Raw genomic sequence first — 65866 nt, forward strand, 5'->3', positions numbered from 1 at the left:
TTTCCTCGTTGTCAATGCTGTTTAATGATAATTCAAAACGCGCACTGGTTTAACATGTTACATCGCATATGGATGCTATACCAGCCTAACAACATTGGCGCAAACCTCCTTAGCCAAAATAAGACCATTTGAACAGGGCGAGAATGAATGACACTTCAAAGTAAATAGCACAACGTGAAATACGTGCACATAACTAGCGACTGTTCCTGGCCATTTCGTCAGACTACATTATAGACGACGAGAAAACAGCCCCGAACAAACGAATCATTTTGTCGGACTGATCATTAACTGCCCCGAACGCATAAACTCCCACCTAATCCTCCCATATATTCTTAAAATTGAATGTTTGTGCAGCACACGAAGATGGAAACTTTAATAACACAAAGAATCAGAAAACATGGGAAAGTTAATGTTTTCTTATTTAATGATTTATGACGACTTTATTTAGGATATGTAGGCAGGGTAGGTCATTGCGAACCAGGAAATGTTATTTTTGTGTGAATTTAGGTAGGCTACGAAAACCTATGAGTTAAAACATTTTCCAATTTAAAATTACAAGGATAACTCAGTATTCTTAAAATAACAGGCATTTAAGGTAACAAATCATACTTGGGTTGTAAATGTGAATGGCGGCCCATATGTCTTACAAACTGAAAAAGTAACTTGCTTGCATGTTTCTGTCCATGTCTAAAAGGAGCAGCTTTTGTTTGTCAAACAAGAGTACTGACTCATAAAAGGTCTCAATTGTGACAATTATTTTATGTATAAATAGACATCAGACTTAATGCCTTTCCCTTCATGGTCTTCATCTGCTTCTATAAAATAATAACTGTATAAAAATACATTTATACAGTGAAATGCTGCATTTGTGTTTAAGAATAAATCTTATATAAGAATCAAATTCACACATTTTTCTTAAGCTCAGCATGCTATCATTCCACCCATGCGCCTGCAATGTCATGTAGCCCCAAGAAGCTTTGGCAAGAGTTTTCCACCGCTCCTGGATCTGCAATTTTTCCTGCTCAGCATGTAATTCATGTGCGCCGGGACACATGTGTGAGTCAGAAGTATTCTACATGTGTATGTTATTCATATACCAATAAATAAAAATACATTTATTTTATTATTTAATAAATAGAAAATATAAGACAAAAGCACTAAAACCTCTTGGAAAATCAGTGGTGACAATAAAGCAATATTACCACCAAACGTTTTGCATCCTCAAATGTACTTTTCAGTCTCTTTTCCATAGCATATATTACATGCCTGCAATGCATTTCTTGAATATTCAACAACAATATTCATTGGTTTAACAGAATCCCACCCGTTTCCTGACCTCCATCATCACAGGAGCTGCAAGGCAGCGAGCTTTCTCCGCTCCTTCTGCCAGCAGACTCTCAAGATACCCCCTGTCAGCCCTCAGTCTCTGGATCTCTTGCCGAATAGGTTCCAGCTTCTGTACAACAGCCTCAGCGACCACATTCTTGTACTGTCCGGTGTCCAAACCGTCAGCCAGCCTAACCACCTCCTCCAGGCTCTGTCCAGACACGGCCACGTGCACAGAGACTAAGTTTGATACACCCGGACGACTCTCAGGCTCATAAGTCACTTTAGAATTGAAGTCTGTCACAGCCCTGCGAATCTTGAGGACAATGTCGTCAGGTGTATCGGTCAAAAAAACTGTGGCCAACCTTTGAGGATCAGACTTTGACATCTTGCAGGATGGATCTCTGAGAGATTTCACCTTTCGAGTGGAACCTGAGAAGTACAAGAAATGAAAAGTTAAAATCTTTTATTAGCACTGCAGTGCATTAAGCCAAGATTTGGTTAAAACTCTCCCTTTGCAACATTATTTAAAGGGATAGTACACACAAAAATAAGAATTCTGTCACGTTTCATTCAAAACCTGTCTAAAACTCTTCTGTGGAACACAAAAGAAGATATGTTGAGAAATGTCATGGTGGTTCTGCGTCCATACAATGGAACTGAATAGGGGCCAATGTTTCTTGGTGACCGATATTCTTTAAATAATCTTCCTTTGTGTTCTGCAGAAGAAGGAAAGTCATACAGGTTTGGATTGACACGAGGGTGAGTAAATGATGAAACATTTTTCTCTAATTTCAACATTAAAATATAAAGAAGCACACAACTAACATATAACATCTATTTACACTAATTGTCCAAATTGAAGCCTCTTAAGCAACAAATTTATATAATTATTTTTGCTGTTGATATTACAAAATGATAATGGTCATGCCTTGGAATAGATTTCAGGGCAACAGATGTTGTTTGGCTTCTCCTTCAGCCTTGGTATATAGGATACAGAGACGGTTCAAAAAAGCAGTCAAAGATGTAAACAGGGAGAAGGAAACTGATCCAGACCTCTCCACAACCTCTCGCCATAAACACAGGAGCCTTTGTGATGTCACTATACGGAAACCCCTCCAAATCTATTATCACCCCATCACTCAGATATAGGAGGAAGAGACCGATCCTTTAATCAAAGTATCATCACACACATGACTGAATTCATACTGCGCTTCTATGAAGGTGATAATTGCAATAACTGAAAGAGCGTGGCTCAAAGACGACCTTGTCTATGATGTTCCGACATGCCAGCCATGTGCGCGGAAGACTTGATTGTTTGAGGGAACGACGGCTGCGTCTGCACCTATATTCGTAACACACATCCGCTCTACCGAAAAAGGAAAGAGGGGAGCTTGAAGAGACACTTGATACTGAAGCGCTGACTAGTTTTGTGTGTGTTTTCTGAATGACACCACGCAATTTGTCTTAACTCTCCTGTTTTCCATTTTTCAGGGTTCATGCCCAGGTGAACCTTTATGAGGAAAACAGACTGATTAAAATGGGAAGTTAATGTCATGAAGTGAAAACGTACTGAGCAGGGCACAAGGTTCGGGAAAGAACTCTCCGTACTGGTTGTTGAAGATTCGGGCCAGGTCCTGGGCGAGCTCCAAATGCTGGATCTGGTCCTCCCCTACAGGCACATGTGTGGATCTGCACAACAATAACATCGCTCGCTCTTAAACAATAACCTGGATCCCAGTCAGAACTAAACAGATGAAGGCCGTAGGCAGGCTTACTTGTAGAGGAGTATGTCTGCAGCTTGTAACACAGGGTAAGTGTAAAGTCCCACACTGCCCTCATTCTTCTGCTTGCTCTTCATCTGCGAGTCGAAGAAACAACAGAAACTACTGGAAGGACTGAGGGGAAAGTCTGAAATAAATCTTAAGCACCTTTCATTAATCTTGGCTGTGACGTTCTATATGTTTTTTATTACAATGGTGTCTAACATCAAGCGCTGTCTCCGTGTCCCAGTTCGGGCTGTGTGGAGGAGTTTTGCCACATTAACACACACAGGCAGCATCCAAAGGACTCTTTCCGCCACGTTTCATGTGCACTCAGCTGTTGAGTAAACAGCTAGGTGTTTTCCCTGCAGCGGTAGGAGGCTTTTGGCCCAGTGCTCTGTAAGCAGCAATAAAAGGGTTGTCCTCTCTGGGTGAATCACAGTCATTATCGAGCCCTGTCTCTGGCTGCCAGGTCCACCCACCCCCTCGACCGGCACAGGAAAAGCCTGTCGCCGTGCCACATTGAGAACAAACAGAGGAGGGAAGCCTGAATGTTCAAGCTGGCATCATACCATCTTCCAGGGGTCGCTGGTATATTGTGTTTCTTTTTATTTAGCACAGGCAAACAAAAGTTGTGTGTGAGCCGGTAAGCCAAGTTAACACTTTTTTACGATTAAGCTGTGCCACAAAACCAAACATGTTTTTTACCTTCCATTGAGGCAGGTGTCTCAATCGAGGCATGCTAGTGAGGCAGCCCAGGATCCACGAGAGTTCCGCATGTTGAGAGACCTGCACACGTAAAATGTGAGATTCAATTTTCATGACGTAGCAAACCCAATAAAACAACAATAGCATTACACTATCAAATAACAAAATGCATTACTAAATGAAGTAGATTAAATTTAAAGAGGGAACCCCGTAGTGCCCTCATGTGGTGGTGAGGAGAACAAGACCCTCCTGACCTCCCAACAGGTGCACAGTGGCACAGCATAAGCTTGTCTCACATCCATGATAAAGAACTCCTATAATTTGAGTCTACACATTACCTACAAAGCTCTAGAAATACGCATGGATTCAAATCTTTCTATTTAAAACAGTGACCCAGCTTCCATCTCTCAGATTCACAGAAGGATTCTGAGGCGTCTGACATCAATCCTGAGATTTATTGACATTTTATGGCACGGGGATGAGAGTGATATTTATTAGAGCCAGATAATCTACACGAGAGGATGAGACAGCGTATGTGAAGATGAAGGGGGATTGCAGAAAATCTGATATAGCTGGAGAATCAATAATGTTTTAACAGTGCTGGATGTCTGATCTGACCTCAAGAAAGATTGATCTACTGAGACAAAGAAAGGACAACGTAAGGGAATTCAGTTCCAACCAAAAAGGAAAATTCTGTCCTTATTTAATCCCCCTCAAATTATTTCACATCTGTCTAGATTTGTTTTGTTCTGATGAACATAGAAAAAGATATTTGGAAGAATGCTTGTGACCAAACAATTCTTGGCCACCATTAATCACCATTGTAGGAAAATTCGTTTTTTAAATTTCTTTGTTCTGTTGAATACAAAATAATATAGTTTAAAGAATGTATGAAAGAAAAACTGTTCTGGGGCACATTTGACTATCATTGTAATTTTTCCTAAAATGGTAGTCAATGGTGGTCAATAACTGTTTGGTTACACACATTCTTCCAAATATCTTTCTCTGTGTTCACCAGCACAAAGAAATGAATACAGAATTGGAACAACTCAAGGGTGACGACAGAATTCTTTATTTTGGGTGAACTGTTCCTTTAAGCAATGTTATGCACTAAATATAACTACTTTTCCTTGGACAATAGTTAAAGAAACTTTGTTTTACACAAAGTAAATTCAATAATGCATGTCTGTAAAACATTTCTGCTGATCTCTCATTGTTTTGTGAATATTTTTTCGCTAAAAAGCTTTGAGTGCAACACATTCCAAATACACAACGTGAAGCCCTAAACCTAAGATCCGATCGATTTTAGCTTGTCACCATTTTTTCAATGAAGCTAAGTGTTTTCATTGGGCCACGGTATTATTTTCACATGTGGAAGAGTCTTGAGCTCGTATGGTCGATGGGAGGTCCTCAGTCCTGCCAAGATATGGGGCATGAAGTTAAAATGGAATAAAATCTGGGGAAATGTGTGTGTGTGTGTGTGCGTGAGCTTTCACAAGCTCGCTGCAAAGTTCCAGCGAGCAAACAGCCGACTCCAAAAATCCAACACACTTTCACTCTCTTTCACTACATACACAAATACACAGTTGAAAGCATATCAGGTGGCCGAGGGGAAGAAAACGTCCACACCTATTACAGTTACGCTTCAAATGTTGCTCAGTTTGAGAGAAATGTAACATAGGGTTAGCAAGTTGCTGCGTACAGTAAAAGCTATTTTTATCCTGTTCTCTATGTTTTATGTGGTTCTTTTGAAGTGAACTGTAAAAATGAATCCGTGTTTTCGCCATCCTGTGAATTTTTTCACAGTAGAGATAGGAATCGATTTGGTAAAATAAGCATTTAGGGTGAGCCTCAATTAAATAAACATTGGCAACGGGATATGTGTTTTAGCTGACTGCCAATTGTTCTCAAAACTAAACTTCCAAAAAGGTGCCCTGGACATTTTTGTTTTGGCAGCAGGTTTGAATAAAGTCAACTAGAACAGTTTAAAAACATAATACTAGCAGCAGCTAAGCTTTAATGCGTTAATATGTGGTGCTTACATGAAAGGGAACCTTAGGCGCACAGCGCAGGCCTTCAGGTTTATTCCCCATGGGACTCACCTGAGACTGCTGGAAGAGAATGGAGCGAGTTGGGTCGATGCCACAAGCTAACAAACTGGCCACCATGTCCAGGATGTTCTCCCGGAGAAACTGAGGGTCCTGAGGCTGGGTGATGGAGTGAAGATCTACAATGCTGTACATGACTGAACTGTACTTTCCCTGCAGAGCCACCCAGCTCTCTAGAGCTCCAAGATAGTTCCCTAAGTGAGGAACACCTGTAGGCTGGATTCCGGAGAAGACCCGCTCATCATGGGTACTCTACAGGAAATAAGAGAGAAAAATGTTGTTAGGAAATCTGATGAAAATTATAGTAAAGACACTGTAATATAACGAGGAAGTGTGTAAAAGTGGACTAAAAGTGCAAAGGAAGTTAAATAAGGAGAATATTGGTGTGTGGGGTTATCTTGGCTAAAGCTAGAAGGAGAGGGAAAAGGTGGACGCCTAACACAGTTTTATGAATGTTATCAAAGCGATAAATCCAAAGCACGTCTTACGTTAACAGAGCACCCTACTGGGTGAGAGAGTGCTAGAGCGGAACTGCCTTCCAGCCAATGAAAACACTCAACAGTTCGCAGCTAGCCAATTGGAGCTTTTAAGAGCCACATAATCGTGGGATAACATTCGCATTAGTGGTGCTCCTTACCAAAATAGCAATAGAAGAGAGCAGCACAAACATTATAAACCCGTGATGTATATTAGGCTTGTTTTAAAATGTATGGAATAAAATGTTAGCCACCACTTCTTCCTATACAGCAAAAAAGAGAATTTCAGTGTGCAGAGGTAATATGAGGGTTACAAAGGGTCACATACACATACTTATTTGTTCTGATGTATTTTGCTTTCAATATATGTTACCCTAGACAACAAAACCAGTCTTAAGTACAACGGGAATTTTTTAGTAATCAGCAAAAATACATTGCGGGGTAAAAATTACAGATTTTTATTTTTGCCCAATATCATCAGGATATTTAGTAAAGATCATGTTCCATGAAGATATTTTATAAATTTACTACCATAAATGTATAAAGACTTTCTTTTTGTGAGTGGATGGACAGTTACAGTGCCTCAGATTAACAACTTCAAAGGCAATTTTCTTAATATTTAGCTTTTTAGCAACCTCAGATTCCATCTTTGTAAGGAGTTGTTGTTCCGCCAGATATTGTCCTATCCTTACAAACCATATATCAATAGAAAGCTTATTTCTTCAGCTTTCAGACGAAGCAAAAATCAAAATTTTAATTTTATGGTTTCAACGCAACAACATGAACAAACATTACTGCGAATGGACGCTTTTGTGGCCCTATCGTAACTTTCGGTAAGCATCCGCAAAGAAAAGATTCCCTGAAGAGTATTTCTAATAACAAGCAAAAGAAATAACAAGTAAGTTACATTAAGTAGCTAGTTAAAAGTATCTCTAGCCAGTATTATTTTGGGTGACCAGTAGAAGAACTGTTCCTAGGCTAAACTTAAAGTTACAAGAGAAGTTAATATTCATATAAATCGGTTTAAATATAAATTGTTTTCTTATTAGTCACAAGCCAGACCGATAAACAAACACAGACCGGAAGTTAACTATGTGTGCGTCCAAAGAAACCATCAATATCACTTCACTGACAAAAAAGAATCCAAATTCAAAACTTGCAACAAATTCTGTAAAACAGAATTTACAAAAAAGGAATAGCAAAAAATGGATTTGTTTATAAATTTAAGAAGAAAATGCACAAGGTTGACTTTGGGTCATACTCATATTATGACATCACTGGCTGATCTGAGGTTAGTTTGGCTTGAGGGAACCCAACATCCAAGAGAACACAATCACTGATCCAGACTCATTGACTTGTCAGTCTATATCGAAAGAAACAGGCTATTTATACCATTACTGGGTGAGTAATTGCAGTGGCCCGGATGCATGCGGCCTCTCGGAGGTGTCAGAAGTGATTTGGGGCAGAATGGAGTCTGGTTCATGTGTGTTCTCACCTCGCGCTGTTCCCCTCTTCCCCTCCGGCCGATCATTAACCATCTAGACATGGTAATGGTGTCATTTGAGACAATCGCCCATGAGCTAAAACAACAGAAGTACAAACTACCGGAGGAATAATCAGCCTATCACACCTCCCATCTACTGACAAGGTTTTTAGGGTTGGCTGGCTGAAGTAACAATGAAAAATTAAAACAAATATGTGAATGACATAGTACATTTAAAAACTTTTATTAATTCTTAATGAGGTTTTCATTATTTCCTCATTACTGACCAATCTGAGGATACGGTGTCAGGTCAAAGGTGAGGGAAACATGCACCTCCAGTCTCACCTGGTGTAAAAAATTCTATCAATTTGCATCAAGCTGACATATTCGCCAGACTCTTTCTTCAGCCATTCTTGATGACACATTACATAAGTAACTTCCCTGTTCATATTTTACTCTGACAAACGAAACACTGCTGTGACAACACAGTAAAGTGGTGAGATAATTCTTCATCCGTCTAACATATGGACTATACATTAAGCTATGTATGTGTGTGTATGTTACACCAGATGACAAGGTTCAATAGAGTAGACCTACAATCCCTGGTGTTAAATTCAGAAACATTCCAGAAATATTTAGTTTTGTCCCCTTTAGTGTCCCTTTTTGTGTATTATCTGTAATAAATTAGAAATATAGACTTGAAATATAGTTAAATAATTTGCTTAAAAATGCAATGAGCTATTCCTAACTGGTTTGTCACAATCTTATTTTCTGGGCACTCAAGGGCTAAGAAAAAAGTGCTGATGTCAAATCCATTAATCAATTCCAAAATAAATGTTTGTGATGTATATTTTTGTAAATATGAGCACACACATTACATGGATAACAAATATTTACAACCAACTTAAATCTTATGTTTAAATATATATATCTATTACACATATTTCTTAAATGTATACATGTATGTTTGTGTATTTATATATGCATGCCACACACAGATATATATATATAAACACAAACATTTATTTCGCAATCAAGTATCGAATTGACTGCACTAAAAAGCCATATATAATTAAAAAAATATTAACTATACAGATATCATAGTTATCCTTTATTTACATACATTTTTATTCTGTAGTGTATACAGTACATTAGCCACTTTATTATCTATACTGGAAGTGAAGAGTATGGGTGTTGGAAAAACAGAGCAATATATTTAGCTGCTGAGTCTCAAGTTCACTTAAATAATTAGTTCATTTTCAAAATAAATTGTCATGATAATTTACTTACCCCCATGTCATCCAAGATGTTTATGTATTTGTTTCTTTAGTCGAAAAGGCCTATAATAATACTGATCATTTCGCTAGATAAGACCCTTATTAATCGTCTGGTATTGTTTAAAGCCCTTTGAAGCTGCGCTGAAACTGTCATTTTGACCTTCAACCGTTTGGTCCGAGTCCATTGAAGTCCACTTTATGGAGAAAAATCCTGAAATGTGTTCATCAAAAACCTTCATTTCTTTTCGACTAAAGAAACAAAAACATAAACATCTTGGATGACATGGGGGTGAGTAAATTATCATTAAAATTCATTTTGAAAATGAACTAATCCTTTATTCTTTATTATAAAATTCTTTATTACAAACAAATTAGATTAGTTAAGAAAACTACAACCTGTAACTCGCAATAAAGCTTTCCATTTTAGACATGACTTTGTTATTATGTTCTGGGTGAAGAGACTCGGATTGGCAGGAAGAGCTGAAATGAAAAACAGCCAATTCTTCAATTGCCATCCACACCACTTTTCTAATATTAATTTAAAGGAGCCCTGATGTTATCCATGACCTCATATTAAATTAAGAGAGACTACATTGAAATTACTTTTTAATTTAATAATTAAAATCAATCATACCACAGGACTTAAAACGGTGGTGTGAGCACAAAATGTTTTAGAAATGAAAATGTCATAAATAAGGTGACCAGTTGCCGGACCAAAACGTATAAACCTTTCTTTATAAATGATATCTGTTTTTAATAGAGGGACACACTATGTATCAACTCCCCAATTTAAAAATGGACTGTTTTTGTTTTCATAGTGATTTTATTAAGTTCTTTTATTTAGGGCCTGTGATCCAAATAAGATCTATAAAATGCTTTAAAAAAAACAGACATGCACAAAGAAACGATTACAACCCCGAAGAGATATCCCAACCTTGACAAAACAGAGGGAGCCTAACTAGACTTCAGCTCTCCAGCAGAGACGGCCATCTTTGCATGCCAATTCCAACACGGCCTTTCAGCACCCTTTATGGTTCTGTAGGAAAGCATCAGCAACTCAGTCAATGTGGAGACCCTCTCTACAGGTGCCGATATTAAAGAGGCCATTTCTGAACGGCACCTCTGACCCTCCCGTCCCAGTCCATTTGTCCCCCACCAAGCAGCTTCACACACACAGAATCTACTGTTACAGTGTCTATCAGCATCGCCCCACTCTCCCTATTAAAAGAGACATCATGCTGAACGGCAGAAACACGGGCCTTTATCCTGTCACTAGGCCTCTCACGCTCTCAGTTGGGTCACCAACAAAGCCCGGCTTTGCTTGAGCATTGGTCAGAAAACCATTAAAATGCACCTTCCCCTGCTTTAACAGACTGATTCGGTGTGTGTTTTTGCTACACTGAAACACACTTAGCTTGAAGCGAAGACCAAAAATAAAACAGAAGGGTGAAGGGAACGAGACCCGATTTGGGCGGAAAACACTTTAGGAGAAGAGTGCGCGACAAAGCCAAAACGAAGCAAAAAAATGAGCAAGAGACAGCGTTAAAGAGGAGGTATTTCAGGGGGTGTACAGGAGGTGGCGAGGGGGCAGGAGACGGAGCGTTTGATTAAATCTGTGGTTGACGTTTCGGACAGGTGAGATTGATGAGGTTCCTCTACGCTTCACACTGTGCGGAGAGCGCGGGGAGAAGAACAGAAACATGCAGTGTGGAGAGCCAGGGCTGGGGGCCCTCTCGCACCGTGGGGTCCCCGGCCTGATTAATGGAGCTGGAGTCCCTTCAAAAACAGCGCTCCCAGCAGAAAGGATTGCACCGCGCTCCAAAAATAACCAGGACAGGACAGCCGCTCCACTACGGACCGGTGCTCAGAGCCAGAGCCCAAACCAAGAACCGTTTAGGAGCAATCACTTTAACCGCCCTACCATCTTCTCACTGCTGATCACATTACATATTAAAAAGACAAGTTGCGCTTAGTTTGACATGAAATATAATTATTTGCGAACTATACGGAAAAGGCCGTCGAAATCTCTGACCATAAACCAATGCCTGGCACGGAGAATGACAAACGTTTTGCATGGATTATATTACAATATTTGGACACTTTATATAAACTGTAGTGAGCAAATAAAGGACAAAGCCAATTCTGCAGTTTTTTCCTTTTTGGCCAGGAAAACAGCAGAGGCGCTAGCTTACTAATGACAAATTAAACACATAAAAGTCACAACGAAGCAGAAATAACCTGCACGCACCTCATAAATTTATCAATGTGTAATTATGGTAACTCCCACAAACTCAAGTGCCAGATTTTTTCCTCTCTCGCTGCTTCTTTCTCACTTTAATTTCCTCCAACATAAGCACTGACTGTTGGTTTGAGCACAGCCCAAAAGCTTGATACCAGATAGCGAGTGCAATTCAATTAACTAGTACGGCAGTTTTTCTGTACCCATACGTCTTCAAGATAGAGCAAAGGTCCGGCATAACTCAAGGAATTTAAAGCCAAAACATGCTAAATTATCAAAAAACGAGAGCTCTGGAGGAATAATTCTGACTATATTGCGTTCATCCTTCAGAATGACAAACTGAAATACACAGAGTAGTGTGAAATAAAGTGCTCGGCTGACATGTAAAAACAAATCGTGTAATTAATAAATGTAATCAGGCCAAGCTCACGTGCACCTCCTTTCCTGCAGTTTCCTCTCCAGAGAGACTCCGGGAGTCGGTTTAATGGTTTTAGCTGACATGAGAGTTTGAGCATTTCGACCTGTAGGAGAATTAAGAGCCGTTTCCCTTTTGCGAAGCGAGAGGTTGAGATGACTGATATCAGCCATTAAGACCACAGGCGATTAAGGGCCGGATAGGGAACTTCATGTTTTATAACACAGCTTGGAGCAAAGGCCCAGTGCAAAGTATGGAAGGCAAATCAAATTTGCTACAGGATTTGATTGTAACAAAAGCTTACAATTTACTTGAGTTTTATTATTTTTAAGTGCATAAAACACTGACACAACGGGGTCTTTCAGCAGATCCTTATAAGCACAACAACAGTTTTCAACGCTGAATAAAAGGCTAACATTCTATTTTTCATCCGTGAGCTTGCTGACTTTGGAGGGAAGAAGCGACCAATCCCAGTATTGACTCAGAAAATAAAATGACATATAAACTGCTCAATTCACAGTTTTCCCACAATTAAATCTGCAAGATACGTTTTTGACACTTTTTATAAACCATGTTTATTTATAGGCATAGATTCCATTAGGTTAGGTTTCACTCTCGCTTACACTTGGACAGAAAGATCTGTGCCGATCAGGTCATGTCATATCACGACTAAATGACTTTTAATAACCTTTCTTTGCCAAAGAGTACGCTCAGTGTTTTGACGCACATCACACCTCGGGGCATTGTGAACGTCCGCGTTAACACACACTCGCCAACATTTGGAGAAAATTAAAAGAAATGAAAACCAACACCTCATTTCAAATGTTGTTGCTGGTAATAAAGGACTGCTGGGATGGTTTTGACGTCTTTCTATAACCCACCACAACCACCCCCTCCCTCACTCCCACAGTCGCGGCGCTCCACACTCTAGCGTCCCAAGTGACACGCTGCCTGTAGTTAACAAAACAGAGTCTGACTGCCAGCGGTGGATGCACATTCCTACACGGCAAGTGTGCAGAAGCCATCAAATAAAACCTGGTTGTCAATCAAGTCCATGTTGAAGGCTGAGCGCACCCAAACTCCCACGTGCTCTGTAAAATGTTTAATTATAGGAATTCACAGTGTTTGGTCCAGTTAGATTTACAAACACCATACGTATTGCATTGTTAATAATAACAATAATAATAGTTATATATGATAGTTAATAATAATAATAGATTGACTCTAAAAGTGATAGTTCAGTTAAAAATTATTATTCAACCATTGTATAATGTCCATGCTGCTGCAAACTTACATTAGAATTATTGTTACACTGATGTGAAGCAAATAAATTAAACAGAAGCACAGTAAAAGCTATTAATCTCATGTTGTTGCAAACAGAATTTCTCTCTTCCATGCATGACCTAGAATGTTAATCACTGACGGTCACAATTACCCTTCACAGTATTTAATTTTTTTTCAAATTTCTCCTTTATTGTCTTTCACAATAAAAAGGAACTCTTATAGCTTTAAAACACGGGGTGAATAAATGACAGAATTGTCATTTAAAAATAAACAAAAGGCTGTAACGCTCGTCTCAATTCCTGACATTTTAGTTTTAGTTTGGATTCTAGTGAGACTTCTAACAGTGTCTAACAAAACAAGCATTCAGACTATAAGCAAGTAAACTTTGCAACTTTAAAATTCGAAAATCAAAATAAAACAATTTCTCTACAAACAAATCTATAGAATAGCAGTTAAAGAGCAGAAAAACAAAAAATTATATATTACCTTAGGTAAAACAAGTACCTACAATTATGTCAGTATAAAAGCAAGGAAAAGCCTAATAATATACATTAAGGTCACAACAAAGACACAGTTGTTGGAAATACCTTAATAAAACTCCATTTATTTGGAAAAATGTACCACAAGGAACACACAGAATTGTATTATTTACCACCAATCTTTTCTTCTGAGACTTCATGCACTAATTAATCCATCAAAATAAGTGGCAAAGGTCTGCTTCTACCATCTTAACTGCACCTTCACAATGCTTTTATTTACCACATGCCTAAATGTAAATATTCAGCCGAAGAGCAGAGAACATAAATGCACGTTTAAATGCATAAATATTTTATAATAAAACATCATTAAACAGAAACAATACTAATGCATAAAATGCTCTTCTGCCAACTTGCAACACTTTTTATTATATTCTCTATAGAGCATAACATCTAACTATTATAGACTATTAAACGTGCTAACTATGGAATCACGACAAACATGTCTCATTGCCCACTGCCTTAACATTACATTAAATCTTAACAGGCGATAACTGCACAGACTGACTCTTGCGATACTTTCAGTTTATTAGAAGGTAACGACTAAAGGGGAATCAACATGCAGATTCCCTGTAAAGCTGTCAAATTGGGAAACAACAAAATAGGGGGTGAAAGAAGAGTTTCTTACCGTTGTAACCGTGCTCTGTTGGGCTTTAAACAATCTTCTTGGGCAATTATTCTTAGTAATATAGCGAAATACAGATTTAACGTTAAGCCGAATGGAAAGCGCCATCTTGAATCCATTCATTCTCGTACGGTGCCCAATGAGGGACATAAAGCCAAAAAGGCGTTAGTAAAAAAATATGCCCACAGAGACTGTTTAACTGCCTCAAGTAAAACCTTTTTTGTCATTAAGATCGTTCTAAAACGTTTTTTGAAACGACAGTGTAATTTGCTGACAGTCGACCAGCCTAATGCGAGGCTATAATAATGAAAAGACGCTTTTGTTTAAACATTTTTATACATTTATATTTGACTTTACTTGCATGACTGATCAGTTATAATGAGTCATACAAGTGATGTCTCACTTAAACCAACTGTTACTAGGATTTTTGATTCTTATTGTAAATAAGTTTCATTTACTGATTCAAAAGATACACAGTAGCTTTCTAATATCAGCTGCATCCTTATGTGGTTTAAAGAACTGCCACAAAATTGCATTTTGCATACATGTTGCTGTCCTTGGCAAATGGTTAAGTCTGTGTAAAGAGAGCTGCTTGCCAAGACAAGAATATGGGCATCATTTTGGCACGATGAGAGATGACCTGTGACACCAGATAACTCAGGTTATAAGACACAGCTTGTATCACAGTCCAGCAGCTCTAGCACTTCTTGTGAATATCAACCCCTTTGGTTTGTCTAACAGATGTTTACAGACACAAACAGTTCTCTGTTTTGCAGAGTATAGACTTCTGAATCCCCTCATCCACATCTGTTGCTAATTCATCTCACCTTTGCATCTGGTTGTATTCACAGAATTTCGCACACATATTCTATATTCAGGAGCATCTCCCGCGGCACTGTGGGCTGCAGCACATGATCAGTCCATGATAAAGCAGTGTGTCTATACTTAAACCTATTCTCAGTCTGTGTGTTGCGCGTTAGTGCCTTTGGCATCTAGTTCTTGACCACCCAGTTACACTGCCTCTTGCACTTCTATGGAGAAGAATTTCCTATGAGCTGATGATATTTCTCTCTACTTCTTGAGAAAAGGTGGTTTTACTCTAACATCTCATTATAGCCCTCACTCCATTTCTTCATTTAAATGTGCTGCTGCAGTCAAAAGAAAAATAAAAAGTTTGTGGTGCTTGGAAGAAGCAACTTATGCTTTGGGTAAGAGTGTGAAAAGACAGAGAGAATGAGAAAGAGAGAGAAATGCGGGGTGGGTATGCAGAGACCGAACTGGCAGCACACCTACTGTGATAGACTTTGGAAAAATAATATGTGGCTAATCTCAATGTGTGAGTGTGTGTGGTCCCTGAATAACATTCTCTCTGACTTTACTGAGGTTCCTTCGTCCTACAACAACAATATGTCTGTTTATTTATACGTTTTATGCAAAGATAAGATTTCACTTCGTGTAACTAAATAACAAATAAAATATGGCTGCGGTCTACGTTTATATATTTGTGCACATATATTTGTGATACAGTAGAGGCAAAAGTCAATGAAGCATATGCATAATTTTAATAATTCATGTGACACTTTAGCTGTCAACTCTTTTGCACCAGTACTGCTTACAACAAGGCTGTCTGTCTTCTGCACAAATGTCGACCTCTTTCATCGCCCTCCCCGATCACTAATTGTTCATCTCCTCACCACACATCTATCCGCTCAACCACCCTCATGGATCTCGCCTAAAAGGGCCGACCAAGTTTCTTCCGTTGCCCCTCACCGGAGTAATAGAACCAGGGCCTATTGACCGCCCCCGATGTGCTGTGGAGAGAATGGGCAGGGTGGCTGTAACCAACAGCCCACCTGTGATAATATGTAGAGGCAGGGGGCCACGGCCCACCACGGGACAGGGCTAGGAGGGCAGGGGCTTGGGGAGAGCTGGAACCAGGCCTGGGCCTCAGCCTGCATCAACGGCTCCCTGACACGCCAGCATCCTGACACTGACAGACAAGCCTTCCCCTCTGACACTGCAGTCCGCTGAGCACAAGGGGTGCCTGCCACCCAAGTCGATAGATGGATGAATGAATCGATGAGAAGATGGATAGGTAGATGGATGGGTTGGCTAGTTAAATGGACGGATAGTTCTTGGAGTGCCATTAGAAATTCCTACATATTTGAATTGTTTTTCCCCCTCCTATTTCGGCGTGAAACTCTGTCAAGGAAAATAAACAGCTGCTGAGAAGTATTTTGTGTAAAGCAATGTTTGCTTCTGAGTCTGGTTTCCATTACAGCAGTGCCACATCGGACTTTGGGTGGGCTGTAGAGTTATCTCTTTTACGGCTCTGTGGCAACATTCTCTCCTCTATTCAGAACGTCACATTTCAGCTGAGCTTACTGGGACCGTGGATCCAAGGGACATGGAACATGCCTGTCAGAAGCAAACGTGTGACTTGTTTTTGAACAGGCAGGAAAGCAGTCAGCCGTGTGTCTATATGGCTAAGAGGTGGGAGGGGGTCGTCCCTCAGGAGGGATGTGTTTCAGCACCTTGTCTCTCTCTATGTTATAGCGCTGAAAGAACAGGAGTGACGGGGGTGGAAAAAAGGGTCTGTGCTCCTTCACTCCCATCTGCTGTCTTCGCTCTCTCTTCTATCATACAGTAAGGTGAGGCTGAAGATCGTGTTGAATGTCACGTGCAAGGATATGATAAAAGTCCATAATTTAGCAGACTTGTGAGCTTGGGCAGTCAGAAATCTATGACAAGATGAGAAAGACAAGGATCACTAAAGACATGTTCAACATTTACAACAATAATATAGTGCAGATATTGACAAAGCAATTTAAACACTGACTGTATGCCTGAACTTGAGAACAAAATATATTGTGTGCTTTAAAAAAAGTCTTTATTTTTTTCACCAGTACAAATATAATAAGCAAAATAGCAAAAACAATGAGGACCAGAGGTAGTGACTTGAAACAGATGTCTTCACTTTTTATTGAAATAAACCATTAAAGATGTATTAAAAAAATGATGCATGTTTTATTGTTCTGCTTGAAGTGTAAAGCTCAGTTCAAAGAAATTCACACACATGAGCAAAGCTTTTTAAATCCAGGCACAGGAGAATGGCTATAAAATATTATACTAAAGAGAATCAACAAATTTTAATAACTAATACATGTAGGCACTTTAAGTTTATTCCTGTGATCTTTTTGTTTTTATGTGCATTTTGTGTGCATAATTGATTAAAATCAACATTGTCCAATAAAAACCTTAAAAGTTAAGTGTTTTGTTCATTTTTACTGTACGTTTTATATTTTGACGATCTACAATTATACAAATTAACACCCACACCTGACTTCCAGACATATTCTTAATATCCTTATTAATATTTTTCTACTTATCCTTATCTTAATTTTACAGATTTTTTTCTATCGCGTGTCTTCCGTGAGAGACATTGGAAAGAATGTATAATTGTATGAGTGCCACTAAAATTAATAAAAAAGGACTTGACAAGCTGCATTTATGTTTTTTCTTTGCTCTTTTTACTTTCTAATGCTTCCATTACTATTTAAGGTATGATGACTTCATGTTATTAATAGGAGTAATGAGATCCAGCTCTCTGAATCCATAATGATGTGGTGTATCAGAGCACTGATACTGGAAAAATGAGACTTTTCTTAATTTGACCACAAAAAATACCGGCTTTAAAAGGATGGACATTATTAGTATGATCTCCTTCTTTTCAAGGAAAAAAATCTGTAATTGCTCATTTAAATGGAAATTTGGACCCAGCATTCTCTCCAAATGCTTCGTGAAAGGACTAGACCATCTGAAAGGACTAGACCTCAAAGAGTCAGGACAAACAGGGCATCTCTTTCTTGTTTATTTTTTTGATCTTTCTAATGCCAAACCTGCATGACTTTCTGTCTAAAGGAGATATTTTAAAGAATGTTCAAATGTAACCAAACAACATTGGCTCCCATTGAATTCCACAGTATGAACTTTTTTTTGTTCGACAGAAGAAATAGTGATATACAGGTTTTGAATAACATGGGGGTGGAGTGACCGGTTTTTTTCTTTTTTTGATGACCTATCCATTTAACCTGCTTCATAAATTACATTTACAACTCCCATACCCATTATTTGTATATATCTATTCTATATTCATAAGAAGGCCAAAATGAAGAGAATGTTAATGTGATATTTAATAGAATGAGAAAATGTGTTTATCCTTGCAGAGTATGTTTGGATGGAAAGGATCTACAGCTGTCATTAAAGATGCTGATGTTGTGAAGAGAGGGAGAGTGGGACAGACAGAAACATTGGAGCAGGACTGTGATTAATATAACCAGATAAAGCTGCTGGGCACAAAGCCTGGTTTCATCACCGTGCATCATTACAAATGTGCTCTTCTGAATTTACTTTATCTCATACACTACTCCACACTCATAATGTAATACGCATAGCAACATATGTATGTGTACAGTATACGTGTTCCCCTTACAGGTTCCTTCTGCTGTCAGCACGCTACTCTTCAGAGTATGTAATGGGTATCACTTTACAATGAAGTCACAAGCCTGGATCCTCCTTCTTCTAGCTGCGGAAAACCCAAAATTTCAGTTTGCATCTTATTTCAGCGTAATATGCATTCTCAACGGCAGACTCTAGGCTGCTGTTGGTATAGGCAGTGGTAGGAAGATGTTAATTCATCAGACTTCTCACAGAAGAGGATACAGTGATGTTTATCAAGGGAAAACAGACTTCTGAGACTCAACAATACACACAGAACGCATTTCAATTCAAGATATGTACAGATTACTAATTTGCTGCTATTGACATTAAACATGTACAGGAAATTTCAAAAAGTGGTTCTTTACTCGTAATCATAGGAGAACTACTTTTAGTGCATTATAGCACCATATCATGGTGCTTCAGTGGTTCTTCAAAGGTTCTTTGGGGTGACCGAGGTGCTATATAGCACAGTTTCAGTATAAATAACCTGTTAAGCCCCTGTATGGTTTTTCGGCAGTTCTATATAGTCATCTCAAAGCACTGCTGAAGAACTACTGAAGCATCAAAATATGGTTCTATATAGCACTTAAAGTGGTTCCCCTAGATTACGAGCCAAGAACGACTTTTAGTGCTATAAAGCTTTTATTTTTTAGAGTGGAGGATCTCTGATTTACTGCAGTACTCCTGAATGGTTAGGTGTGAAGGCCAGCCGTATCCTAAATATGTCTGTCCAAATAATAACAATGATTTAAAAGAATTTGATCAGTAACTATAGTAGCAAAAATATCTGCAGTTCTCAGTTCATAATGTGGACATGTAGAGAATCACAAGTTTGAATGATTAGAAAATATTAAAAAAAGACAGTAAATGAGAAGATAATTTAATACTATTATTCATATATGTAAATTAATTTGTTAGGCTAATTAATATGTTAATTAATTTATTCATTTGAGTATTTATGTTATATAATACTCTTCCAGATGACAACAATTTATATAAAATCTATCAGACCTACCTACATAAAGTTGCATGTTTCTGTTTTATTTGAGCAACATATCTGCAAGTGTAAAAATAAATATATCAAGCAAATGCAGGCATATTGATAATATATTTTTAACTTGTGAAACTTTACTTTATTTGTCACTTGTGAGAATTTTATGTTTGTGTGTTTTGATTTATAGTTTGATATATAGAATATATATTATGAAAATATAACGAGACTGCAAATAAAGAGATTACAGGTCAGATCATATACTGAAAATACCAGGCCAATAGGTCTATTTCTGTTTTCCCAGATCTTCTTTCACATTAATAAAACAAATCTATATTTAATTTAAAATCTCTTAAGATTTCTGAATTCTTTGTCATTTTTTGTATGGGAATTTTCAATGTGTGTACTATGTAGCCTACAATAAAAGGTGTGGGCTCAGAAGCAAATATTAACTTAGGTCCTATTCAAACGTGTCAAAATTGCAAGAAAAAGTCAAATACATTTTAAAAAAATTAGCCCTTTAAGGTTCAGTCAAGTGTGGGTTATATGACTACAAGAGTAAAAACATTAAGACCATTAAGACACCATGTGCAGTTCAAAATAAGTCCAGTTGTTAATAACAACTGAAACGATCAATTTGTAAATTATAAATGTACTCTATGATTTTGTTTGATTTGTTATTCTGATAATATGATCATTATTATTTATTATCATTATATTTTTAATGAAACACTGATTCTTTTACACTGATTCAAATATATTCTTAAACTAAACATTTTGTTAATTTTTAAAAGTAACTACAATTATTTCATACAACTATAAAGAAATTAAATAATTAAAATATAATAAAGCAGAATAAAAATATACAAAATATAATAAATTTGTGTAATATTTAATGGCGTTTCCTATTATTAGTGAGTCTAAAGACACGTTAAATTATAATTGCCAATGAAAATTTTGACAACATTCGGAAAGTCGTAGAAATACAAAAGCAAACCAAAGCTAAATCGTGACAATTATGTTAACCTGCTATTTAAAAAATCGCATATAGTAGCATCTGCAGACCTTTTCAACCACGAACCAAAATACATCTTTAAAAGCAAATACGAGGAATCCCTCGAAAACTTCGTCACAGAGGTCGTGGGTCAGTTCTATGATCATAGGTTACCCTCTAGTGGACGGACCTCATAAAGAGTCTCAAATGATGTTTAATCAACGATAAATGCTTAAAACAGAGCAAACAAAGAGAATAACTATTAGTATCATGCTGTAAGTTAACAAACCATATGAGCAGTGAGAGGGATGGGGCATAATGAAGCACATGAGACCGCAGAGCATGGCTGAATGAGCCGGTTAATGGAAATGATAGACATGATTAGCCCTTAATGTGCACAAAATGAGGCGATCAGATTTCATAGGCAACGCAAAGACAGCAGAGAAGGTGCATTTACGGGGCACTACATCTGTGCATCAGCATCATAATGAAATCGAGCTTCATTCCTCAGCAATCAGGGCCCGCGAGGCACTAAACAGGCGGCGCGCCGCGGAGACGCGCGCAAAAACGTGGCCAGCGTTGCCGTGGAAACCGAGTACTCAGCATGTAAATAATGTGATCTATCGATGCCATCTGGAAAAGATTGAGCCCGGCTGCTGTAACTGCCTCTCTACCGATATGTGGGGGAAATCCATTACCATATTTATTTGTACTGCTAAACCTTAGTCCGTGAATGGGATTATGTACTGGTGGATTGAGAGTATATCCTAAACAAACACATCTATTAAAGATGGATTTGGAGTATATCCTGAACAATAATGGATTTACAAGGCAAGACTTCACCCCCTCCTTCTTCACAGGCTTTCCATTTTTTCAGAAATTGAATCCAGACTTTTGGGGTGAGCGTTTTCACTGAGAGAGCGCACTGAGGGATGGGATCTGGCCAAAGTATTTATCATATTTGAAAGATCTAGTTTGAAGGCACAGAGGGTGCCAGAAAATAATGGAGAGGGGAAGAGACTACTCCATCAAACTCACAGTCTTGAGAGGGAAAGTCTTGTGTGAGTTGCATTTTTGTGCTAAGTAAACTTAAGTGTTATTGCTGTGTTGCACCTAAATACAACATTCGTCACCCATTCTAAATGTTAGTGTGATCCAAAACAATGCTGTCTGTGGTTACTTTAAAAATGGTACATACAGTCATAAACTTGATAAGCGGACAGTACATGTGTTGGAGTCGTGACTGGCCCACAGACTGACTGCAGCCTTGAGAATGAGTTCTCTTTATCTACTGAGTCTGTTTTTCCGTTTAGATTCCCATCTGAAACCCTCCTCTCCACTGTGTCTCAAAATTAATAGATTCTCCATCTCTGTGTTCTTCACGCAGATAAACCTATTGCAGACTTTATAAAGTCAACAGTGTTGACTGCTCATTGCAAACGTGACAGAGAGTGTTGAACAGGATGCAGGATATGCACTCATCCACAAACGGTTGCCTTACAATATGCCTGAAATACAACTTAAGGTGTTTGTTAACCCAAAAAGTATAAATTCTGTTATCTTTTACCCACCTACTTGTCATTTCAAACCTGTTTGACTTTCTATCTTCTGCAGGACACAAAAGAAAATATTTTCAAGAATGTTGGTAACCTAACAATGCAGGTACCCTTTACCTTTCATTTTGTGTCTATACAATAGAAGCGAATGGGTACCGGCATTGTTTGGTTACCAATATTGTACAGAATATCTTGTTTTGTGTTCTGCAGAAGACAGTTGTATGAATGTCAAAGTATTCAGAAGTTAAGTTTTTTATATAAGTAGGCAAGGCTGATTTGAGTCAATATTCTGTATTAAAGTTTTTCCGCTTATGCAAGGAGAAAAATAGTCTCTTGCATGGCTCTCTGGGATCAACATCACTGCCGTCCAACAGCTGCTAAAAACAGTCTGTTATCTTACACAGTCACTTCCTGTTTAGCTAAAAAAAATTCTGGGGTTTAATTTGACATCACTTCAATGGCAGTAAAAGTAAAACTTAATATAACTAGCCATTGGAGAAAGTAAATGTCATTGTATGACCTAAAATGTGCTTCTGTACATTTAAGTCTATGCACATATATATAGTCCAATAAGGACCAGGTGATGGAGAATTCACAGAGAGAGTCCAGAGATCCTGAGGGGATGCTGACACATAGAGAGATAAGAGAATGATGGATGATTGTAGACAGGAAACAACTACCTGGTCTTTTTCAGCTGCTGTGTAAAGCCATGTGCATAGACTGATCATTAAAAAATGGCTTTTAAAGACAATAAGACAAGAATAAGATAGGTTCATATTTATGATCATACAAAATACAGATGTCTATTCCGAGATTCATTTTCATTCAAGCCTCTTCTTGTCCAGTGTAAGCTGAAATTCATCAGACCTCATGCCGTTTCGCCACGTGATATTATCAACAAAACTGTTGTCATATCATACTCAAATTATCCCCCTCATTTATTAGGTCTTTCAATGTCCTCAACTTACCTACACTGGAACGTGCAAAAGTAACAGATCTGAGAATATCAGAAAGATGGACAGAATGTGAGAGAAGAGTGAGAATGTTTTAAAAATCGGGGTAAAGCTGTGCTAATTAGGGCCTCTCGCAGGCAGAGAGGAAGTTAGGCTGCCAAGTCTCCTTTCCCGTGCGATCCCTCACCCTGTAAAGTCTGAGACCGCCCGGGGCTGGGCCACCTCTCCTGCAGCACCCAGAGTGTGAGATGAGAAGTCCAATCATCCCGATTTCTCTTCATCACTTTTGAAATCCCTCCCCTGTGGCCAGGAGACAGTGAGGAAGATTGAGGTATCACGCTGATGTTTCTTCCCGTATTAAGTTACATGCTGACTGACCTGTCCATTTGACGTCTTTTTTAGAGCCATAGGGTAAATGGCTGGTGAAACCTTATCGTGAAATCACACACAAAAGTTATTCTTTCTGTGCCTTTAGATGAGTGTGAAAAGACATCTGGGAGTTTGCAAGCAGAATTCAAACTTGCAAAATGAAACAATGAAAAAGGACACTTGTGATGACTTTCTTACTTAGTTTTTTTTTCTTGTTTTCCAGTAAAAATGTCTAAACATTCTTGAATCAAGATACATTTTCTTGATGAGCAAACTGACCTAAGAAGAAAAGTCTTGTTTTTAGTGCAAATATGAAATTTCAGTGAATTTGTGCTTAAAACAAGCAATAAAAATCTGCCAATGAGGTAAGAAAAATAATCATGAATGGAGTGACTAAGAAAATGTAAACCTTAATTCAAAATTATTTTTCTTACCCCTTTGGCAGATTTGCTTGTTTTCCGAAAAAATATGAAATTTCAGTGAATTTGTGCTTAAAACAAGACTTATTTTCTTAGGTCATTTTGCTCATCACGAAAATGCATCTTGATTCAAGAACTTGTAGACATTTTTGCTGGAAAACAAGAAAAAATGACTTAAAGGGAAATGTGTCATTTTGTGTGTTAAAATATTTAAGACAGTATGTCACGTATGTACTTTATATATGTATGTACAGAATGTATGTATATACAAACGGTCAAAGGTTTTAGAACACCTAATCATTTATTCTTATTTTTCACATTTTGGAACTATGGGAATTGTTGTATCAAAAATAATGAAGCATAATCAGTGTACTCACATTTTTTTCTAAAATTTCAAACGTTTTGTTTTGTAATAAAGGCATACAGTTCAAAAGATAATAAGAAACACTTTACTGAACTTCGACGTGCCATTAAATTTCTTGCAAAAAACTGTAAATTGATCTAAAATCATGCACATATGCCTGACATTTTCTGTCTACTTTATAGCACCTTTTTTCTTTCCCAATGTGCAACACAGATGTAGAGATTTCTCATTTTTTTATTTAAAACCCCGAAAATAGATAAAAGGAGCAGTTGCATTGACTGTCGGATTTGTGACAGGTTTGTGAGGTTTCCAGCTCTGAAGGCCCACTGATCATCTTAACTTTCTGACAGTTCGTACACTGAAATACAGAGTGAATTGAAAAAAAAACATGTGCTTACTATATACAATATTTGAATCGCTCTTTTCATCCATAATGAGCCAAATAACCCCTTCGTAATCATGGCACCATAAACCTATTTTACGATACTATACCAGCTGAACTATTATGATACCGAGCAGTATCACGATGCTGTGCCATGTTCAAATTTAAATATACAAAATATAACAAATTTCCTTAAACTAAATTATCTAAATTAAAAAAATATATATTTACTATAGACGCTTTTTGCACCGATATCACGCTTACGCTGTGGCAATAGCTGTAGGCAATCAGACAAAACAAAGGGAAAACTGGAGAAGTCCAATACAAACCAGCACAGATTCGGCTACATAAGGAGTTTAAAATATCATCTTGTTGTTTTGTTTAGTGCCCCAATGGACAGAAAACAGTCTTCAGTTTGATATTTTAACACATACCTGCTGCCATTGCCAAACAAAAACACTGACAACATCTGTAGTTAAACACAATAAAACGAATGGACTGAACAGAAACGATCATCAAAAATTTCCCTTTAGATTAAAATGGATTAAAATGATGATTTGGGTATGTGTCTGAAAATATATCACATAGGCCTATGCCCAAATCCACATTGCAGCAAGCTTTCCAAATTCAGGTATGTGCTCTACAACATCAGTAAAATCAGGCCGTTCCTGTCGGAGCATGCCTCTCAGCTGCTTGTCCAAGCTCTGGCATATCAAGACTGGACTGCAATTCTCTGCTGGTCGGCCTTCCAACCAATGCAGTCAAGCCCTTGCAAATGATCCAGAATGCAGCTGCACGTCTAGTTTTCAATCAGCCTATAAGAATCCATCTAACACCCCTTTTGATTTCACTTCACTGGCTGCCAGTTGTTGCCCACATCAAGTTCAAATCTGACACTGGCCTTCAGTATGATAACAGCAAATTCGCCCATCTACCTTAAATCAGTGGTCCAGGTCTACATCCACTCCCGTCATCTTCGGTCTGAAAATGTGCGAAACTGTTTGTCACCTCTTCTTTGGTGTCACAAGTGCATTAGTATAATGGGAGAGGGAACAGTGAGAAGGCTCATGTTATGTATCAGGTTTGTGTTCAAGTAAATGCATTTGCTAAGGTTTGCCATGGTTAGTACACGCAGGCATCTATACGTTCTCAGCTTATCTTTACTATACAAGCTTGGTTTCTCTGTCTGGTAGGTTTATTTCAGGGCACTTAACTGGAGGTAATCCTGTCCGTTCGTCCCTAGATCCATTGAGTGAGTGCATACAGGTCGGACAGGTTCCTTGCGTTAAAAGTTACTTTTATCAAATACAAATGCGGTCCTAGAAAGTGGAAATTTAATCAGATCTTTTCAAGTCATTGTCAAAAAGCAAGCAAACAAACGTGCTACCTAGCAATAGTAATCCTGAAAGGGGGATATTTCTGCCTCCACCTAAGCTCCGCCCACAAAAATGTCACAATGTTTACTAACAGTAAAGACTTCTATAGTAAACTAGTATAGCAATCGGATTGAGTGTGGCAAATACAGTAGTCTACTTTAATATTTACTATGGTAAGACTCAAAAACACTAGTGTCAAGGATTTTTTGGAAATATTACTGTTAGTAGATTGGCTGCTAAAGTACACTAGAACATTTTTCAAATTGAGAACTAATTAAAAAAAAAAATACATTTCTACAGCAATGTTTATAAAGGAAAATGTAAAGCTAACCTTAGATGTAAATTTGAAATGGCCAATTAGGTGCCAGCAACTTTTTACAGAGTCCGTGAATCATTCAACCAAAATGGCTTGACAAATTAATCTCGTCCGAATCGTTCAAAACAGATTCATTTACATTTAGTCATTTAACAGAAGCTTTTATCCAAAGCGATTTACAGAGAGTTCAGGGACCAATAAAGCGATATGTCATAGGAACAATAAGATAGGTGCTACTTAGTGGTGGGCATAGATTTTTTTAATATAGATTAATTTAGATTAATCTTGGAATTAATCTAGATTAATCTAGATTAAAATGGCTCATTTGAATTCTGCCGAAGGCATTCAGAATATGTGTGCTACCCAGAACAGGTGTCTCAAGCCAGGTGGCGCATTAGACCAGGGGCTCATCTCCTGTTTCCAAAATGCATCACAAACTGCTTGAGAAAGCTGTTCTACTATGATAATTGGTGATGAAAATTAAATTATGTTCAATAAGATGAACTTGTGTTTACATTAGCATTAGCTAAGGGATGCTTTGCGTTTAGGTTGTACTTGAGACTGGAAGAGCTCCTACAGTACATTTACATTTAGTCATTTAGCAGACGCTTTTATCCAAAGTGATATACAAAGAGTGAGGGAGCAACAAGCGATATGTCATACAGGAGCCATAATACATTAGGTCCCAATACAAATTTACTGGTTTCAACTGAAGCTAGACCACTACCTGTTGAGAGAAAGCTTTTTTTAAACCAATTTCGCATTGCACAATGTGCAAACAACCTTAGTCATGTCGATGTTTCCATTGGGAAGCTTCTTAAAAATACATTTTCCCTGAAGCAACCCGGCGGCTTCAAAGCTACATCCATGTTAGCACCTCACGCTTGATGTGGTAATTTCACAGTAACGTCATGTTGTGTTCAGACCAAACGCGAATGGCGCGTCAAGCGCGAGTGATTTACATGTAAAGAGGTGGAGAACAGCCTTGATGCCCGATGATTCCTGAGATAGGCGCAGGCTCCCCGTGACCCGAGGTAGTTCGGATAAGCGGTAGAAAATGGAATGGAGGTGGAGAACATGGTCCACTCGTACTCAAAATCTCCAGACTCCCACGGGATCTGGTCGAAGCTCTGCCGGAGTTGGAAGTTGAAGATCTCTCTGACAGGGGATTCGGCCAAACATTCCCAACAGACCCTCACAGTACGTTTGGGTCTGCCGAGTCTGTCCAGCTTCCTCCCCCGCCATCGGATCCAACTCACCACCAGGTGGTGATCAGTTGACAGCGCCACCCCTATCTTCACCCGAGTGTCCAAGACATAGGGCCTGAGGTCAGATGAAACAACCACAAAGTTACTAGTTTCCACAAATACAGAACAATACCTGTTGAGAGAAAGTTTTTTTTATTTGCCTGTCAATCATTCACAGAAGAGATGATGATGAAGGCGAATGAGAGGGAAAGCGATTTACTGCCCTTTTAAGAAGACAATACAAGATGCTGCTCATTTGCTGAACGCAGGGTTTTTCATGGGGTGTAGGAGGGAAGGAGGGTGTGAAAGTATGCCGGTGCTGATCCAGAGATAGTCCTGTAGGCCAGTGTTAGTGACTTGAATCTGAATTAAGAAGAGATACAATGCAAAAAGGCAGATGTAAGGGTTTAAATGAACATAAATGACATGTTTAAATGAACATTAATGCGCATATGCAACATTATTTATGGTACTACGATAATGATTCTTAAAACATTTAATGGCATAGCCAGTATTTTCAAGCTTTAACATAGTACCAGTGCACCGTGCAATCCTTGGGTCCCTAAAAACTTCAATTACATAGCTAACAGAGTTTTACTATAAATTAGAATGAGATTTTTGTATTTGTAAACTATTAATGATGGAAGCAGTAATTCAACATGATGATAACATAATCAGTCCTCAATAACGAATTCAGCTCTAAGTGGTCAACATCATTTCTCCTCCTTCCTGTTGGAATTCAATAGTTCAATTCAAGCGTCTCTCTCTTTGTTCCATCTCTGTAAGCTAAGGGTTTCGTAAAGGTCAGTGTGGACATGGTTTATTATGAATTCAATATGAGCTTGTGAGCATTTCCTGTTCCTGTTCTGACAGATAAGTTCAAAGTATAGCAGCGGTCCTAAGACACAGTAGCCAAAACCCAACTCTTGAAAATATGAGTATCATAGTTCCAGCAGATCAGTCAAGCCCGTTGACCTTTTCTTCAAAACATGCACAACGCATTTAACTCAAATTTCTCAATCTAACTGTCATGTGTGATCACGGGGTGGAAAATTCTGGACACCTGAATGAAACCCGAGCCTAAAAGACCAACTCACACCAACATCCCATGCCAGTGACCAGCATTGCTGTCAAAAGCAATGGGTGAAGGTTCCAGGAACACAATTATATGTGGTAAAAAGAACCAAAGCGGCGCTTCTCTGTCATGGCCAGTTCCCTCCTCTCATAAATACCACATCGATGAATAATAGCCCTCCGTCTGCATGGTGGGCAGCTCAGATCTGGACGACATATGAAAGCGGTGCTCACGGGCCACGGCTGCAGCTGAAATCTCCTCGCCTTTCACTCATCAACCAACTCATCTGGTGTGCAGTGGTCACACCGAATCGCCGCGTACTGAATACACAAAGCGTGTAACCATCTGGTGATCACACAAACACACATATAAACAGGAAATGCTTTATCATTCTTTACCATTATACACATGTTGGCCAAGAAATTATGGAATGTTTTACAAAAACCTTTTACTAATCTGGTTCCATTAAATGTGCAATGATAACATAACCCAGAGAGTTTCTATATACAGAAGCTGTAGAGGTCCGTACGCTTCATAGTCTTATGCTTTACCAAAACCCAATGTATCTTGGTGCTGCCTAAGAGGGATTACTAAAAGTCATTTTAACCGGACGTCACTGACCATAAACAGCTCAACAGAGGATAAAGCGCTTTGCACAAGCGCGCCGCATGTGCGCATATGTCTTTGTGCTTTAGTTTTTATGTCTCAATCAGCTCTCCCTCGCCTCGTGAGATGGTACGAGGGAGAGCAGTTGTGGGATGCTGGCGAGCGAGCTGAGCTTTGAAAGTGAAACTTAAGACTGGCAGAACATAAGAAGCAGGAAAACTGATATCTCCTCGTTAAGGACCTTACTAGCTTCAGTCTTTGTAGTGGAGACTTCAACTTATAAAAGGAAACAGGTCTGTAGGAACCTGCTTGTCACACACAAGCAAAAATCATGCAGTCACACAAACTGAGCTTGGTGTTGTACCTTCCACAGTTTTCGTTCCTGAATAATCAGCTCATCCAGTGTATCCTGCAGTGTGTTTTGAAGATGCCATAAGGGGGAGTTTTGAACAACATGAACCTGGCAAAGAATTTGTGACGCATTCTTCAATCCCTGCAGTTTCTTAAAGGGATAGTTCACCCAAATCGGAAAATGGTGTAATCATTGACTTTCTTCTGTAGAAGGCGTAAGATATTTTGAGGAATGTCGATCGGTGGTACCAACTCACTTCTATTATATGGACACAAAACCAATGGAAGTCAATGGGTACCGCTGCTTTTGGGTTACCAGCATATCATTTTTGTTATCTTCTGCAGAAGATAAATGGCATACATGTTTAAAATGATAAAGGGGTGAATAAATTATGACCATATCTACCTTTTATAACTCTACTTTTAAGGACTGAGAATGAGCATGTATAGAGAATGTGAAGCTGGCGTCACTCCCTATGTTGTATGTTGCAGTGGCTCCGCCATCTCGGGAGGATAATCCACTGCTATTATTGTTTTGATTTGTACCGTTACTCGTTTTGTTTGATATGTGGAAAAATCATACCATGGGCTTTTCCTCATGGACTCTGCGTAATGCTATTGCAGTTTTTAACAAAGCAAGACCAACCTACCATAGTTATATTTCCTAATCAAACAGGAAAAACAAAACACTGCATTGAACTCACTAGCAGCCATTCTCCCAAGATGGCGCAACATTTGAGGCGGCGTGACGTCGATTAACACACTCTTATTCAGTTTTGTGTGGTGCTTTGTGTACAGTAGTAACTGACACATTTACCGCTCAAATGTTGTTGGTTAGACAGAGGACTACAAAACTAAAGTGAGAAAAAGCATATTTGCTATCGCTCATTCACTTCCGTCGACAAGAAAACCTGCCGGTTCGTTTGTAATTTCCCCCCATCAACGTGGCGCTCTCTCAAACCCTCCCACGTCTTCCTCAAGCTTTGTTTTTTCCTACCCAAAGGAAAGTTTTTGCTTTTCACGGTGGATGAGAGTTAATGACATTCTCAGTTATGTTTTATTGGTTGTCTAAGATGTTTTTCTTCATTTTGCTATACGGTTTCAAAGCAACAACATAAACAAACGTTACTTCGCATGCACGCGTTCGAGGACTCCACTTAACTTGGATTGCCTGTAGATTATTTCTAAAAATAAGCAAAAGAAACAGAAACATTACTTTTCTAAACTAGATTCTGCAATATTTTGAATTTAGACTTCGATACCAAGCTCACCCACTTGATGTCAATGTCCCAAGCGCTTTCTTTAAAATCCCAGTGAAGTTACAAAATAACAATGCCCATTTTTTCATGAAATGTTGCAGCCTTTATTGTAAATAGTAAATCAATGTTGGTCATTCTTTAAAAAAAAATATTAAAATGTGTGTGCCGTCATAATCTTTAGTAAATCTGAAGATGCACGTCCTTCCTGTAATGACAAACCATACTAAATTACCTACATTAGACAGTTTGGGCGGAGCATCCGTTAACTCCTCCCCTTCAACTGTCAGCTGTTGCCAGAACTATTTCAAAATGCAACGGCTGTTTTTATACATCCAATCAAATCACAGGGAAAGACGAAAGCCATGCCCACAATTTTTCCTCATTAGAAATTCCATTTCACACTGAAATGCATCAAAAATACAGAAGGAAAAAAGATGGCGCGAGCGCAACTGGCGCTCAAAGGGAATGAGAGATGACACTGATTGGTTTATTGCATGTTACGCCCAAAAAACACCCATTACTCATTAAGAGAATCGGGACAACCCGTATAGACCATGGGCCTGTTCTGCGCTTTAGACCATGCGCTTTGATGGTGAAAATAGAGCCCAACGTGTTGTTTACATGTTGTCATAAATAGGCCTACACGTATTAAGTTATAATATTAATGTGAATATAACATAGGTTAAATTAGTCAATCTTGAAATCTTTTAGTGCACATCCGAGGACTAAGCAAGTGAGGAGCTCCATTTCCCATTTATATAATGTCATAATGAAATAATGGAGACATTAAAGAAATCTTATATTTTATCTATTTTATTTATATTTTGTTATTTTCCTATAGGATTTATAGCATTTTCTTTGCCTCATTCCTGTTTCACACACATCATATAAATAATGAGATTGAGACTTTCTGTTGTAAAACGGGAAGTCACGTGAGCTCTGCAAAGGCTTTTGTTTTTCATTTGTCATACGATAGTGCTGATTTTTTGAAAATTTCATGCATTGTTTATTAAACCAAAACCTGTTTAAAGCTAATGTGGCGCCACTTTTAGTTCAAGCAAAAAATGTATTTGTCTCTGTCACCCTGTGATTTTTTGAGAGAAGTTTGCGCTGAGACTTGTAATGTCTGTCTTGGAGAGTAAACCTGGTGTGTGAAGATAGATGGACGTTCACATATTTAGCATGAAAGCTAATAGGGGGATTGACACTTCTGGGTGGCATAAGCTTTATGCTGGTTTGAGCAATAGTTTAGAAAAACACAAATAAACCTCAACGTGTCTCATTTAACATTTCTGAGTTCACAGACCCAATAAAAACACTGCGCTGTATTCAGCTGTTACTGACCCGGAGTAGTAAATATCTTGGAGATCACTCAGTGATTTTCTTTGGTGGCATAATTTGACCAGCACAAGTATGCTTTAGTGGACAGTCTCTGGTGGACAGTTTTATAGTTTTCTGTGAAGTTTTTTTCTCCTTTTCCTCTCTAAAATGACCACACTCTCATGCACACATCTGCTCTGTATCATTAAAAATAAAAACGCAATGAAAACATTCACATCCCTCTGTTCTGCATATAGACTCTGAAGTGATTGGGGTCCTGAAAAACTGGCCTTTCTCTCTCTTCGTGTACAGCTGTAACAAATTGAATGTCTGATTCTCATCAGCATCTTTTCCAGGAGCCCTGTGATGAATTACTTTTGCACAGCATCCCTGCGTGAGCATGGCGAAGACAAGACAGACGGTCTTCGTGACACACCATTGCCGTTCTCTACTTAGAGTGAAAACAAATGACAAACCCACTTGCAAACAGCACAGGCTCAACATTCTATGTGAGGATACAATGGTAGATGACATTTTTATTGAAGTGTTTATGATATGTAATCTACTTATCAGAGAGAAAGAAAGACAACAACATACAAACATAAACTATGAAATCAAGACACATCTGGACAATCTATATGGTTATTTGCATAAGTACATGTGCGCACTGTTGATTATTTGGACACTATGTATGTAAGCACAGACTGTGGTCCTGCACAGTACACAAGAAAAGAGGCGTCTTTCTGACCTCATTTTAATTTAAACTTCTCTCAACTGTACTGAAACAAAACTCTTCTCCATCTGAAATGACCCAAAGGATCTTTTCCAGATTGCTCATGATAGAAGCTGCATCTAATCGAGGGCTCATTTCTTCCACTCGTCTTTTCCCAGGCTGTGTTTGAGGCTTTCAAGGGTGGAAGAAAGCACGTCTGACCAGTCAAATATCCTTGATTTCACCTAGTTTTACGTAATCAAGCCATTTCAACCCATCTTTCTTCATGGACGAATGAGAATGAACGGGGCCAGAACAACTGTATCAATGAGGAGAAACATTTCTATGAAACTGAATCACGTTTATGGGGAGAGTTGAGACAAGTGAGTGGTTTATGCATATGAATTGACTTAAGATACATAATTTTATGGCTAGGGTATGATGCACAAATGCTACAATTAGACAAGAGGTTGATGAAACTCATGATAAGATGAGATCTATTACACAGACAACATTTCAGGCTCAAAATAAAACTCGATTGCAATACAAAATCACGTTGGAACCTGTTTTTACTAAATAACGTTTACATTTTTAGGGTTTCAAATAATATGCTATGGTGTACAGTATAGGTTAATAAAGTGAAGTGGAGGTGCTTTAATACAGATAAAGAGCACAGAACCTGAGCTATCCAGAGTGCTGAACCATCACAACCACTTTTAAGTAAGACAATTTAATTAATAAACTTGCGCTTTTTAAGCAAAAACCTGCACAAGATACTGTTTATGTAACAGAAAAGCTGTATAGGAAATTTCACATTTCTTGCCCTCTGTTATGCTCCCAAAATAAGGGTCCTAAAGAAGGTTCCTCACAGAGAGTCCATAGAACTAGTTTTGGTTCGCAAAAGAACTACTCATTCAAAGGTTCTTAAAACTATGCGTTTTATGGGTTTATAATGACAGATGGCGATACCGCTTTAAAAAGACACTGTGGCAGAAAAGAGGCCAATATAACATGCAATTACAGTAAATGAGAGACATACAGAAAATTGATCAATTATGACTTGACTATAACTTTAACCCAATATATCCGTCTATAACTACTTTTTTACCATTTTAAAAGTCTTAAGAACCCGTTTCCTTTAAAACGATATTATTCACTGGTATTTATGCCCTGAATTTCCAACTGTTTCCATTCGTTTTCAAATATGACAACATAAGTAGTTTAAATTGTGCATTACAGTGCTGACCATGCACTTTCTCAAACATCACTGCCTTCTCCCACATGCAGACAAAAACATCAAACATTTATAAACCATCAATCAATCTGAGCTCCAGATTTATGACCATCTCCACTACACAAAAAGAGAGAGACAGAAAAAGATGAGGGGGACAGAAGATGGCATTGACAAATTAAGAGAAATGGGGGGATTTTATTAGTGAGTTTGCTCTGACATCTTTAAAATTCTCAGACAGTGAAGTGACAAAGACGAGAGATCCTAGACGCCACAGTTGGCACATGATTTTTGTCTTATAAAGCGACTTTTAAAAGGTTAGTAAGTTGTACAGTATATAACTGAGTTTGCACATGCATGAGAAGTTCTTTGAATTTGAATTGCTGTAAATGAAACAAAAGTTACTTCCCTTGTAGGTTCAACATACTGTTAAATAAAGTCACAATAAAATTCTACTTAAAAAGTTAAATCAGTGCCATGCAGTATATGCAAACATTCTTTAAATTTCCTAATAGGAAACAGAGAAGTTTACACTTTGGAAAAACATTTTGTACCGCCTGGTTGGTCTTCCACACACATATTCACTAATGTGTGGTGAGGATTCCATGTGTGATGAACCCAAACTGTATTTGACAGGCAGAGAGGCGTGTTTTTGATCTCTCCGCTATATTGTGACAAGCAGTAGGTGCTATTTTGGTTCACAAAGATGTGGGACGAAGGGCATAAAAAAAGAAAAATGACATTAGCACTTCAAACTGAACTAAATGAAGAACCACTAAACCTTGTTTCATAGAGATGTAGAAACTGAGAGCTGAGGTAAAGACAAAAGATTGTAACCAGGGCAGAGGAGAAACACTCTGCTCAATCTAACACATATGTTGTGGTGTAACAGTGTTGTAGCCTGAAGGCACAGACAGCAGCAACATGTGAAAAAGGTTTTTCCAATCATACAAAAAAAGTCTTTACTTTAATAATAAATGTAAGAGAAAGGGAGGCTCAACTGAGATGACTAGAAGGTTGTGTGTGTGGGTTATGGGTAGAGAAAAAGAGAGAAGAAAGAGAGATGTATAGATACCATCAACATCAGAGCCATCTGTGGATTAATACAATTTACACCTCAGTTAAAGCAGGTCGGTCAGCACCTCTTCGTGCTCAAAGGCCTTCAAAGAGCGGAGCCTGGCCCTCAACGTTTTCACTGCAAACCAAAACAAAAACACTCACAGACAAGCGATACAAAAATACACTATGCGAATATTATTATTAGATTTAAATTAAGTAACGTAATTACATAGAACGGGAGAATTTGATTTAGATATAGCACAAGCGTGGCATGAATAGCGTTAAGTGGAGTTTGGTTTCGTTCATGGGGAGTTCAGTCATTGATACTTTCTTTAACACACTCTCTCCTTCTCTCACTTTCAAATAAGTTGAAACCTTAAAGGAATCATTATAAAAACCCAGCAGTGTTTCAAACTATGAAATATTTAAACTCGTATTGTAAAAACCAAAGATTTTGTAACAGATAAGATCGGACTCAAAAGAACAATTCCCAATTTGGATATGACTTTAAAATGTAAGTTTTCTACAGATTTAGAAGATTTGCAATATAGCATGTTTTGATACCATATAATGCTTTTATGTCCTTTAAATGCGTACAAGCTTCAGCTAAAATCCCCAGTGAATAGATGTAAAAATATTTTTTTTTAATCATTTTTCTTCATGCATTTTTCTTTCTCAATTTTCATTTATTTTTGCATAAAAAACACAGAATATCGACAACAGTGCATTTAAAACAGAATTCACTTAACCTAACCTTTTTAACTATTCCTTTAAAAAATACCTTTGGTCATTTAAGCCCTTAGTTTGCTCATCTAAAAACTCTTGATACTCATACTTTTATAAGAAATATTTATAATCGCAACACTAAACAATGTTCAGCTGAAACAACTCAAATAACGAAAAATTAGTTTCCCAAACATTACCCAAAAAAAATTACCACATGAAAGGTTGAACAGGAATATTGATGATATGCCAGTTACCCACCCTCACAATACATACAATTGAAACAAAAAGTTGCTTTTGGCCCCTTTTTCACTTCTGTACAATGCACAGACCATGGAAAGTGCTGACAGTAGGGCTTAGTGACTGTGAGAGTGTGTGTGTGTGTGTGTGTGTGTGTGTGTGTGGCCTAAGTGAGCAGGGGATTTACCACTGTTTACCACATTTCTACCTGAACACCTGTGACAGTGAAACAAATCAGCAAATCAAGAGCTTCAGTGACAAGGTACGATATCTGTAACTTTTATTACCTGGATATACACAAGACTCAAATGCCTTACAATTAAAAAGATGGGAATTTTAGATCCATTATAAAATAATTGTCGGTGTGTGTGCATGGGTGTGGACAGGTTTGGATATGGCTATCCAAGTGAGGTCATTCATGTTAAAATGTCATCAAATCGTCCTATAGTCTTAGTATGAAAACTAATGTGTGTTTGTGTGATCCTAGTAAACCATATTGTATGCTGTTGGGATCAAATGTCCCCATGCACAAAGATAGTAAAACTAGTAATTTTGACCAGGTGGAAATATTCCTTCTGATGACAGCATCTTATAAAGATATAACAGAAAATTATTAATACGAAAATGTAAAAATGTGGCATGTTTCCTATGAGATAGAACTAAAAGTTTAGCCTAGAGAAAAAAGTTATTATGTCTATAGAAAGTCCCCATAAAATATGAAAACTCAACATTCTTATTATAGATATTATCAAATAAATATGTGCAATGTACATGACAGCAACAATTTTGAAAACAAACTGTTAATATGTATTACTTTATAAAATACCGTAAGAGTTATCTTCATTGTTCTTTTTTTTTAATCATTATTGCTGTCCCACCATAGGACACATTTAGTGGCTATTTGTCAACCACACATGTAGGCCTACTTTGATCCTCACATATCCACTTGTTTAAAACACAGACTTAAGTCATAAGCTAAACTCTTTGTTGATAACTTGAGACATGTTTCAAGATTAACCTCTCAAGTGCTCAGGTTTTAATCTTTTCTTATGCTGAAAACTGCTCCAAAATGTTTTATTTGCTTACTCTATTGCCACCTAGTGTTCACACGTCTATTTGCCTGCTGTCTCAGAGATCTTTGTTGTCCAAAATAAAAGAATATAGGTATCAAAACAAAAGATTATTGATGTTATGACACAAATTTTAACAGACTTAATATACAGAAAAATATAAAAAATACAGAAAAACTTTATACATACTCAAAACTATGGTGTCCTTAAAAACATGAACAAACTTCACTGACAGGAAGTGTCTGTGCTGAACCAACAGTACTACAAGCATTATATTATGTTATGTTATGCATATAGTTGCTAGAAGCTTCAGTTCAAGATTTTAGACCAATATCTAAAGACCAATAGACCTGCAGTATCAGACCATCTATTAGGTGTTTTGGTAACATTTTACAGAAGAGTGTATTTGTGTATGTTAGTTATTGTGTCAGCTGACGTGAACTAACAATAAACAGTCTATTTTTAAGGGATTTATTAATACTCGTAAATGTTATGTACAGTAATACCAATGCAAGTATTCACTGTTTACTACGCATTGATTAATGAAAAAAACATTTTAATTCAAATATTAGTTTTGGACACAACAGACAGGTCTTATGTAATGTTATTTTGTTTAAGACAGCTACAAGAGGAAGAGGTTCAAGTCTTTATAATAATAGAAGAATGAAAAAACTTTTTCTTAATAGTTACCTAAATAATGCCAGCTGTGCACAAGAAAATATTTACATTTATTCATTTGGCAGACGCTTTTATCCAAAGTGACTTATAAGTAGGAGAGCATAAAAAAATAGAAAATGTGAAAATTATTATGAGTGTATAAAAATACAGTTAAAAGTTACTCGTTATGCAGGAGCCAAGAGGTCCAGTGGACTGTGCGCCGAAATGTTGTAAAGCAGCAGTTCCGGCAACCTTAGTTCGAATCTCCACTCGTGGTCCTTTCCCGGCTTGCGAATCCCTCTCTCTCATCCCACAATTTCTTGTCTCACTCTCCTCTGTCCCATCCATAAAAAGATGCAAAAAGCCAAAAAAAGTTACACGTTATTTGTTGTTTCCACACAACAGTAAACAACTTATTTGACTGCCTTGTCCACTGGCTGCCACCGCAAAAAGTTATACACAAATGACGAAGCATTTAACACATTTTGACCCAATAATAAGCCACAGAATAAAAAAACTTCATTACAAATGACTAAATGATACAAACAGAATTTAGACTTCAATGTATTTGAGAAACATTATAACATATGCTCATTGTGAACAGGTATCCATTTTCACTTCTTAATGCATTGCATTGTTGAATATAGATCCAACCAATTTCCAAAATGATTCTAATGTTAAGCTCACCTCAACATAATACTTAGGCAAAGACATAATAAATAATTTAATATACCCTTATACTGAAAATTGTGCCAGCCTGCAGTAATATTAAATCTGATGTCATAACTGAAAGGTCTGACTCAAACAAGTTTGTGCAAACATTATCATTTGCAGTGTCAAGAGATTTGTTTGAATAGTACACCTAGGTCAGTTGTTATACTGTGCATCACTCTGTAACAGTTAATTTAAGCTAATTAACAGTCAATAAACTGTCAGCTGTTAGATGACATAAGTGTTTGTAATGGTGGGAAAAAAGAGCAGTTGGATCTCAGGCTATTGCTTAAACACACTGCTTGGCCACCCCATATCAAAGCCGCTCCTGGTAAAGTGTGACTTCTTTTTAATACCTCTCATGAGATGTTAAGGCACAGGGATAATGTACCATTGTCTGTGTTTTATGATGTAATCCACTTATTCTGCAGTCCTGTCTCCAGGACAAGTCACCCTGGGCCACTAGATTTCATTACAGATTTCTGACAAGAAGTTCAATTGACTATTTTCTTTGAACAAGATATTCTTGCACTAAAACTACAAGCTATCTCAGTAATGAGTTAAACGTGTGCTTGCAGTGTATACAGAGAACTGTGAGTTCATGAGCTCCTGAGGTTTATTCTATAGTCTTTATGGACAATGATCACAATTCCAAGCACTGAAAACACAGAAAAAAGCAGGGGTCAGTCTTAGGTCATAGAATTTTAGTCTCTCTTTTTGTTATCATGACCAATTTTTTGCAAATTTTCATTTTGAATTTGGGAGACATCACAATTCACAGAATTAAACACAAATTTTAATTTTACTTAAAATGCACCAACTGTATTTAGTAGTTGACAAATATGAAAGCTGAATAAACTGCTAGTGGTGTGTGGATATGCATGCCTTTTTTAAACTTTAGTTAAAAGCAGAAATTTAGAAATCAAACTGTTAATAACGTATGCTTTTCTAATTATTAATAGTTATATTTAGAAAATAGAGATTTATCTTCATTGTCAGTTTCTTCTATATTTTTGCTGTATTGCCATTTAAAAAAAAATAACATAAATGATAGTATTAAATTAGATAGTATTTGATATATAGAATGCTATTTACTTTGTAGTAAATTCAGAAAAAAAAGAAAAAAAAATTGTGTTCTCTTAATTTTTTCGGTGGCCGTATATTAAACATGAACTGATGGATAAGCCAGCACTGGCTTAGTCTCTTGAAAATGGTTAATACAGGATAAAGTCCAGAGGTCAGAGTTTCCCATTACTTTAATTATTAACTTTAAATTGTAGTGCATAAAAAGCATTGAAAAGCAAGAATTGTCTATACAATCTTAAAGAAGGTAGGTATCGTTGATAAATTCCTATTTAGTACAAGTTGCTGATGAGTACTGGTTCTTAGTAATAACTCAAAAGTTTGTTTCCAGCCCAGCGTTCCCATTACCCTGGTTTAGTCTTTTGTGTTAATCAGTATTTTGCTCCAAACATTCAGCATTCCATAGGCAGTTGGCTAAAAGCACTGGGGCGCTCCACAGTACTGTGACCAAAATTTGTGCCATTAAAGCAAAGGTAAACGATGTCTATTTTGCATTCAGCGTTGTTTATAAAAGGATTTAACTAGAGCATAACAGGATGCTTAAACCTTTTACATTTATACTCTATGTTCTAAGTTACTTGTGTGGTTTAAGAGTTTATGTAATCTGATTTGTTATGCCATTTAAGTGGCAAGATTTTAATATTATCCTTGAAAATATTTAACATTTATTTGTGTCTACATTGTGAGCAAGGTTATTGTAAAACCACAGTTAATTTTCATAAGGATTATAACCGTTTCCAGGGGTTAAAGTAAAAAAATCCTGAGCCTGAACTTTCATATTGCGGGGTTGCGAGAGTAGACACATATGCAGGGTTATTTGTCAAATAAAAAAGAACATTATTTCCCTTGAAACTAATTAGTAACATGTCGTTTTTGAGCTTCTCAGACAGACGTTTCCTAAACTTTGATGAAATGTGTATGGATCACTGACTCTAAAGAAATGGGGGCATAATTATAACCCACAAAACCATAGCTTTATGCAATTATCGTATACAAAAACATAGCTTAAAATACCAAATTCAACCAAATTCATCATGATTAAATTCCTACTTTATAATAAGAAAATAAATAAGACTCATATTTTTGGCCTAATGAGGTTGGCATTTTGAGAGCAAAATAAAGAGACCAGATCTATGATTTAGTCATTTAGCAGAAGCTTTTATCCAAAGCGATTAAATGGTTTCATAGGTATTAATGGTGATGATGTGGCACAAGTCATATCCACAACAAATAGAAATGAGAGATTCAAGTTGGTCAAAGCAGGTAAGCATAGATGAGCCCTCAAAAAAGCAAGCGTGACTTTTTTTATCTCGTTTTTTTTATAATGATTTGTGGAGGCACATTTATTTTCCATTTTTAAACTCCTTTTTGCACTACAAACTGTGAAACGAAAATAATATAAAATCCTATTAAAGTTACAAAGGTTACGGAGTCAGCAGTGAGTGGGACATTTGTTTGATTTATATCAAGCACATAGAATGGCAGGAATATCAGGCTGCTGTCACTAATGTATTAACATCAGATTTCTTTCTCAACTTTTTACGCTCACTTCATACAAAAACCACCATATTTATGACTTAACTCTGTGAGATAAGTGCAATAAGCTGTGAAAATGTTTAAAGAAAAGGATTTAGACGCTTTAGAAATCGATCCTTGATTTCTCAATCGCAGTTAGCGCGCGCGCATGAGCGTGTCAGTGACGCGCAGAAGTGGAGGTGTGATCAGATGATTTGCCGAAACAACACAAAGTAATCGATCTTTATGTCAAAGTCTCTCATTTGTACATGTCACATTTGTCATAATGGACTTAAAAGCTGCCCTCCGCTTTGGCTTTATAAACTTACTCTCGATCCTGCCGACTTGGCGTATCACTCCAGCAACCAAGACACGCCCCCCCCCCCCGCGTTTCTATTCTGATTGGACAGTCTCATACCATTGGTAGGCGAACTTATTAACTCGAACTGATATCAATAAGCATGTTAAATTTAAGATATTTTTCTTTTCTGCAGTCAAACGCCGCAAGCCGTAAATCAGGCACGGTGCAGGAAAACTTTAAGCCCTGCGTTTCGTACTTACGGATGTTTCCATGTTTTGTTTTTTCTTCTCCAAGGGAGAAGGTCCGCTGTGCAGTCGTGCAGGCATGACTATGGTTTGTCTCAACGATTTTGAGGAGTATGCCAAACAACATCTCTCAAAATCCACATGGGACTATTATGCTGCTGGAGCTGATGAATGTTACACTAGAGATGACAACTTGCTGGCTTACAAACGGTAGCCTAGGAGTACAAGCACTACTTTTTTGCACGTTTACGGTGCATGCTTTTAGCTAAACCAATACGAAACTCTAAACATACAAATATGTCAAAACATTGTTATATCTTTTAGGATCCGCTTTAGGCCAAGGATTTTACGTGACGTGTCGGTCAGCGACACTAGGACCACGGTACTAGGAACTGAGATCAATTTCCCTGTGGGAATTGCACCCACGGGCTTCCACTGCCTGGCGTGGTATGAGGGAGAAATGGCCACGGCCAGAGGTGAGAGTATAACATTTCACAAAGTACCAGTTAAACACAGCTTCGAAATGTAAAATAAGAAGGTAGTATAGTTACCATTCATGTACTCACGCGTAAAGTCTGACTGACTACCAGGCATTACTGTAAGCTGCGTTCGTCCTCTGCGCTGCGCAGATCGATCGGCGCATGACACCGAAATACCGCGAGATCGATTGGGACGCACACTTTCTTATACAACTACAAATGCAGGACATGCTCTGGGAACGACACGAGATGGGCGATATCAGAAAGAATAATAAAGCCTAAAAGAGCACAGTGTGAAATCCAAATATAAGTGAAGTACACATTATTTAAGAGTGATTTATATATAAAAATTAGAGAGATCGTGTGCAGGAGAAATATATTTTATGAATTCATATTATTTGAAGTACACATTATTTAAGAGTAATATATATATACAAATTAGAGAGATGGTGTGCAGGAGAAATATATTTTATGAATTCATATTATTTGAAGTACACATTATTTAAGAGTAATATATATATACAAATTAGAGAGATGGTGTGCAGGAGAAATATATTTTATGAATTCATATTATTTACACATGTGAGATGAGATTTGTTAAGGAAATATTGAAAAGTAGTAACATTTACCTGATAAGGGAGACGCCCTGGAGAAAAGTCAGTCCTGCACCTTGACATTCTTCTGCTGTTTGTATTTGAACTGTTGTGAGACAATATAAGAAGGATGCATTTTCTATTTATTTATTGGATAAAAATAAATCAATTGCATAAATGTAATTTTTTGCTGAACGCCCACACTTTGTGAACCACTGCTGTAATGTTTTTTCTTGCACGCTTCTTTACTCTGAAACACTGTCAATGACTGCTGAGTAGAACTGATATAGACACAAAGAAACTGCTAATCGTTTTAACTGCTGTTTTTCTCTTAATCTTTCCATCCGTCTCTTCTTTTATTTCTCAGCCACTGAAGCGGTGAACACTTGCTATATAACAAGCACATACTCCACATGCTCTGTGGAGGAGATCTCTGCCGCAGCACCCAACGGTTACCGCTGGTTTCAGCTGTACCTATACCGTGACCGTAAACTATCAGAGCAGATTGTGCGAAGAGTGGAAGCGCTCGGTTATAAGGCCCTGGTGCTCACAGTGGATGTACCCTATACTGGTAAACGGCGCAATGACATCCGCAACCAGTTTAAACTCCCTCCTCACCTGAAGGTCAAGAACTTTGATGGGATGTTTCAGGTAAGATTGTATGATTTATTACGTATTTGTGCCATCATTTTTTATTTAGGGTAGGACAGGTTATGGAATGAGAAAAGCAAATGTTGTTAGCTAGGTTCAAACTTGCTTAGTATGAGTTCCTCTGGTAGAAAATACACAAATTCTAATGGTTTACAGTGCAACTACTATTATGAACCATTAGGTTTTTACCATTAAAACCATATCATCGAAAAACATATTTAATATGATGTGTTTTGGCCCTAATTCTAGAGACTGTCATTGTTAAACCAATACAGTACACAACAATCTTTGATTTAATATGAATTTTTAATTTTATTTGATTGTGTCAGCAGGGAAACCATCCCATGAATATCTGGGTGCATAGAGGTTTGCATTTATCTGAATATCTCTGGCTTTCTCCACAGGAGCAAAAAAGCTGCGTTGAAGAATATGGGGTCCCGGCTAACACATTAGATCCATCAATCAGCTGGAAGGATGTGAGCTGGCTCCAGTCTCTAACACATCTCCCTATGATCATTAAGGGCATCCTCACAAAAGAAGATGCAGAGCTAGCTGTAGAGCATGGGGTCCAAGGCATAATTGTGTCAAATCATGGAGGCCGACAACTAGATGGAGGACCCGCGACAGTAAGGAACTTTGCAAGTTTGTTATAATTTACATCAATCAGATTATTACATCAAGATCGTATATATCACACAGATAGATTGTCTGCCTGAGATAGTAGAAGCAGTGCAGGGCCGTGTTGAGGTCTACATGGACGGGGGCATCCGCACGGGCAGCGATGTGCTGAAGGCTATAGCCTTGGGAGCCAAATGTGTGTTTATTGGCAGACCGGCAATCTGGGGCCTCGCTTACAAGGTAACACTGCGGGAATCCCATTTTTTGTAAGTATGCATCAGCTTCCTGTCGATTTAAAAAGATGCTGTGAACAAATGCATGGTAATTCACACAGATGAGATGTTCATATGAATCATATGTGTTTTGCAGGGGGAGGAAGGAGTAAAGGAGGTGTTGCAGATGCTGCAAGATGAGTTCCGTTTATCTATGGCGTTATCAGGTTTGTTTATAGCGCTCTTTTTTTTTTTTAAATGAAGCATGTCAAATTTTCACATCGAAAGAGATGAAACAGGGTTTTGGTGTCTCAACCTCAAATCACCTCTTGTTTTTCTAGGTTGCAGAAATGTTTCTGAGATCAACAGGAGCCTCATTCAGTTCTCCAGACTTTGAATATCCATGAGATCTACAGTTATTTACATAACAATAATCCACAATGTATACTTCAAGTGGTGTATGAATGTTCACAAATGTTCACATGATGGTAATATATAACTGACTACAGTGTTTTTATTTCAATCATAAACTTTGCAAATAAATTTCAGTTCATCTGATTAATCTGTTGTTTGTGGTTTTTATGTGAATGCTGTTGTAAGAGCTCATGATAAGCATAGCTCTTCACAAAGTCTAGTCAACTTTAGTATATACATGTCTATTTCTATTAGGTCTGTCAGTAACAGATAGTAAGGAAGGTTAAATATCAAGGTGTTTTTTGAAGGTTTCTTTTTTATGTGGCCACAACATATACACAGAGAAGTTTAAGTTAAAGCAATTCACCATTACTTGACATTATACATTGTTTTAGATAAGGTGATAAGATGAGGTAATAACTGATGATGTGTGTTAATTTCATATCATGGTCGATGTTGATTTTGGGCATTAACTGTATCTCGTATTCCAAAAACCAAACAGGGTATGCAACAAAACGGCAGTTTTCTTTAAAAAGAGTTTCTATTATATTTCATTTTTTATAAAATAAAAGGGCCAGTTCACCAAAAAATTTAAATTCTGTCATCATTTATTCACCATCGAGTGGTTCCAATTTTGTATACATTTCTTTGTTCTGCTAAACAAAGGAAGACATTTGAAACAATGTTAGTTACCAAACAGATCTCATCCCTCATTGACTCCCATAGTATTTCTTTTCCGTACTATGTCAGTAAATTGGGGATTACTAACATTCTTCCGAACATCCTTCTGTGTTCAGGAGAACAAATGACACAATTTTTATTTTTGTGTGAACTATCCCGTCAAGTGCACCTTTGTTTTTTACCGGGCCACTGGCTTATCATATTTGTACAGGTATGTATAACACCAGAACATATGCAAGTCTTACAATGTTAATTCCATTTTCGTGGTTGTGATGTTCTGTGCTCTTAAAATGTTTTACAGTCCTGAAAAAATAACCAATTTAAATGGCTAAACCAGCACATAAACAGTCTGATCTTAGGCTTCTCATCGGTTATGGGTTCACCTCATGTGTATCAAACAACATCAGAGTGCAGAGGAAACAGCAAAAGGCTTCAAAAACTGAAGCCTATTATAAATAACATTTGAGAAGAGGGAAGACGGCACATTTTGAAACGACATGCATGTTTCTAACTAAGTGAGAACGAGAAGTGACACAGGAAGTAAAATGAGGTTGTGGTAAACTCCCTGCATACCCGTTTGTGTGTGATCACAGTGTAATGTGCTATTATGAGAAGAGACTTTTAAAACTGCCAGAGAAAGCAACACGGCTCGGTAAGCTTCTTTCGTTTTATTTATCTGTTTTTCCTAACCATTTATACAATGTGTGTAATGTGTTAGTTCTTTGATGAAGATTAGTTTCGGCATGGCTTTAAAGTAGTAGTACTATGTAGTAAGTGTATTTAGTATTTTATGTTAATCTACCCAATTTGTTTGTGTTCTTAAAGTTCACAAAAAATTGAAAATCTGTCACCATTTCCTCATCATGTCCTTTCAAAACTGTATGACTTTCTTTCTCCTGCAGAACTCAAAAGAAGATATGTCGAAGAAAGTTAGTAACCAAACAACATTGACTTCCATTGTATAGACACAGAACCCCGGATACATTTCTCAAAAAATCTTCTTTTGTGTTCCACAGATGAGTCATATACAGGTTTTGAATGAATAACTCATGGCAGACTTTTTATTTTGGGGTAAAATATCTATTTAACATTATTTTCTATACACAGTAGTCTACTCATAGAAAACTCTTGTCTGTGTTATTGGAGTCTTTGTTTTGTTGCAAACAGATGGTCAAGTTAACTTCCCCTTTTTTTGTTAATTCTATTAATGTTCCTACAGATGGTGAATAACAACTATAGACTTTTTCATAATTCTGTCAGAAATCATTTGTGGAAAGCAATCTGCAAATAGGCAGACTCAAGAACATGGGGTAAGTAGTTTATGTCAAAAGAAGTCATAATTTATCTAACAATAGTGGAATGGCACCCATTTTTTTCAACTTCTGTCTCTGTTGTTTCCAAAAGTGGTATCTATTTTATTCAAAAAACTCCAAACTTTATGTTATAAACTTAAACTGCTTGGAAAGACAAAATTACGCCACACTTAAAAAAATTACCACATTAGAAATCCTTGAAGGGTGAACAACTTTACAGCTTTATGGTCTTTCAGCTGCTTTGTTGAATTACTAAAGTATATTAGCAGCTTCCAGGTACTTCTTTTCAGGGATTTTTTTTATTCACTTTAAAACATGTTCCAAATAGTTGGTAATGCAAAAAATTTCTAAATGCTAAATTGTACAACCTTAGAGACTCCAATAAATACATCAAACTACATGTCTTATAAAATATTAGTAATTTAAAAATATAAGCAAACAGTGCACATAAAGTAGAACCAGAAAAGGAAAGTTGATCTGAGAAATATTGTATATGCTCTTTGCTGCACTGACTTTATCACCTTGTTTCAGAAACAGTGGAGAGGAAGGAAAACTTTCACGAAGACTTTCACGAATAGGAAGCAGATCACAGCGGGAGCCTCCACGACCTCCTCCTCAAGCAGACAAGCCCCCAACAGCTGCTCCCCCAAGATCAGCTGAGAGTGCTCAAAAACCTCCAGAAGCTGCCCCAAAACCTTCGGAACCTGCACCAAAACCACTAGTTATCACCTCCAAACCACCAGTGGCCCAAAAGCCAGCTGCCCCTCCAAGGCCACAGATACAAGTGTTCAACAGCGGAGAGCATGGGGCTGCTATGCTGAATGTAAGATGTTGCCTAAAATAAAGAAAAACAGTTTACTATATAATAGTGTTAGATTAGTATTTTCCAAAATAGTGTGTCATAAACTGATTAGTTTTGCCTTGTCCCAGGGGTTGGATCATTTCCGTTCTGATGAGACGCTGTGTGATGTCACTTTGGTTCCTGGGGATAGCAATGAAACTTTTCCAGTTCACAGAGTCATTATGGCTTCGGCCAGTGACTACTTCAAGGCCATGTTCACAGGTGAGTCCGCTTAAATCCAGAAGAATCATTTTCAATGAAAAGTATGAATTCATATAAAGTAGTGGAAAACTACAGGAAAGTATAAACCCTATAAAAAAGGTATGATTTCATTGATACCAAACATACAAATCTTGCTTGTGTTTGCATTCTGGTTCATAAATAGGATTCTGAGCAAAAGATAAAAAACACAGTTTCCTGTTTGTAATAATCTCTTTTTCTCTTCCTCTTTGTTGATTCGCAGGAGGCATGAAAGAGCAGGAGTTGAGGGAGATCAAGCTCCATGGCGTGAGCACTGCAGGCCTGAAGAACATCATCGAGTTCATCTACACATCTCGGCTAAGCCTAAGTCTCGGGACCCTCCAGGACACATTAGAGGCAGCGAGCTTCCTCCAGGTGCTTCCCGTTCTCAGCTTCTGCAACCAGCTTCTCAGCAGTGAGGTATGAAACCTTAAGATGTGGTGCTTGTGCTTCCTTTCACATGATCTTAACCTGAACGCAAACATCTTTCCACGGCAGATCACCACAGAAAACTGCTTGGAAGTTGAGCGCATTGCCAGAGATCTTCTCCTTGAAGATGTCCTAACAAACGTCCACACGTTTGTGTGCGAGAACTTTTCTGATCTGGTGGAGAGTGGCCGGATGCTGCTGTTGTCCGAAGCAAGCATGACGTACACTCTTTCCAGCGACTCGCTGAAAGGTTTCAATGAGATGGAGCTCTACCGCATCGCCCGTGCATGGCTATCTCATAAACCCAGCGAGCGCCGTTCCAACGCTTACGCCTTGATGCGACACATCCGCTTCCCTTTGATGTCCCCTGCCGAACTTCTCCAGATCTCTCAGGAGGACCAGATGGAAGATGGGTCAAACAAAGGAAAGGAGTTAGAGGAGTCCTTCATGCGATCCAATACAGCCTGCGTCAACCTTCTTCTGGAGGCCAGCAACTACCAGATGTTACCTTTCCTCCAGCCGACGCTGCAGACGGAACGCACTCGGATTCGATCCGATTCCACACACCTGGTGGTTCTGGGAGGTGTGATGCGGCAGCAACTAGTGGTGAGCAAAGAGCTTCGGTTGTACGATGAGGAGGGTGGAGGAACCTGGAAAGCCCTCCAACCCATGGAGGTGCCACGTTACCAGCATGGCGTGGCCCTGCTCGGCGAATTCCTTTACATCGTGGGTGGTCAGAGTACTTATGACACCAAAGGTAAAACAGCTGTGGACAGTGCATACAGATACGACCCTCGCTTTGATCGCTGGTTGCAGGTGGCTTGTCTGAATGAAAAGAGGACGTTCTTCCATCTCAGTGCTCTTAAGGGAAAGCTCTACGCTGTTGGTGGGAGAAATGCCACAGGCGAGATTGGTAAGTAGTAAATGTTTAAGCAATTACTGCTTTAATAAATCTGCACAAAATGTTCTGTCCCCTCTTGAAAATGCTGAAAACCAGAACCGTCTGATCTTTAGATTCTGTGGAGTGCTACAATTTGAACAAGAACGAATGGAGTTTTGTTGCACCGATGTGTGAACCTCACTATGGACATGCAGGCACGGTACATGGAGGTCGGATGTACGTCTCGGGTAAGTGTCCCAGTTTAGCTCATATAGGTAAACTCAATGTAAAAGTGGCACAATTGCAAGATCCATCCTAACTGGTGAGGGGAGATTTTGTAAGTGAATTAAATCTGGACAGTGTTTTGCTAAAAGCGTGTTTAACTGGGCCTTAATCCACCACCTTTCTCTGTGTGAGTGAATGCGCTTAACAAAATCCTTTCATTGCCCTTCCAAAAAAAAAATATTAAGAGGTCACTTTGCAAAAACAAGCATTAAAGGTCACTTAGCAACCTTGCTAAGTTCTCAGAATGAGAACCAAAGGCAACCAGGAAACATGTACAAGATAAAGCGGGTCACTCATATGTGGTAAGACCACAGTGTACAAAGGACATGACAGGCTTGCTGTGAAACTGTGAGAATGTTTCTGTTTGACAAGCAGTAAAGATAGGCCTTACACAAAATAAGTTTATTAAGTGTGCTATTAGTATACTTGTTTTAAGTTTAAAAGAAAGTTTACTTTTCACTTTGTATGTACTTCTCAGAAATGTACTTTATTTTATATACTTTATACTTAATATTTCACTTAATTACACTTGACATATACTGGCATAACAGTTTATGTATAAATATACTTAAAAGTATAATAAAGTCAAATATAAGTTATCTTGTCTTGTAGCTATGAACCAAACAGTTCTTGGCAACCATTGCCTACCATAGGGAAAATTACAAAGGTAGTCAAAAGTGCCTCAGAACTATTTGCTTTCCTATATTCTTGAAAATATATTCTTTTGAAGAACAACAAAAAATGTAAAGCAAACGTTCCTACATGGTAGTCATTGGAGGTCAAAAAAGTATTTGCCTACAAGCATTCTTCCAAATATCTTTCTCTGTGTTTATCTGAACAAAGATATTAATACAGATGTTAATAAAGACAAATTTTCATTTTTTGTAAACGGTTTCTTAAATGCATTATGTATAAAAAGTAGTTCAATGAAAGTGTGTACTTCAAAGTCTACTTCAATCAACTAAAATGTGATACTTGAACTAGTATACTATCAGTATATTTACTGTAGATGTATACAGTGAGTTGACTTGCAGTATTGTTGTAGTACAAACATAAACTAGTTGTACTACTAGTACGTTGACATTACTTTACTCACTAAAAGTACATAAAAATACACTTGAACATAGGTATACTTAATAAAATATAGTAGTCTTATTTATTGTAGCAGTCAAAATACAGTCATTTGAAGCACAGAAAGATATTTGCAACCAAAGGCAAACAGTGACAAACAAAGGGTGACTAATAATAATGATTTATTTATACCAGAAATATGGAGATACAAGGTAATATATTATACATGGTTTGCCTAAAAAATAAACAAATACAATTATAAAAGTGATGATAAAAGTACTGTGTGGGTGGGGGGTCTCAGTAAAAAACTAGGTTTTAAGACAGAGTTAAACCACATCCTTCCTAATGATTTCTTTGTTTCTGCAAACAATAAGAATGCATTGTATTTCGATTCCAGCAGATAAACAGTATTCATTCAAGTTGCAATAAATGCATTCCCTCTTTATGCCATCAGGTGGTATTACAAGAGATGCTTTCCAAAAAGAGTTGGTGTGCTATGACCCTGACAGAGACGTGTGGAGCAGACGTGCCGACATGATGGAGCTTCGTGGCCTCCACTGCATGTGCACCGTGGGCGACCGCCTCTACGTCATGGGCGGCAACCACTTCCGCGGAACAAATGACTATGATGATGTGCTAAGCTGCGAATTCTACAGCCCTGCAACTGACCAGTGGACAGTGGTGGCACCAATGCCCAGGGGTCAGAGCGACGTTGGGGTGACCGTGTTTAAGGGCCGTATCTATGTGGTGGGTGGTTACTCCTGGAACAGTAGGTGCATGGTGGATATTGTGCAGTGTTATGACCCTGAAAAGGATGAGTGGGAGAAGGTCTTCAGTGTCCTGGAGCCTCTCGGAGGTATCCGGGCCTGTACTATGACTGTTCATTGTCCGAAGGGTTCTGAGGATGAGGTTCATATGCAAGAGTGTCCGCTACCAACATCCAAAAACTGAGGCACATGAACAGATGTTTTGATGTTTATTTAAGCATTAAAACTTCATAAGTAGAATTTCACATAAGCTTCACATTGCTTTGGTAAGTTTCCAGGGCTTGGTACAAAAACTGCAAGAGCAGTAATATCTGAAAATATTTGCTTGTTGAACAAAGTTGTTATTCTTTTGTTTGTTGCACAATTGCAGATGAGTTTGCAAAAGCTTAAATACTGCTCTCTTTCAATGCCATATATGTGGGCCACAGAGATTAATGTTTCAGCTCTAAATTATTCTGTTCATCTATTTTTACTTCTGTAATCTAATGTATATGTTTTGCGGAAATAAATGTTTTTCAGTCAGTGTATTTTGTGTGGTATGTTTTAAAGATTTTTCACACACAGAACACAAGATCCACTTATTTGATTCATAACAAAAAGAAATATATTAAAGGAGTAGTTCACTTTCAAAATTAATTTTCATGATAAATTACTCCCCCCCCCATGTCATCCAAGATGTTTATGTATTTGTTTCTTTAGTCGAAAAGAAATGAAGGTTTTTGATGAAAAAATTCGGTCATTTAAAAAAAAAAAGTATATGCTTTATAAACACACATGCTTGCCTTGTTCTGTTCTGCGATGCACGTTCATGACTTCACGTAATACATAATCATGTTGAAAAGGTCACACTTGACGTTGGCGGAAGTACCTAGTCTTTAACCGAGTGTTTACAAGTTGAACGTGCAAGTTTTCAACATAATTACGTATTACGTGAAGTCATGAATCTGCATCGCAGAACAGAGCAAGGCGAGCATTTGTGTTTATAAAGCACATCATTTTTTTCGTTTAGAAAATGACTGATCTTTTCGCTTGATAAGACCCTTATGAATCGTCTGGTATCGTTTAAAGCCCTTTGAAGCTGCCCTGAAACTGTCATTTTGACCTTCAACCGTTTGGAGTCCATTGAAGTCCACTATATGGATTAAAATCCTTTTCATCAAAAACCTTCATTTCTTTTCGACTAAAGAAAAATATACATAAACATCTTGGATGACATGTGGGTGAGTAAATTATCATGAAAATTTATTTTGAAAGTGAACTTTAAGTATTTTAATAATAAATATGCAGCTATTTTGATTATAACATTTAATAGTAAATGCAAAGGTATTTTATTCTTAAAAGCAAATTCAATCCCCATTATTATAAGAAGCTTACAACAAAGTTCGGAACACAATATTTTGACCGACTAATGTGTGCATTTTCCCACCTTTCCTTGTGTGAAGTGTAGTTGCATCTAGCGGTCACTTCACCCCTCCTCCCTCCCTTTTAAAGCACTACGGTGGCTGACACAGAACTAAGATGCCTTCACGTTTTCAATTCTCAATAAAGAGATAACATACTTTAGTTATGAAATGGGCTCTGTAAAGCAGTTTGTCCATTTAGGGATAAAGTAGAAACAACATGACTTCTATTTCTTTTCTACTCTTTCTATCCCTAAAAAAAGAATCCTTAGCTTTGTATACTTTGGAGGGGTATATGAGAACAGTTTTTACAGCACTTATTGTTTACCTCATTTGTAAGTCGCTTCTGCTAAATGAATAAATGTAATGTAGTGTAAATGTAATTACATGTAAATGTAATTACATGTAATGTAATATGGAGATTAATAAAACATAACACTTTATTATGTAAGGTCTTTATACACCTCTGAAAACAGTTATATATATCATATTGCATTTCTGTCAATAGATCCTCCAAAAAATACACATTGGACCTTTAAACTTATCAAGCTATATTTTCTTTTCAAATGTGAACTATAGAGAATTACCATTAAAACTACTGTATACACGACGATAAGGCTTAAATCATACATTGGTCTGGAGTGCTGTTTATAGAACCTTGACTGGTTTTTTTTTCATGAATCATGTTTTAGATAAGGCACAAAAACCAAAAGACATTTATCCCATGGTCTCTAGACTTTTAGACTATAGCAAATGGAAAACAAAACTAGTATAAAAGAAGACTAAAGTAAAGGTTAAAAGTAGACTAAACTACAGAGAAAACCTCAAAACCAGGTCATATTCTGGTCATTCTAATGGACAAGTGAATTATAAAACTTAGATTAATTTTGCATTTAAGGTTGTATCATTCTCAATAAAAATATATTCTCTTAATGGAAAACAAAGCTAAAACACAATCCTAAGTATTTTTATACAGCATATCCAGTAATATGAAAATCCGCTAGACATAGGCCATTCTAATGATTGAGGTCAATACAGGCTTTCCTGTAGCTCAGTGGTTAGAGCATGATGTTGGCCACACCAAGGTCATAGGTTCAAGCCCAGGGAATACACATACTCAGGAACAAGTTTATTTTGGTATAAGTCGCTTTGGATAAAAGTTTCCGCAAAATGCATAAATGTCAATTTAATTGGCCATCATTTATCAAATGATCGAAAGCCCGAAAACTGTTCGTATGCTCCTTTTCAAGCTTGACATTTATCAGTATGCACGTGAGCTGTTGCCACGATCAAATCTCAAGACATATCTCTACTGGTGTATGCAAGTTTTGAGAAGGGTGAAGGTCCATAATAACGAATAGAAATATTACCTTTTTTCATTTACTATAGATTCCAAACCGATTTCTTATTTTCATTACATTAATAAAGTATTTTTCTTTTGACAACATTTTGTTGGATATTACAAGGTTAACGGGTGCTTTGGAAAAAAAAAACATTTTTAGTTTACCTCTAATTTGCGACAATAAAATACACAATTAAAAATGGCCAAAAACATTTACAATAGTCGATATAATCACAATTAATGGGTAAGGTTATCTGGGCCTATTTGCAAGGTGATGTTTCTGGGTTCGTTTTGATAAATGAGGGCCAATATCTTCGTATCAACAGAAAGCTTATCAAGTAAACAGACATCTGTCGACTAGCGCCTTGACACTGTTACTCATCGTCTGCTCCAACCCAGTGGCATTGGGGTTGTCCTTGTCAGTGTCAAGACCAAAAACGCACCACCCTCCAATACCATCCTACAAGCTTTAAGGACACATCACAACACTGTGGTTTCTGAGTCTCTGGAACATTCAGAGGGCTATAATACAAAGCGTTAGTGTGGAGTGGTGTTAGTAGCAAATGCAATGTCATTGGCAGGAGAAGTATGTGTGGTGACAGGAGCGTGTGGGTTTCTGGGAGAAAAGCTTGTCAGACTGTTGCTAAAGGAGGAAAAGCTTGCTGAAATCCGACTGCTGGACAGAAACATACGTTCGGAGCTAATACAGTCTCTTGATGGTTAGTATTTTCCTTATTTCTGATCGACAGTTGTTTAAGTGTCTGTTGGACAAAAATAATTGTCTTTTGTGGTGTCTCTGTTAAACTTTCAGTTCCAGTAAATTTTTTCTTTTTTCTGTTTTCACTTGTACAAATGGAAACTGTACATAGTGTCATTAGTTCATTAAGTCCTTGCTTGAGAATGCAAAAAAATCAGAAAGAAACTGATGCAAACAAAGACATTTCTTTATTTTCAATGTATCAATCATGAAGCAATACACTTTAAAGCCAAGGATGCACAAACCTTCCTTTAAGTCAAAGATTCTTTTGAATGTTCTTGTGGTCTGTGGAAGCCTTTTTCTATATTACAAACCTTTTATTCAATAGAAAGAAATTTGTTCACATGTGTGGGTTTTCAGATTGCAGAGGAGATACTAAACTGAGTGTGTTTGAGGGAGACATCAGAGAGTGTGAGCTGTTGAGAAGAGCCTGCAGTGGAGCAGCACTTGTTTTTCACACTGCATCTCTCGTCGATGTCACTGGAGCGATAGAGTACAGTGAATTATATGGTGTCAATGTTAAAGGTGAGACTGAATGCACTTTCAAATGAATGCAAATGTCCTGGGGCCACATTTATAACCGTTTCGTACTCACAAAACATACCTTGACAGAGGCGTACGCCTCTAACCACGCAAAGGATTTTGCGAAAACAAGATGATGTTTGCCAACAAAGTAGAAACATCTTTTTGGCTACATTTTCTGTATACTTTATCGTTGGATACATTATCTTTATGGTTTTAAACCAAAAAAACATTGACGTTATGCTAGATTTCTCTAGAAGCAAGACTTAAAATCATTTTGTAAATATATCCTGTTTTAAAGGGATAGTTCACTCAATATTTTTAATTCTGTCATCATTTACTAACCTTCAAGTTGTTCCAAATCTGTATACATTATTTGATCTGATGAGCACAGAGAAAGATATTTGGAAGAATGCTCGTTACTAGACAGATATTGCCCCCAATTTACTACTATAGTAGGAAAAAATACAATGGTAGTCAAAAGTGGCCCAGAACTGTTTGCTGTCCTACATCTGCAAGATATGTTTGGTTACAAGCATTCTTTCAAATATCTTTCTCTGTTTTCATCAAAACAAAGAAATTTATACAGATGTGGAACAACTAGAAGGTGAATGATGACAGAATTTTCTTTTTTGGGTGAGGTATCCCCTTAAGAGATGTTGTTTTGGAAAATAAGACAAAGCTGCACTGCACAATCTAAGAAATTTAATGAATTATAAAATTGTTGTCTTAATTGAATTAATAAACTTAATTCAGTTTTCAACTTAATAGATGTATCTATTCGGCACTTTCTCATTCCGCTCATCCGGCACATGTAGCATCCATAGGGAACAATGACGTTTTAAGAAGGATTACCGTCAATGACATGAGTCAAATTATCCAAACACTACATCGACAACCAAAAAGCTCCAGGCTAACCGTTTCAAGCTACATCCACAAATAAGTAACCTTTAGCACTTACGTCAGGCTTAATCACAGAGGCACTCAACAATGCTGAGCCAGATACATAAGTGGATGTCTTTGGGCTAAGCCCTGGAACCGCCCCTTTTGTGTCATGTGTTGTAGTGGAATATAACAAAAAATACACATTTCTTAGATTTCAGTTTTTGAAGTGTAAGAATATAATTTTGTGCAGTATAAATTTGAATGTTGTATTTTAATTCTGACATCTAAACCGTTTTTCCATGACAGGAACGCAACTACTGATTGAGACTTGCATACAGGAGAATCTGGCCTCATTCATTTACACAAGCAGCATTGAGGTTGCTGGTCCAAATCCTCGCGGTGATCCAATCATCAACGGCAATGAGAACACACCTTACACCTCAATTCTTAAATTTAGTTACAGCAAAACCAAAGATGAGGCTGAACAGATTTGCCTTCAGGCTAATGGAGAGATTCTGCGCAACGGAGGCCGGCTGGCTACCTGTGCATTAAGACCCATGTACATCTTCGGAGAGGGTTGTCGCTTTACATTAGGTCACATGAGGGATGGAATCAGCAATGGAAACATGCTGCTTAGAATCTCAAGTCGTGAGGCAAAAGTGAATCCTGTTTATGTGGGAAACGTAGCATATGCACATCTGCTAGCTGCGCAAGCCCTCAGAGATCACCAAAAGAGGGCAGTGATGGGTGGAAACTTCTACTACATCTCAGATGACACCCCACCTGTCAGCTACTCAGACTTTAACTACGCTGTTCTTTCAACTTTAGGCTTTGGGATGCGAGAGAGACATATTTTGCCCCTCCCCCTTCTCTATCTGCTGTCATACTTCATGGAATTACTACAGGTTGTGCTCAGCCCCTTTCTGAGATTCACCCCACCCTTAAATCGACAGCTACTGACCATGTTAAACACACCCTTTAGTTTCTCATATCAAAAGGCCCACAGAGATTTTGGATATAGCCCTCGCTATGACTGGGAAGAGGCACGCAGACGCACTACTGAATGGCTAGCATCTGTCCTGCCTACAGAGAGACAACAATTGAACTCAAAATAAATGTTTATGTTCGTCATATTTATCATTTTTGTTCTTCCTGTATTTCTCACCGTGACACCATGTTATTCTTGCTCTTCTTTAGATAAACAGGGGAAATAAAAAATAAATGTATACATATGTACTGTATATACAGTGTCTGTTAAATTCCAACAAAAGCAAACCTCAGTAGTGACACCAAGTCACCCAACAGCAATGTGATAGATTAAGAGCAGATATAAAAGCAGTATTATTACATCAAATATACATTTTATAGCTTTTATATGCCAATGTCATATAAATCTTGAGTACCTATACAATAATATTGCATACTTGGTATCTTCGAAGAGTATTTAGTTTGATCAAATTTATGAAAGACAGCTGTATGAAAAAAGACGTGTGCCTGGAATCATGCAGAGGGAGCGGAACTACAGCACGAGCACACAATACATCATCGCATTATCGCATATTATGCACATACATGCCGATTGCCAACAAAACTTAGTTTGACCTACCTTGTAAGGTTCATGTCCGCCATCTTTTAGCGGTGGGACCGCGCCATCTATCCAGCGTTATATCCAGGGCTGAGAAGGTTACTTTTAAAATGTCTTTCACTACAGATAAAAAAATACATGCTTTAAAAAGTAATTCGTAACATATTTCATTAGATTACACAAATTCTGTAATTTAATCTAAATACTTTTGAATACTGATAAGGTACGTAACACAAGGGGATCATCAAACAGAGGACTTGGTGTTCCTCTGCGTTTTATGGCGTTACACTGGATGATCAAGAAGGGCCAAGGCACTCACGTTATTTATTATGTTACCATTCCTTGCTGTAATGAGAGCTTGTTTCTATCTCACACAAACTCTGTATGATGTATATGGTTGTTTGTTTATAGTCTTTATAACGTCGTATATAAAAGGTAAGACAGTAAGATATAGTTGTCAACTATTTAACATAATATTTTTTTAATGAAACCTTAACAATCCTTTACATCTTGCTCAAGTCGCGCTGGCAAAGTTGATGTATCAGCTTGATCGTCTTCATTTTCCGTATCAGATTCGGGCACGAGGTAAGGAAGTACCGATGACATTTTATCACCTGTCTGTCAGTACAATTGCTCGGGAACATGATGCTCCGAATATGGTAAGAGCCGTTACATTTCCGTGAAACGCTCTAGTATTTGACCAATCACTACGCACTAACCAACTGGCCAATCATAGCAAACCTTGCTTTTCAGATCGATGAGCTTTGTAAAAAATCAGTGCGTTTCAGAGAGGTGGGGCAAATAGGAGATACAAACTTGCACGGTATGTGGAAAATACAGCGTTTTTTAACCTTAAAATGTGTATACACATTGCATTACATCTAAAACAAACCATAATATTTGTTTTAACCGTGTCATTTGACCCCTTTAACATTGTTAAGAAGTCAGAATGCTGAAACAGGAAGTTTTTCTGGACGACGCTGTATGAACGTTGTTTACGTCATCCGAAGTGGTCTAAAGACGTTTCATCCAAATAACATAAAACACCCCACTAACAAACTTTACTAGTTCGCTAACTTTACATCTCACATCAACTCAGAAATTCTCTCTACACAACACCTATCACCTTCAGTCACCCCACCTCTATGAAGGCAAGTCAGTAGCAAAATTTGAGAGCATGTAGATATAAATTTGTGAACTTGTAAAGTAAGTATGTGTTGCAGAAAAGTAGTCACAAATGTTTAAACTGGCATTTTCAAAATACATTAGCAGATACAAATGTATTGCGCATATTTACACGTTTTCCTAGATTCAGATTTGAATTGCAATCCCAAATAGGCATCTACAACCTCTCAAACCTGTCCCTGCAGTTTCAAATGTTCCCGCCTTAAATATTGCTACTACTTTCTTAATAAAACCATTGCAAAACTAACTTGTGCACTTGAAAGCTCAGAGGCGAGAGAAGGAGCGGCATTTGATGACGTCATGAGGCTGAGCCACACTGCCCCCTAACAGCAGGAAAATCACAATGAAAGGATCTAGCAAATAATAGTTCAAATATTTGAAACTGCAGTGACAGGTTTGTGAGGTTGTAGATGCCTATTTGTGATTGCAATTCATATCTGAATCTAGGAAAACGTGTAAATATGTCCAATACATTAGTATCTGCCAATGTTTTTTGTAAACGCCAGTTTACTACTCTTCTGCAACTTCAAATTCAGAAGACAGATTTGTGAGTTTTGTCCAAAAGTTAAAATCTTAACATTCAATTTCAGTTTTTTATTTTACAAGTTTTCACATAGGGGCTGTGAGTGTACATTTTAGTGTACAGGTACACATACTTACTTTACAAGTTTACAAATTAAAATATACATGCTGTCAATTTTTGCTACCGATTTACCTTCATACATAGGGTGACCACCTGCTAATAAGCCCAAGGGGGGACAAGGGGTGTGTTTCTGAGGGACAATGTGGGACACTGCCTGGCGCGGCGGTGCCCCCATCCCCCGGACAGACTCACTGATAGTGGTTTACCCATTTCTAGCACATACCACCCAATATGGTATATTAATAATGCCCTATTCCCCTAAACATGTGTAATTGCTGATGTATGCTCATGAATAGGCCAGCCAATGTATATTTTTTTTAAATAAAGATTCACAATATTTTGAACATTCAATGAATTGACAAATGCACTTCCACTTACGATTTACTTTAGCTATTTAATTTTCCCAGTCTTTCTTGAACCCACACCTTCTATTTTAAATTAATGGCTCAGACCAGTGGCGTTGCTAGGCCCTTTTTAGGGGAGCTAAAGCCCTCCTAAAGTTCTAGCTCAGCCCCCCCCTAAAATATTGTGTGTAATGTAATCTGTACAAGAACTCGAGATTGCTTTATAGCCCCCTTTAAAACTCATATTATGAAAACGGCGTTAGGCTGCGTAATTTAGCGCATTCTTTCAGTTCACACAGTAGCACATTGGAGTTAGCATAATTAGCAGAGTAACTTTACAAGGTGTGTGGATTAACATGACATCTGCATTTTTGCCATTCTTTGTCATAAATGCATCTTAATATGATGTGGAAGCGATACAAGACCCTTTCCCTTCCACTGTTTAAAAGTTTTATGTGCGTTCACCCCTCGTTAACTATTTGTTAACTTTACCTCAAAGCCAAATGAAAGCACCAAACACCAATGACGGCATACTTCCACGATTAAGATGATATTGTAGCGCACAGAAAGTGTCATTAATGATGATGTGCTATAGTTATAGAGAGTCGACGGTAGTTTTGACAGCTACAGAAAGAGGACGGGCAGAGTTACTGTAGATCAGCCCGGTGCGGCAGTGTTTTACATTGTTCTGAGTTCACAGGAAATAAAAGTGTACAGAAGCTTTTCAGACGCTTCAGTATTTTTATCATTAATTGAAAACATATTGTGGAGGTAATAGATGAACACGCAGTCATGCAGAGAGAGTGACAGCGCTAGTGCTAAACAGAATGAATGGCAGGGAAACATATTAAGTTATTCTTACTAAATAATGATTCAGCAGTTGATTGTGACATTTATTTCATGGACGGTGGCTGTTGTTGTCACTTTGAAATATAAATGTTGCAGATTGACCGATTAGGCTAATGTGATATTCATTTGAATAACAATAACTTGTATTTATGCTTTTCTGCATATTCTTTATTAATTATTTATTTTAGTAAAGTATACAATATGTGGTGATTAGAGTGTGGCTTTCTCTCTATATATATATCCTCATTGGAGGCTGAGCCCCCCTAATATTGAAAACCTAGAATCGCCCCTGGCTCAGACTCTCTTTCTCCATTTTTCAAAATTGGAGCGCGCATCTAAAAGTTCCTTCCCAGTGTGTGAATGTGCGCGCGCTGTCATGACAACATCGGAACAACCTAGTCAGCAGTTCAACTGAGGGGTGGGTGTGGCAACAGTAGCGTGCTGAACAGTCAAGTAATGTTCGTTTGGCTGCCTGGGTCTCGAGGATATAGAGCGACAAACTTTTTTTTGAGCAAGCATTGATTATGCGTGACACGGTCTCAATTTGCGGGACGCATGAATTGGGCTTCAAACGCTGTGCGCGCACGCGCTACGCGGGACTGGTGGTCACCCTATTCATACACCTCCTGCACTTTAGATCAGTGAAGAGGATGTGTGCTGAGTCTTTAGGAAACAAAAGACAAGTAAATCACCAGGCCCATATGGTATCTCCCCAGCCTGTTTTAAAATCTGTGCTATTCAACTGGCCTTCATCTTCTCACAGATCTATAACAGATCACTGGAACTGTGCATAGTTCCTTCCTGTTTCAATCGCTCCACCATAAACCCCATCCCAAAGAAACCCAAAATCACTGGACTGAATTGTTACAGCCCTTCGCTCTCACATCTGTGGTGATGAATTCATTCGAGAGACTGGTACTTGCCTACCTGAAGGACATCACAGATCCCTTACTGGACCACCTGCAGTTTGCCTACAGAGCAAACAGGTCTGTTTATGGTGCAGTTAACATGGGGCAGCATTTTGTCCTGAAACATCTGGATATACCAGGGACCTATGTGAAGATCCTGTCTGTCGACTTCAGCTCCGCTTTCAACACAATCATCCCATCACTGCTCCAGAAAAAGTTAACCCATCTATCTGTTCCTGACTGTATCTGTCAGTGGATCACCAGCTTTCTAAAAGACAGGCAACTATTAGTGAGAATGGGGAAACTCACCTCCAGCACCCGCACATTCAGCAGTGGCGCCCCCCAGGGGTGCGTTCTCTCCCCACTGATCTTCTCCCCATACACCATTGACTGCACTGCCCAGGACCCTTCTTTATGACTTCTGAAGTCCGCAGACGACACCACACTCATTGGCCTCATGCATGGTGATGAGTCCGCCTACAGACAGAAGGTTGAGCAGATGGCTGTCTGGTGCAGTTATAACAACTTGGAGCTGAACACGCTTAAAATGTGGAGATTTCAGGAGAAACCCCCCTGCACTCCTCCCTCTCATCATCATGAACAGCACTGTGGCACCAGTGGAGTCATTCAAGTTTCAGGGCACCACCATCTCTCAGGACATGAAGTGGGACAATCACATTGGCTCCATTGCTAAAAAAGCCCACCTGGGGTTGTACCTCTAACATCAGCTGAAGAAGTTCAACCTACCACAAACTCTGTTAAAAAAGTTTTACTCAACGGTCATAGAGTCTGTTCTCTGCACATCCATCATTATAATGTCATCGTAATGAAATAAAATGACTTCATCAAACGCAAAAAAAAACGGTATTACTTTACCTCTTCCGCTAACATGATTTCTCTTCCCGTCTGATTGATGTATCAGCGGTACCATCACCGGTGGGGTTGAAGACAACATACCCCATCACATCCCACCACGCATCTACACGACGTCATCAAGCTACGAGATTGATGTCGTTTTGATCGTGCGCCCTCGAGCGGCGATTTCTACAAACTGTACCTTTAACCGAATAAACGCATTAGTGAATTAATTATTTTAAAAAGATATTCCATTGATTATTCCAAGTTAACTCTAAATGGGTAACAATCTTAAGACACACCATGATCAGTGGCGTATCGTCTGGCTATGCAGGGTATGCAGCCAGAGTGGGCGCCAGAACAGATCTACTGGAGGGGCATTGTGTCATCGGTGGGGTGCACTTGCCGTTTAAGAAATATTTTGACGCAGTGGCGACATCATAGTCCAATAGGGATGGGTATCGTTAAGGTTTTAACGGTATTACTACTTTTATCGGTACCACTTATCGATCCGGTACTTTAACGGTACTCTTATCGGTACTTTTTGTTGTGTTTTTTTATGAAAGATAAAACTAAAGCTGGAGTTGTTTTCACTATTTAAAACATTCTTTACTGACCTTACATATCTTAATGCATGTAAAAGATGACTGATTCCCGCCTATTATTCATAGAGAATTAAAATAAAAATGCATGGGGGCCTAAGTTTGTTTGTGTTTTTTGTTGTTATTGTTGTTTAATAATACAGAAAAGGTATTCCAATTATGTGTTGAGGCTGGAGATCTTCTCTTTTGTGATGATGTGTGTAGTGTAGCACATGCACATGCATCAGCAACAGGCCCTGTCAGGTTCATGCCTTAGACACTTTATACATTCAAATCCTTCGTATCAGATGCCCAGATGTCATTTCAAATCATGGTCTTGTCCTGGCTGTGCAGTGTAACATGTTTGGGCTTAAAAGTTATACAGGTTTGGAACCTCTTGCAATGTACACACACACAAAAAGTTTATGTATTTCATCACTACAAATTAATTTTTAGGCAAGCTCTGCTTTATAATTTTTTAAGCGTAATTTACCATTATTCATCCTTTTTAAATGCAGTACTGTGAAAGCATTTTTTATGTTTAAGATTTATTTAGGCTACTGCAGAAAAAAAACTCTAAATATTTATATATAGGCTATTCTTTAATGTGATGTGTGTTTATTAAATTATTACGTACTAATTTAAAGAAACCTTATGCAATGTTTATGTCGGCGGTAGGCGACGTAACTCAGGACGTAGATGATGAACTAGTAGCTAGGTTGTCGAAATCTTTGCATTTATCTGTCTGCCCATTAATCACTTTTGAAAGATGTTTTGTCAGATTGCTTGTTTTTCGGCTCTTTCAAGCAAAAATCTTGTTTCACTTGTCGCAACGAGCATTGTCTGCATCCACTCGACCGTTTGATTCTCTCCGCCATCGTCACTCTATTAAGCGCGAACTTTCGTGTTGTTCGCGCGCGCGCGATTTCATGTTGTGCATCTGCGAGCTCTGTGTAGTGTGGGACTGACGGACATTTCGCGTGCGAGATTGCGATTAACGAAAATGCAAGTAAATGTCTTTAACATTACCGCATATTAGAAATGGTTGGTCAGTTAAAATATGCTAGGTACGTTTATTTAGCAACAAGAAATAGGAAATGTTTTTCTTAATTTATCCAGTACCGACAGCAGAACCGTTAACGTCAGAGCTTATCGATACTTCGGTCTTTCATAATTCAGCACCGGGACCAACGTGATCTCATAAGAATGCGTATGTATTTGTACGTAAAGTCTATATCTAGGAAACGTCATCATTTTTACGCATGGATGGATCGCAGTGCGTACAATATCGACGAATAAGTTATTTCTTAAACGTAAGAGTGTTTACGCATGTACAAGTTAAAAGACGTAAACATATTTACGAACCCACGAACTCATTCATATACTCAAACGTCCAACGATTTATTGCGTGTATCGTATCACATAACTCCTTTATTAGAGCAGCACAGATGTAAATATATCAGCGTGCAGTGAGATTTATTCTTCGAGAATCACAATCTCGTTGGGCGTGTAACTGTTGCCAAGCAACACTCTGACATGGTGGAAAGTAACGGGTCTTGTAGCCTGGACCAATCATAATCAGAGACCCAAAATAACCGCTTAATAAATTAACCTTGTGTTTGTTTATAACCGGGACCAAGAGAGCCGAACTATCCGTTTTATAAATTAACCATGAGTTTATGTCAAATGTAAAACACACAGTCAAAGTTTTAAGCATGTCGTGGTTCACATAGAATTAAATAAACTTTTGTGATTGATAGCTGTCAGAACCAATGGAAACGCTCATAGAACAGGTTGGCTTTAGAACCAATGGAAACGCTCGTAATAAAACAAGTTGGCTTCAGAACCAATGGAAGCGCTCGTCACACCGAAATACAAATCAGTACGGTATTTTTGTTAAGTAATAAAATAATAATACTGGTAAATTATAAAACGATTAAATCATTTAACTTATTGTTCTATCAACAGCATAAAAAGAAACACCAGGCATTAAAATGACAGATTTATCATGCAAAAAACATGCTGTTTCATGCGTTACGCCACTAGTTTTTGCATACGTTTTCAACGTAACGTTAACGTTAATTGACTGGCCTTCTTTTTTCACCTTCCGTAAAACCCTTTTTTCACCAAAGATCTCCCGCGCAATTTTATCAAGGTAAGTGATATTGCTGTGTACATATTAATCTATTTTAACTATATCTTAAGCATATGTATTTTGCCTATTAACGTTATTAACGTTAAAGTTCTGTAGCTATATAACGTTAGGCTAATCTGTAATTTAAGTGAACTTTTTAATATAAATCTAACGGTTTGTACTGCAAAATATTGTGAAGGTATAGTCACTCTTACGAGTTAGTAACGTTACTGTTTTACATTATATAACTATGCGGCTACATATTTGTAAAATGAAAAACGTAGTTTTTGATAACGTTAATTTGTTTTGTGCTAGATTATGTGCTAACTTCAGGCATGAAGGCTGTGTTATTCATAGATATTATTCCGTCATAGATGTCAAAATAATGTAATCTATGATGAGCTGTTAGTATCTTTGAGTGGTGCTAGGACTTTTGACATATTATCTGACCATACAATACCAGCATACTGTGTCTACGTGTTTAAAACTACATAAAAAAGCTGATTCTGACATTCTGAAGTTAAATTTGTTGACACA

The 65866-nt window shown here is 37.9% G+C and overlaps 5 protein-coding genes and 1 long non-coding RNA gene across 16 annotated transcripts in view; 4 read left to right on the plus strand and 2 right to left on the minus strand.

Annotated features, from left to right (window-relative positions):
- Positions 1 to 1114: 1114 nt before the first annotated feature.
- wars2 (tryptophanyl tRNA synthetase 2, mitochondrial) lies at positions 1115 to 14352 on the minus strand. Its single transcript, XM_056755133.1, has 6 exons — positions 14244 to 14352; positions 5900 to 6157; positions 3798 to 3878; positions 3105 to 3187; positions 2900 to 3018; positions 1115 to 1758 (listed from the first exon to the last, which is right to left on the minus strand). The coding sequence occupies exons 1-6, from the start codon at positions 14346 to 14348 to the stop codon at positions 1310 to 1312; spliced, it is 1095 nt and encodes a 364-aa protein (XP_056611111.1). The 5' UTR covers positions 14349 to 14352; the 3' UTR covers positions 1115 to 1309.
- A 10250-nt stretch (positions 14353 to 24602) lies between these two features.
- LOC130427892 (uncharacterized) lies at positions 24603 to 43298 on the minus strand. Of its 2 annotated transcripts, XR_008907368.1 has the most exons (4): positions 42417 to 43298; positions 38193 to 38345; positions 35337 to 35456; positions 24603 to 28070 (listed from the first exon to the last, which is right to left on the minus strand). It is a non-coding gene; the product is annotated as an uncharacterized LOC130427892 (long non-coding RNA). The 2 variants fall into 2 exon arrangements; XR_008907367.1 differs by lacking the exon at positions 24603 to 28070 and having other exon boundaries at positions 33984 to 35456; positions 42432 to 43298.
- On the plus strand, positions 40033 to 44980 carry hao2 (hydroxyacid oxidase 2 (long chain)). Of its 4 annotated transcripts, XM_056755630.1 has the most exons (9): positions 40033 to 40051; positions 40201 to 40277; positions 41915 to 42075; positions 42190 to 42341; positions 43305 to 43588; positions 43993 to 44214; positions 44288 to 44446; positions 44576 to 44645; positions 44760 to 44980. In XM_056755630.1, exons 3-9 carry the CDS (start codon positions 41945 to 41947, stop codon positions 44813 to 44815), a joined length of 1074 nt encoding a protein of 357 aa, XP_056611608.1. In that variant the 5' UTR covers positions 40033 to 40051; positions 40201 to 40277; positions 41915 to 41944; the 3' UTR covers positions 44816 to 44980. The 4 variants fall into 4 exon arrangements, 3 of the variants coding, with proteins under 3 accessions (XP_056611608.1, XP_056611609.1, XP_056611607.1); XM_056755631.1 differs by lacking the exons at positions 40033 to 40051; positions 40201 to 40277 and adding an exon at positions 40315 to 41742; XR_008907366.1 differs by lacking the exons at positions 40033 to 40051; positions 40201 to 40277 and having other exon boundaries at positions 41772 to 42075; positions 44288 to 44472.
- A 1079-nt stretch (positions 44981 to 46059) lies between these two features.
- si:rp71-68n21.9 (kelch-like protein 9) lies at positions 46060 to 51866 on the plus strand. 4 transcript variants are annotated; one of them, XM_056755874.1, is made up of 10 exons: positions 46065 to 46165; positions 46416 to 46442; positions 46530 to 46584; positions 46733 to 46823; positions 47364 to 47649; positions 47757 to 47889; positions 48131 to 48327; positions 48406 to 49249; positions 49351 to 49464; positions 51027 to 51866. In XM_056755874.1, the coding sequence occupies exons 4-10, from the start codon at positions 46819 to 46821 to the stop codon at positions 51521 to 51523; spliced, it is 2076 nt and encodes a 691-aa protein (XP_056611852.1). In that variant the 5' UTR covers positions 46065 to 46165; positions 46416 to 46442; positions 46530 to 46584; positions 46733 to 46818; the 3' UTR covers positions 51524 to 51866. The 4 variants fall into 4 exon arrangements, with proteins under 4 accessions (XP_056611851.1, XP_056611853.1, XP_056611852.1 ...); XM_056755872.1 differs by having other exon boundaries at positions 46066 to 46165; positions 47358 to 47649; XM_056755873.1 differs by lacking the exons at positions 46416 to 46442; positions 46530 to 46584 and having other exon boundaries at positions 46060 to 46165; positions 47358 to 47649.
- Positions 51867 to 54415: 2549 nt separating this feature from the next.
- On the plus strand, positions 54416 to 57486 carry hsd3b1 (hydroxy-delta-5-steroid dehydrogenase, 3 beta- and steroid delta-isomerase 1). Its single transcript, XM_056755230.1, has 3 exons — positions 54416 to 54800; positions 55199 to 55363; positions 56552 to 57486. The coding sequence occupies exons 1-3, from the start codon at positions 54650 to 54652 to the stop codon at positions 57358 to 57360; spliced, it is 1125 nt and encodes a 374-aa protein (XP_056611208.1). The 5' UTR covers positions 54416 to 54649; the 3' UTR covers positions 57361 to 57486.
- Positions 57487 to 64097: 6611 nt separating this feature from the next.
- Positions 64098 to 65866, plus strand: part of LOC130427725 (uncharacterized) — a 7916-nt gene continuing 6147 nt past the window's right edge. For 3 of the 4 annotated variants that reach the window (XM_056755361.1, XM_056755362.1, XM_056755363.1), the window contains exon 1: positions 64098 to 65350. In XM_056755361.1, the coding sequence (XP_056611339.1) occupies positions 65190 to 65350 (161 nt within the window). In that variant the 5' untranslated portion in view covers positions 64098 to 65189. Of the gene's footprint in view, positions 65351 to 65623 lie in introns of those variants that run through there. The other variant, XM_056755364.1, reaches the window with a different exon arrangement.

Source organism: Triplophysa dalaica, chromosome 8 (assembly GCF_015846415.1).
Source record: "Triplophysa dalaica isolate WHDGS20190420 chromosome 8, ASM1584641v1, whole genome shotgun sequence".
NCBI lineage: Eukaryota > Metazoa > Chordata > Actinopteri > Cypriniformes > Nemacheilidae > Triplophysa > Triplophysa dalaica.

What these genes read in the sequence shown, in the direction of transcription:
- wars2 (XM_056755133.1), bottom strand. Translation starts at nt 14,348, where the DNA reads ATGGCGCTTTCCATTCGGCTTAACGTTAAATCTGTATTTCGCTATATT. An exon ending in AACAGAGCACGGTTACAACG is followed by an intron (nt 6,158 to 14,243) that starts GTAAGAAACTCT and finishes TATTTCCTGTAG; the next exon opens with AGTACCCATGATGAGCGGGT. An exon ending in CGAACCTTGTGCCCTGCTCA is followed by an intron (nt 1,759 to 2,899) that starts GTACGTTTTCAC and finishes TGTACTTCTCAG; the next exon opens with GTTCCACTCGAAAGGTGAAA.
- hsd3b1 (XM_056755230.1), top strand. Translation starts at nt 54,650, where the DNA reads ATGTCATTGGCAGGAGAAGTATGTGTGGTGACAGGAGCGTGTGGGTTT. An exon ending in GCTAATACAGTCTCTTGATG is followed by an intron (nt 54,801 to 55,198) that starts GTTAGTATTTTC and finishes GTGGGTTTTCAG; the next exon opens with ATTGCAGAGGAGATACTAAA. An exon ending in ATATGGTGTCAATGTTAAAG is followed by an intron (nt 55,364 to 56,551) that starts GTGAGACTGAAT and finishes TTTCCATGACAG; the next exon opens with GAACGCAACTACTGATTGAG.
- si:rp71-68n21.9 (XM_056755873.1), top strand. An exon ending in ATGGGGCTGCTATGCTGAAT is followed by an intron (nt 47,650 to 47,756) that starts GTAAGATGTTGC and finishes GCCTTGTCCCAG; the next exon opens with GGGTTGGATCATTTCCGTTC. An exon ending in CTTCAAGGCCATGTTCACAG is followed by an intron (nt 47,890 to 48,130) that starts GTGAGTCCGCTT and finishes GTTGATTCGCAG; the next exon opens with GAGGCATGAAAGAGCAGGAG.
- hao2 (XM_056755629.1), top strand. Translation starts at nt 41,891, where the DNA reads ATGTTTTGTTTTTTCTTCTCCAAGGGAGAAGGTCCGCTGTGCAGTCGT. An exon ending in ACTTTGATGGGATGTTTCAG is followed by an intron (nt 43,589 to 43,992) that starts GTAAGATTGTAT and finishes CTTTCTCCACAG; the next exon opens with GAGCAAAAAAGCTGCGTTGA. An exon ending in TTTATCTATGGCGTTATCAG is followed by an intron (nt 44,646 to 44,759) that starts GTTTGTTTATAG and finishes TTGTTTTTCTAG; the next exon opens with GTTGCAGAAATGTTTCTGAG.